The sequence below is a fragment of the Eutrema salsugineum genome, unplaced genomic scaffold, assembly GCF_000478725.1.
Source record: "Eutrema salsugineum unplaced genomic scaffold, Eutsalg1_0 scaffold_14, whole genome shotgun sequence".
Taxonomy (NCBI): domain Eukaryota; kingdom Viridiplantae; phylum Streptophyta; class Magnoliopsida; order Brassicales; family Brassicaceae; genus Eutrema; species Eutrema salsugineum.
Window position 1 is genome coordinate 1340679 of NW_006256877.1, and position 72089 is coordinate 1412767.

The 72089-nt window shown below is 39.0% G+C and overlaps 2 non-coding genes across 2 annotated transcripts; one reads left to right on the top strand and one right to left on the bottom strand.

The window, feature by feature from the left end:
* Nucleotides 1-12430: 12430 nt before the first annotated feature.
* LOC112088679 lies at nt 12431-12536 on the bottom strand. The gene has a single exon (XR_002900624.1). It is a non-coding gene; the product is annotated as a small nucleolar RNA R71 (small nucleolar RNA).
* Nucleotides 12537-36170: 23634 nt separating this feature from the next.
* On the top strand, nt 36171-36278 carry LOC112088746. The gene has a single exon (XR_002900685.1). It is a non-coding gene; the product is annotated as a small nucleolar RNA R71 (small nucleolar RNA).
* Nucleotides 36279-72089: the final 35811 nt, after the last annotated feature.

A 72089-nucleotide genomic window follows, 5' to 3' on the forward strand; every position in this document is an offset into this window, starting at 1 on the left:
AGTCTAATGATTAAAGAGATTTTAAATCTCTATATGTGATTTAAGAGCTTTATTATTTTTTTTTTATTGAATTTTTCGTAACAATTAAGTCATGTGTGTTTTTCTAGTTGTGTGGTGTAGTTTTTTTTGTCAACGTGTGATGTGTTCATTTATGTATTGTATTGTAATTTAAGTTTTTTTTGTAATTTTATTTATTTTAATAAAAGTATTTTAGATTTGTTGTATTTGTTATTTGATTTTACAAAAATAATTTTGAATACATTAAAAATAAATTATTCAAAAATTTTATTAATTTTTTAATTAATTTAGTTTCAAATTATTAATTATTATAAATATCCTATATATTAAATGAGAATGTAGTTTAATAAAAAAAATCTGATTTGTATTAATTTATTTGGGTAAAAAAACAAGGAGAGAGAATGCCCCTTGTCACGTCAATGATTACGTTTAATCCACATAAAATGTGACATGGCAAGGCGCTTGCTCGGCTGAATATCATTGGTTCACAATTTATGACGTGTATTGTTTCTGCAATTTTCGCTGTATAAAAATAATTAAAAACCAAAGAAACTAAAAACGAGACGCGGTTCTTATAACCAACCCGAGTCAATTTATTGTATTTCAAAAACATCCTATGGCCCAAGACTGAATACATGCCCAACTATCCATTTTTTTTTAAAATATAATTTTTTTAAATCTTTTCCGCGTAAAAAAGGAATTAATTTTAAAAAATATCCATTTTTTTGAAAATTATGATTTTAACAACTTTTCTGCGTAAAAAAGAATTAATTTTAAAATGAAAAATTACATTAACTATTAGCAAGATTTATCAGAATTAATGTAACAGAATATACAGAAACGTTAATATTTCCATAAGAATCAATCATTTAGTTTCCATTTCAATACCTAGACGTTACATTTGGCAATTCAATCAATTTCAAAATATTGATTCTCAAAGATTTCCGCAACCATACCTTCTTCTACGCACATTCCGAATATTCATATTCTTCCTTTCATTCTATTTTTTGAAATAATTACAATCCCGCCAAACAGCTATTTTAAAATTTTCTTGTTAACTTCTTCTCCATATATATACAAGCGATCCAAAACCCTAACACTCTACCATTCTCATTCAAAAAATGGCTTTAGTACGCATACGTACAGCTGCTATAGTTACTTTTAAAAAATTGATCAGTCTAGTGAAATTCAAAAAGTTAGGGCTAATATATTTTCTCAATGGAAAGTGAAGAACAGAAAGTCCGGCTTTATAATAGAAATGGTCTGGTTGACGAAGAGGTGTGTACGCTCTTATGTATTCAATTTTTTGTTATTTTATCAATATATAGATTATATACTAATATTATTTAATTGTATTTCACAGGGCACTAAGATTCACGCCACAGTTGATGAAGAGTTGATTGGAAAACATAAGGACATTCTTATTGAAGGAAAATCACTTTCTATTAATTTCTTTATCATTAAAGAATACTATGGTGATTTTAGGACTACTCCATTACCATACAAGATCGCTTTGTGTAGAACCACACATGCGAATGAGATTACTGATTTCCCATCAAACTTGCCAGACATATATTTGACTGATTTCAATTCAATTTCGGACGACAAGTTAGACAAAAATGTCCTCATCGGTATGTTTAACTCGAGATTTTGATAAATCTATTATATTGTACCAATTTGTGAATGACTATACAAATATGTTGTCTTAAAGATATCCTTGGACAAATTCTCACGGTGGGGAGTATGGAAGTTATCAAAAGTAAAAAAAAAAGTGAGATCAGCGAGAAATTAATGATAACACTCCGAGATACCAAGTAAGTAGTTATGATACCATACAAAATATTAAGAAAATGTTTTAAGGATGCAACTCTAAGATGTTTTCTGCTCAAGAGATGTTCAACTGAAATGTACATTATGGGGACAATATGCAAAAGCAACTATTGAGTACACTGACAAACATATGGATGTTATTGTTGTTTGTGTAATGCGATTTGTTTCTATAAAAGAGTACAAAGTGAGATCAAAATATCATATATTCATATGTACACAGTTTTTGAAATTGGTATTGCATTTATTTGTTAATTATTCTTATTTTTGTTTTTCGATTGGAGGTGAACTATCAATATCAAACACTTTCAACTCCACGAAAATTTCGTTTGATCCTGACATCAAGATCGTGAAAACTTCAAAAAAAAGTATGTTATGACACAATTTTAATTACATTTTAACAGTATTATATTTATATAATTAATTTGTTTGTTTTTTAGGTTGCCAAAAAACAATCAAATGATTGTGCATGCTGAACAGAGTTATTCAACCTATTGAGGTGGTGCGATTGACTACCGTGAAGAATTTTTAGATGTGAAGAATAGGAGGCAGACGATAGCTGGAATTCGTGATACAAAAGTGGTATGATCTATATTTTACTAATGTTAAAAGTATATTTACATTTCAATCTATACATATTAATGGTTTTATTATAGGCCGGCAAGATTGTAACTTGGGTAACTATCAAAGACGTTGACACTTCAAAGCTGTGGTATTATTGGGCTTGCAAACATTGCAACATCAAATTTTTAGAGCATGACATTATGTCTGATGAAGAAGATTACGTTAAGAGGATTCCTCTTTTTTAATTGCAAAAATTGTGGAGATATTTATTCGTATGATACTGTCGTTGCAAGGTAATACATTGATTTGTCACATAACATTAAATGTTAATTCTTTAAATATCAAATAACTCACTTTTTTGTTTCCTTACAAAACTATGTAGTTATTATATTGTATTATTTGTAACTAATGAATCAGATGTTGATGTCCGATTTCTAATGTTTGATGTCACTGCCAAAGACTGTTAGGTCATTCGGCTGAGTCTATAATGAAAAAAACTGACGAGGCTATTTCTTAAATCTTTATATACAATATGAATTATTTACATGTCCTGAAATTATATTAATCCATATAATATAATGATGCGCAGGATTTACTAAGAGGGTTCCCTGATGGCTTGACTAAGCTCCTAACAATGAGGATGCTTTTCAAAATAACAGTTTCAGAAGAACATACAGAAAGTCAGTCTCCGTATGTAGTTGAGCTATGGTCTCAAGATGTCGACATTATGACTGAGTGTGATTCTCGAGCAGAGGTAATATTTATAAAATTTCACCGACTTCTCAAAATCGCTAATTGGATAGTTAATTTAAACTAAGTCGTCAACAATGTTTTATATTTCAGCAACCGTTGATGCTTACAAGTTCTAATCCTCTGGTTCTTCACTCACTCCTTCATCTAAAAAGCAAATGAAGAGTTCCAAATGTTTTGATGAAGGTGAAAAATCTGTTAACAAAAAGCGATCTAAGCAAGAAATCCCGATGAAGTTATAAAGACTTACATTTTGGTTGATTGATTATTGCTTTTGATCTTTATAAATAATTCAAAACAGTGGATCTCGTTTGAACTCTATTCGTTACTATTTTTGTTTGTCTTCTTTTTTGCATATTTACAATTCATTATGGAACTTCAATGTTGCCCTAGATTTCATTGTTTAATTTAATTTTTGTTAGACTTTTTTGTCATTTTCAAATTTCTTTACAACCAACTGTCATAAATATGGAACCTAAATTTCCATTAAGACGACTATACAAACATAACCGTTTTACTCCATCATGATGGTGGGCCTAGGGTTGCTTGTCTTTTTGCAATCTTATTGGTCCGAAGTTTAAAATTTATAAAACCCTAGTGTCTGCAAGTGCACAGATGTACGTTGTAGGATTTAGGGTGTCGATCCACATGAAAGATGTATAATCTGCAAGAAAACCAAACTGGGAGAGTAAGCAAAGTCATAAACTCATTGGGGGCGGGGGTTTGGGGTTTTTGGTTAAAACTAAACCTAATCTAATATTTACGGGAAGTAAAATGCAATGCAAATGAGTTGCTAAAATAATATCTCAAGGGTGTTCGACTCAAACTATAGACTCTAGACACATAGTGGGCGACTTAGACTTCTCCGGTTTACTCTAATCGATGTCAAAGCATTTTCAATTAGCTTCCGGGCGATTTAGACTTCTCCGGTTTACTCTAATCAATGTCAAAGAATTTTCAATTAGCTTCCGGGCGATTTATCCTTATCTATTTTTTGGGATCTGCATGAACTGGAATAGACATGTGTATGATTAAGCAACTCTCGCCATCTTAATCAACTAATTACTCAAATCTGACAATAAAATTTCACTCTCATCCTAGGAATAAGATCATGCATTAACTATTGAATTAGGTTTCTCACATCTTCTCTATATGTAGCTCTCGACTCCTGTAGCGATTATGTTCTTCTGAAGCGAGGTATGGATGATCTAATACAGAACTCTCGTGGCTCTGATCGATCCTAGTCTCAGAGAATAGGTCATAAATCTACTCTCATGCAATATGAACAACTTAGAAGAGATGAGATCTAGAATATGGTTTAGAAACTTATAAATCATAATCGAACATGTATGCCTATCGATGACTCTTTAGAAACTTGACTCTCTGGGAGAAATCTACATGATGCAAGGAATGATAAAAGACATGAAAGAATGCATACGATGAAACAGAAAAGTTAGTTAGATAAAAAGGAGAAAGAACAATGGATCCAGGGAAGAATTCCCTTCTCCATCGCCTGACCCTAGAAAAACAAAGTTCGGTGGCTCAAAATCTCATTACAGGAGAACACACCCGTTTAGGACTACTAAAAAATGTATTTATAGGTTCTAAGGTCTTCCAGGTCTCATTTAGGGATTCTCTGAAGAGGAATGGCAAAATGGGCTTTGATGTTGGGCCTTGTCGCTCGGAAATGGTCCACCGGGGGTGAAAGTCTTCCAGGGCAGGTAAAACACTTGTTTTCCGCGGGTGAGAGTCTTCCGGAACTGGTGAATTTTGTCCACTTTTTCTCCATGTATCTTTTGATTGCACTGTTGGATCTTCCTGATGTAAAGTGTTATGGAAAACTGGTTGTCTCCTCTTGAATGTCTCCAAAGTTTGGCTGGATCAGACGGTGAGAAAGTTTTCATTTTAGGCTGAACTTCTGATGGTCTGACTCTGAGCTAAAAATGTGGATTTCTTCCATTTTGCCATCTTTTTCCCTAAGTTTCCTGAAATGAGCCTTGAAACTACAAATATAGAGAAAACATAATAAAAGCTCCTAAAACTGATTAAAACCTTTGAAAAGCATTTGAAATCAATGGTGAAAATGGGTACAAATATGGTGTTATCAACTTCCCTAGACTTAGACTTTGTTTGTCCTCAAACAAAACAAGATCCAATCTGGAAAAATATCATCAACTTAAATCGCAGGGAACTCAAAAATATCAGAAACCATACTTCTAAACCTTAATTATGAACAATGCATCAATCAGATCAAGTCTAGAAAATTCTCACAAAAATACAAACATAACTTATCTGTTAATCTGTCATGCGAAAATCCACACACTTAGAACAAACTTCCAGTCAACTAGCTCTTAACATTCATTAAAGGTTTCAGTGATTCTCATCAAAAGGAAATTAAACAAGGCATTTAAGGCTAGGTATAAAAAGGCTTTTTAGAAGTGAGGCTTGATGTGTTTAGGGTTACCTTTTTTCTGTAGAGACAGGATATTATGCAAAACAGCAAGAGAGGATGGATCTGTTGATACCCACAGCTTCCAGTCACATTCTCCTTGCTTCAAGATTTCGGATCTCCTTTATTCAGGTTCTCTTTATAACTCCCCAGACTTGGATTTTTGTCCTGGTTGTGAATCCATAACTCCTTAAGTGAATACCTATTGCCTTTGCTCAAATGATTTCGGCTTCTAAGACTCTTTAGACTCTTGATTTTTATCTTTTTGTTTTTTTTTTCTGGGAAAGGGGAAACCACCTTTTGACTTAGAGTCTTAGGGAGCACGAAAATTACCTTTAAGAATGAGCTTTCTAAAGCATCATGAGGCTTCCTGAGGTTGCATGGTACACTTCCTTCCTGGTTTCATTCAGTCATTCTCTTGAGTGACTGAAAACTATGTTGTTCCTCCCTCTCCGGCGTTTTTACACATATTTGTCGACATAAACTTGAGAGAGAGTGCATGAGGTTTGAACATGAAGGTTTGGGTTAAGGGTAAGGTACCAGCTAAAGATGAACTGGCCATCTAGGATAACAAAGACTGGTAACAATAAGGTAAAGATGTCCTAGATGTATATCATGATGCCATCTTAAAACCATTGATGAGAAAATTAGATGTCAAGATTAAGTTCACTTAAAATGAGCTAGTATATCCTGTCAGAAAAGATCTCCATGGATAGAAGTCCTCTGATGGGATTTCGTAGTGCAAGTACTCTAGCTACCGCCTAGTCTAGTACTAAACCTTGAAAGAGCTTTTTATGAACTGATGGTGTAGAAGTAGACAGGTTGGTTATCTTCATCGATTTTGTCATTATTCCCTCAAAATGTATTTGACCTTTGAAAATACCTTTTGAAACTCAAAAGACTTTTGAAAAGTTTTAAGAAATCCGAAAAAAATGAAAAATTTTAAAGAAAAATGCAGATGCAAGGCCTCATGCAAGAAAAGGTGGTCACTAAGGGATGAAATCCTCCCCCAGACTTAAATCACACCTCCCCTAGTCTGAAATAAATCAGGCAAGGATGAGAAATAGAATATGTAAAAATTTAAAAGATGAAGGGAAAAAAACTTACCTGGTGTTGGTGATGGGTTGTGAGGTGGTTGCGGAGGTGGTAGGATATTGAATGATGGATGGTGGTTGATATGGAGTGGTGCTTGATCAAATGGAGATTGATTTGAATCAAGGTAGAGGTGGAAGTCGCCAAGGGTGGCCGGGTTGATGCTGGCCGCGGGCCAAGTCTTCATGGCCGCGGCAAAACTTCTTCTGGCCGCGGCTGAAGGCTCCTCGGCCACGGTCAGCTCCTTTTTTCTTTTTTTTTATACATACTAAGGCCTGTAATAGAATAAAAACAAAACTTCAATAGAAAAATAAAATTAAACAAAAATAAATAAGTATCTAAATGGGTTGCCTCTCATCAAGCGCTTTGGTCCTTAGCTAGACTTTGCAAAGAAAAAGACTAAGTTCAAATAAGATCTTGTCCAAAGACAAGTCTTTTTTGAAAGCCTTCTATTTTCTCTAGCAGGTTCTTTTGGTTCGAATGCTTGTGCTTTATGCCTTCCTCCTTTGATCTTAAGTGGTGTAGCTTCATAGAAGATGTCCTTGTCGATATTTGCAAAAGAAACTCTCTGGTTAGGCCAATCCATGATGACTCCAGCAGTTGCTAAGAAAGGCCATCCAAGGATAACTGGATATGAGTCATCTTTGGTTTTCACTATGTAGAGATCGACATGTGCTAGGCAATCTCCGATCCTTAGAGGAATATGTCGGGCTATCCCTCTTGGGATTGCACTTGAATCATCTGCTAAGCTAATCGTTGTCCTGGTACTTGAAATGTGCTTAATGCCAAGTCTCAAAGCAGTAGCTTTGGACATTATGTTAATGCAAGCTCTAGAATCACAAAGAATATTGAGGAATTTTTCACCTCTAATGTCACAAGAGATAACAAATTGACTTCTGTCTTGAACTTTGTGCAGAGTTCGAATTGGTCTACCTTCTTGGGCGTGTTTGAATAAGTCCTTCATCTCTTGGATAGAATCTTTGCTATCACAGAAGAAGTGGCCGATCATGTAGTCTCTACATGCTTTGGCAAACGAAATTCCTTTGGACAGAGTCTGAACTACTTGATTGAAGTCTTCAAGTGCTTATTTGCTGATGTTGTTTGTGTAGTCACTGGCTTCTTGGGGATCTTTGAGATGGATCCTATAAACAGCTGCATCAAGTGATGATCTAGGAAAATATAGATACCTGGCTCTTCTGAAATAGATAGAGTTGTTCTCCTTAGTCTCCTTGCTGTATCTGAAGAAAACTTGAAGGCAGCCTTGCTTCCAGATGTCATCGAATCCGAGATAGGTATGGATGATCTGATACAACACTCTCGTGGCTCTGACCGATCCTAGGCTCAGAGAATAGGTCATGAATCTACTCTCATGCAATATGAACAACTTAGAAGAGATGAGATCCAGAATATGGTTTAGAACTATAGAGATCCTAATCGATATGTGTACCTATCAAAATCTTCAAACAACTTGACTTTCTAGGACTAATCTACATGATGCAATGAATGATGAAAGACATAGAAGAATGCAAAAGAATGAAACAGAAAAGTCAATAAGATAAAAAGGAGAAAGAACAATGGATCTGGGGAAGAATCCCCATCTCCATCGCCTAATCCAAGAAAAACAAACTTTGGTGGCTCAAAATCTCATTACATGAGCACACACCCGTTTAGGGCTACTAAGAAATGTATTTATAGGTCCTAAGGTCTTCCAGGTCTCATTTAGGGATTCTCTGAAGAGGAATGGCGAAATGGGCTTTGATGTTGGGCCTTGTGGCTCGTCCTAAGGTCCACCGGGGGTGAGAGTCTTCCATGGCAGGTAAAACATGTGTTTCCCGCGAGTGAGAGTCTTCCGAGAGTGGTGAACTGGGTTAAATTGTTCTCCATGTATCCTTTGATTGCACCGTTCCATCTCTGTGATGTAAAGTGCTATGGAAATCTGGTTGTCTCCTCTTGACTGTCTCCAAATTTGAGGTAGATCAGACAGTGAGAAAGTCTTCATCTGTGGCTGAACTTCTGACGGTCTAACTCTGAGCTGAAAAAGTGAATTTCTTCTATTTTACCATCATTTTCCCTAAGTTTCTTGAAAAGAGCCTTGAAACTACAAATACATGGAAATCATAATAAAAGTTCCTAAAACTGATTAAAACCTTTAAGCATATGAAATCAATGGTGAAAATGGGTCAAAATCAGGTGTTATCAACTCCCTCAGACTTAAGACTTTGTTTGTCCTCAAACAAAACAATATCCAATCTGGAAAAATATCATTCAACATAAATGAGAGGGAACTCAAAAATATCAGCAACCATAATTATAGACCTTAATTATGGACAATGCATCAATCAGATCAAGAATAAAGTCTTATGTGATGTCTTACCTATAGAGACTGGTCATATCTTGCTTGGAAGACCATGACAATTCGATAGACATGTAACACAGGATGGTTTCACCAACCGTCACTCTTTTGTGTGAAAAGCCAGAAGATTGTGCTGGTTCCAATGACGCCCCATGAGGTATTTCAAGACCAAATGAGACTGAAAAACAAAGAAAAGCAATCTGTGAGTCACTCCCTAAACATTAATCACCCAAAATAAAAAGACAGCCTGAGAAAAACCAAGAAAAAGACCTTTAAGAGCCAACCCGTGAGACATTCCAACTTCTTTGTGAGAGCTGGACAGATTGAAAGGGCCTTGTTTTCCAAACAACCACTTCTTTTATTTGTTTTTAAATAGACTCTCAAGAGTCTAACTGATCTTTCACTTGTGCTGCCGAGTGAGTTGACTTCTCTTTTGCAGGATTTAGAAGATGTAATTCTTAAAGAGAATTCAAAAGAACTACCACCCATAAGAGGCATTGAGCATCAAATCAACTTTTTTCCAGGTGCTTCACTACCAAACCGACCTACATACAGAACTAATCCTATGGAGACAAAGGAGTTGCAGCGGCAAGTGAGTGAGTTGATGGAAAAAAGCTATATTCGCGAGAGTACGAGTCCTTGTTCTATGCATGTTCTACTCGTGCCAAAGAAGAATGGAAGCTGGAACATGTGTGTTGACTGCAGATCCATCAACAACATCACTGTAAAGTATCACCACCATATTCCTAGACTTTATGATATGTTTCATGAGTTTCATGGATCTAGTGTCTTTTCTAAGATAGATCTTAAAAGTGGGTATCTGATAACACCGGATTTTGACCATTTTTATGGATCGCTTTAATATCTTTTACAGGTGTTTTTACTCTATTTTCAAAGGTTTTCAAAGGATTTCTATGTTTCCGTATTTTAAAAGACTTTTCAGGTAATTTGGGATAAAGAGGCACAAAATGGAACAAAAAGACTCTTTTGGATAAATGCAGACCGTCAGAACTCTCATGGAGAGACGAAGACCTTCTCACCGTCTGATCACCCTCAAAATTGGACAACTTATAGAATAATCAACCAGCTTTCAAATGCACTTGGTTTGGAGACATTCCAACGGTTGGATCTCAAGATATTCCATTAGCCCCGGAGCCACTCGAAGTCAGCCAACAAGTCACGCGACTGCGGTGATCAACCTATTTCCCGCGGTCAGAAGCTTCCCGACCGCGGCCAACCAGCCAATCCCCGCGGTCACAACACTCCCGACCGCGGCAATCAATCTCCGAATTAAAGCCCATGTATCTGAAGCCCAAAGTCATTCTCAGCCTCAATTCTGGAACCCTAGAGACCATGGAGTATTGGAGACTATAAATACATGTCATTTAGGTCGTTTTTAGGGAGAGCAATACACACTTTACAGAAACCCTTTTCCTTTAGCCGTTTTTATGAGATTTTTGTAGAAGATTGTTCAAGTCCGAGTTCTTCAATAGAGAAGCTTTCTTTATCTCTTTTCTTTACTGTTTTTCATTACTTTTATTAAAACCGATGATGATGTCGACCTCAGCCATGTCTGAGTAGATCCCGAGTTGGGCTTAGGGTTCCCGAAAGGGGCTCTCATAATCGATTATGACATCTAGGTTTATAGATCTGGGATTTCGACTTGTTCTCTGTTTATTCTTGTTCTTATTGCAGGTATGCTTGATTGATCACCTAGTATCTGATCTAGATAGTTAGTGTTGCCAAAGTTTTCATTAAGTATCAGCCCTAGAATGAAACAGACGATTTTTCCGTAGGAGTGGAAACCTACCTGCGGCGAGATCGTGAGTATTGACGAGTCTTGTGTAGCTCTTGCGTTCTCTCCCTTCCAGGGCCAGAGTGGAAACCTACTGGTCAGGGTTGCGAGAAACAGTTGGTTATGATCACGACAGTGACGTAGTCATACCACCGTACTCTAGCTCTAGAACCCATATATCGATATCTGTCAATCCCAATCTATTTACCCTAGTGTTAAAACCGATTATGATCCCTTAAAGTTCCCAAAAGCTCAGCGTTTTTAGCCATAGTTTACAACTCCATCGATTTTTATTGCTTTCTTAGACCTGCATTTCAGTTCCCTTAGTTTGATATTTTACTTGCTTAATTTACCTTTCATGCGATATTTCACTTGCCTTATTAGTCTTTCATTCGATATTTTGCTTATTCTAATTGCATTTCATTCGATTTTCTTATTTGCTTTTTAGGATAGATTTATTTGTTTTCTTTGTTTTTAGTTTAATTCGCAAAACAAACAACCAACCTTTAAAACCAATTTAGTCTAGACATAAAGTTAAAAACCGTAGAAGAATACCAGGTACACAAATCTCTGTGGATTCGATCCCTGAATACTACAACTGATTAGCTGTGCACTTGTGGCTTTCATTTGTTTTGTTAAGGGTAAAACTTGTTCCCTCACGCAGTTGATACGACAATCAAGTTTTTGGCGCCGTTGCCAGGGATTTGTTTCACTGCCTTTTGCTATTTTTCTTGGTTTAACTTCTGTTCTAGACACCTGATCTCTAGTTCTTTCTTACAGTTTTGCTGAATTATCTTTCCCTTCTTTTGTTTTTCTCTGAATTGCATGAATACCAGGCACAGACCTGTAGAAAACATTCTAATTCTAGACGAGATAGACGGACACGAAAGAGAACTTCGAAGACTTAGACGAACGCAAGGAATGGCCAACGACGACCAGCCTGGAGATCCTATTAATCGAAATTTAAATATGGACCAAGACGGGTCCAAACATGGAGAAAATGAAGAGAATGATCACAGAGGAGGTGATCATGCTCGACAAGATGGAGAGGAGGATGAGGTTCCTCCAAGAAACCACCAGAACCGAGAGAGAGAAGGACGTGAAGACCTTGATCCACCCATCAATGCAGCCGATGGTGACCACCCAGCAATGCAGCCAAATGAACGCATTCACCGCCCCATTCCGCCAGAAAATCAACACCGAAGACAAGCCAGGAACCATCGCATAGCTGATTTTGATGCACCTACTCAAAACTTTCAGAACCGATCTGCAATTCAAGTTCCATTTCCGAACCGGAATGAGTTTGAAGTCAAGCCTCAGATCATCTCATTGGTGAAACAAACCAGTTCCATGGAGTTCCTTCTGAGCATCCAATGGACCATATCGAGCTCTGAAGAAATTTGCAGCATGATGAGAACAAACCAAGTTCCACCAGACTATTTAAAGTGTAAGTTGTTCCCTTTTTCATTAGCAGATAAAGCTCACCGTTGGTTGAAATCTTTGCCTCCAGGATCGATTACCAATTGGGAAGAATGCAGAAATGCTTTCCTGAACCACTTCTACACTAAGTCAAGGTCGAATCAGTTGAGAACAAAGATCTCAAACTTTCAACAAGGGCCAACTGAATCTTTCTATGAAGCCTGGGAGCGTTTTAAGGAGTATGAACGTGACTGCCCTCACCATGGATTTCATGGATCAAGCCTGCTGAGCACATTTTACCGAGGTTTGCAACCAAAATACAAACTTTCACTTGATACAGCTAGAAATGGAGATTTTGGACAAAAGACGATAATCCAAGGAAGAGCCCTCATCGAAAATTTAGCTCAAGCCAATAGCAATGATTGTCCTGAATACGATCGATCAATGAAGCAAGCCGGAACAGACAACAAGGAGATAACCGAGTTGAAGAACATGGTGAGCCAGCTTCTGAAGAGCAACAATCGCCCAATCCATGCTTGTGAGACCAACAATGGCGCAGAAGATGAAGGACCCAGTGATATCGATCACATTAATCAAGCCTTCCAAGAAGAAGATGTGAACTACGTAGGAGCACTGGTGCCATACCAAAATCGCTCCAACAATAGCTTCAACAACAACTTCCGGAATGCAAATTACAAACAATCTCTCTTACCGTAATCCAAATGTGGAGAATCCTCAAGACCAGTACTACCCACCTCAGCAAAAATCCTTCCAAAACAAGTTTCAAGGTGGAAACGTTGGATGAATAGTACCATATCAACCGCGACAGCCATATAACTACCAAGGTACGGGTTTTAACAATCAATTTGTACAACAGCAGGGAGTCACGACGAACCAGCTAGCTTCACAAATCGGTAGACTTGAACAGTCTATCCAATAGCTCATTATGACGAACGAAAAGGCATCTAAAGACGTGAACGTGAAAGTGGACTGAATGTACAATGATCTGAAGGGTAAGTTTGAATCTTTATCTTCGCACGTAAAAAAGTTAGATGTGCAAGTCGCCCAAACAGCTGACTCTATGAAGAGGCAAAGTGGAGTTCTTCCAAGAAGAGTTGAAGATAACCCTAAGAAGTTTTGCAACGCCATAACCACATTGCCCGAAGAAGAGGCCAGAACCGACGAGAAGAAAGAAGAAACCCCAATCTTTGTCCCACTGTACAAGGATATCGATCCCAAGCAACCACCGTTTAAGATACCTGAACGATCACCGTTTCAAAGGCTTACGAAAGCCGATGATCCAGGACGTTTTGTTTTCCAATGTTTCATTTCAGGAATCAAGTTTACAGACTGCTTGTGCGATTCCGGAGCCAATGTCAATATCATGTCTAAGACATTTGCCGAAAAATTGGGCATAAAAACCTTAAGGACATCGACGGTTAAGGTTATCTTTGGAGATTCATCTCAAAAAGATACTGAAGGGGCAATTCATGATCTACAAGTTCTAGTGGGAGATAATATTGTTCCAGCAGATTTCCAAGTCCTGCAGATGGATAAAGACAAGGAGAGGCCACTCATTTTCGGGAGACCATTCCTAGCTACAGTAGGAGCAGTAATCGATCACGCAAACCGGCATGCTGTTTTCCTCAATGTGGATCGAAAAAGGTATTATCCGACTATCTTAGATGAATTTCCAAGCAAAGGAAACAGGCCAAAAGAGAAAGAAAAGGAGAAGCCGGAAGCTTTTGCAAAGATCAAGATCATCATTCCACCAGATGCAACGGAAACTAGTGAGGACCAAATCCAGGAGCTGATTGAAAACACAAAAAGGGTTTTAAACAATATTAAAGTCCGAAAGAAGAGTAAAGGAAAGAAGACGGCTCCTCAAGGAGAAGGAGTAAAACCTCCAGCGACCGGATGCGATAAAGGCACATCGGGTGGAGTGACATTCAAATCAGCCTGATTCCTCATGCTTACGTCGAGCTAAACGACTTAAAACAAAAGCGCTTAATGGGAGGCAACCCATTTAGGTACTTTTTCTTTTAGTTTTCTTTTCCTTTTTACAATTTATACTTTCTTTTTCCTTTTAAGTTTTAGGTATTTTATAAAACAAAAACACACAAAAAAAAAAAAAAGAAAACTAAGAAAACCAAGAAGAAAAAGGTAGGTTTTTAGCTGCTCGGCCCGGCAAAGACGAGAAGGTTGGACAAAGGCCGCAGGAGGAAGAGCCGCGGTCGCGACTGACCGACCCGCAGCCAAGGGAGCATCGACCGCGGCACCGTGAATGTGACCGCGGCCGAGCACTCGACAACCGCGGTCGCGCGTCTCCTGACCGCGGCCTTTGGTCGTTGAGGTGATTCCGCGGATTTCTGCCGCTTTTCGGTGTTGCCTGGTGTTTGCCTGGTGATTCCCGGTGTTGCCTGGTGTTTTCCCGGTGTTCCCTGGTGATTCCCGGTGTTTGCCTGGTGATTCCCGGTGTTGCCTGGTGTTTACCTGGTGTTACCTGGTGATTCCCGGTGATTCCCGGTGCTTCCCGAAATGTTCCCGGTAAAACCCGAAAAGATCCTCCGTAAGTTTTAAACTTTTCTAATGTGCAAACAAGAAAGGTAAGTTCCCGTAAACTTAAAAATTTCTAGAAATTTTCCGTTTTTGCTACAAAAATGCCTTTTAAAGAAAAGAAACAAACTTTTTGGATCAAAACTCCTTCTTCTCTTCTCTTCCAAAAGATTTGGAGATTTAGGAGATAGAACACATTTTTCAATTCTTAAGCTTTTTAAAAGATTTTTGGCTCAAACCTCACTCTTTTTCAAAGCTGTTTCCAATTCTGCAATCAAATCTCTCTTTCCAGCAAGGTATGAACCTCAAACTCGCCATTTTTAATTAATTTCAGAACTTAGGGTTTTCTTAAAAAGCCCAAATCTCTGTTTATTGATGGTGGAAATAGCTTAAGAATGATAGATTATCCATTTAGATTATCTAAAAATCGATTTTAGCACCTAGCTTAAGAGGAATTGAGATTTTTGAAATTTGGATTCTACATGCTTCATAAAAATCGAATTTGGAACAGCAAAATTGATGAGTTTGATTAAGCCTTGTGTGATTAGTGATTAGTATTGGGTAATCTTTAGAATTTACATATAAATTGCTCATAAAAACCGATTTTTAGAAGATTTCTATGTTGAGAACATCAAAAATCCGAATCTGGTCATGAACTACTTGATTTCTCTGATTTAAAATCGATTTTGTTTGCTCATGGTTTTAATTAATCTCTTTATGCTAGTATTAGTATAACAGGTCTTAATGTGTTAAAATCAGCATCCAAATTCACTCTTTTTCCAAGAACTATTTCGTTTTGCAGAAAAATGGACCAAAACAGATCCCGAAGGAGCCGTCGCACTGGTGGCAGCTCCGAGGACATTCTCGATGATGCTACTCTAGGAGAGTACATGCTGAACCAAGCCAGACCGAAAAGGATAAACTATGTGATGAGATTGCTCCAACACTCAAGAGAAACACGAGCAGCTCCCGAGCCACCACAGATTCGATAAATTGGGAGGGAGACAAACCCGAGAGTGGACTATGCAAGACGTTTCAAGAAGCTGAAAATCAAACCCACGCCTTGCCTAGATTATCATACACTCGAGATGCTTGGAATCAGAGAGGATGTGATCTGGTACATCAATGCACTTAAGCTGAGACCCTACATGGAGCTGAACCTTCCGACTTATCCTGAGCTAGTCCATGAATTCTTAGCGACTATTACACTACACCACACGAAGAGGAGGAACCCCAGAGCATCAGATGGCATCTTGTCATTCTCTATCCGCGGACAGCCTTACTCTCTCACCATTTCTGAGGTTTGTGAAGCTCTTAAGCTTCCATACACTGATGGCATTTACCTTGAAGATGAAACCTGATCTTAACCTGTGGAGAGAGATGGGTCATGGAGTCTATGATAGTGGGAGATCGAAGTCAGCCCTTCTTACTCAACCAGCAGTGAGAGTTGTGCACAAACTATTAGCACACACGATCTTCTCTAGAGAAAACATGGGAGGTGTTTTGAAGACTGAGCTCATTACACATCAGATTCCGTTTATGGACGACCCACGACTTGCTTGCTTTGCCTGGATCATAGCGCAGAATAATTGTAAAGGTGAAGCATGATCTACATGGTTGCGAGGACGCTACTCCAGCTTTCGGGAGTGCTATTACAGCGATACTACAGGCTGTAGGATTCGATTTCTCATCTGATGAGCCACTTCCCGATGTCTGGTATGATCTACTTTATCTCTCTCGCGATCACACTATCTCTCGTGCCGCTTTCGATCCACACAGGTTTGGTTACAAGTATTGCACTGGCACTGAGGAGCACCAAGTCAGCCTGCCTTCAGCATCTATCCCGATATTGTGCAACGGAGGACGCCCTCGATGGACTCCGGAACCTGATGATTTTCTGCCATCTGTACCTCGTCTACCATTCACCGTTGGCCAATATATAGTGGCCAAGGCGAAGCGTGATGCAGCTGCGGCCCGTGCTCATTTTCAGCCATCTATTTCGACCGGCCACACCTCATCATCTACATCATCACACACTCATTCCGATCTGGAGCGCAGAGTTGAGAGACAGGGACGACGCTTTGAGTGCGTTGTCAGCTTCCTACAGGAGCAGCACCAGTTCGCAGACGACACATCGGAGGATGAGTGATTGATCAGCACTTCACTACCATCACGGTTCTATCATCATTTTCTTTTCTTTTATCTTATTTTATTTCGCTTTTATTCACCATTTTCTCACCAACTCTTTCACACTGGGGACAGTGTGATTTAAGTCTGGGGGAGGATGTCTATCCGTACTAATCATTTTCTTGCTTTGGTTTTTAAATTCCAAGTACTTTTTAAATTTTAATATGTTACCTATTGGACATTAAGTATTTTTCAGGAATGTTTGACGCAAAACTATGATGATTTAGACCTGCACGCTTCTACACTATGCATGATAGCTCATTTGTGGTTAGCACTAGACTAGGCGGTAGCTAGAGTACTTGCACTACGAACTCCCACCAGAGGACTTCTATTCATGGAGATTCTTTCTGACAAGATATACTAGCTCATTTTATTTTGACTTAATATTGATATCTAATTTTCTCATCATTGATTTTAGGCAGGCATCGACATACACATCTAGGACGTCTTTTACCCTCACTTTACCACTCTTTGTCGTCCTAGATGACCAGTTTATCTTTATCTGGTACCATACCCTAAACCCGAAATCCTTGTTTTCAATCCTCATGCATTCTCTCTTTAGTTTATATCAGCAGACATGTGCAAAAACGTTGGAGAGAAGAGGAGCGACACAGTTTTCAGTCACTCAAAAAGGAAACCGAATGGAATTGGGAAGGAAGAGTATCAGAAACATCATGAAGCTTTACAAGACAGATATTGACTGGTAATTTCGTGCTCTCTAAGACTCTATATCTAAAGGTGTTCCCTTTTTTAAAATAAAAAATAAAAAAAAATAACGTGAAAAGAGAAAGGGAAACAAAAAGCCCAATGAGTCTTAGATTGTCAAAATTTGTGGAGCAATAAGCAAGCACTATTCGTTTAAGGAGCTATGATTTTGAAAGATTTACAAAAATCTAAGTCTGGGGGAGTTAGGAAAAAACCTGAGGAAGAAGACCAGGAATCTAAGGCAAGAAGAAAGTGACTGAAAACTGTGGATACCAACAGCTTCACTCTCTCTTGCGGTTTTGCATAATATCCTGCATCTTCCAGATCTTCAGGTAACCCGTAAACACTTTAAGCCTTACCCCTAGAATAACCTTTTTTTTTTACACCTAGCCTAGATTGCCTTGCCTAGACTTTCTTTGATGAGAACCACTGAGATTTTTAATGAATGTTAAGAGCTAGTTGACTGGAAGTTAGATCCTAGTGCATATATTTTTGCATGACGGATTAACGGACTAGTTATGCCTGTATTGCTAGTGAGAATTTTCTAGGCTATTCCCGATTGATGCATACGAATTGATATCGGTCTAGAAGTTTGGTCTCTGAGATTTTGTTTAGTTCCTGCGTTTTCAAACCTCTCACCGAGGTTTAGCCTTTGTTTTGTTTGAGGACAAACAAAAGACTAAGTCTGGGGGAGTTGATAACACCGGATTTTGACCATTTTTATGGATCGCTTTAATATCTTTTACAGGTGTTTTTACTCCATTTTCAAAGGTTTTCAAAGGATTTCTATGTTTCCGGATTTTAAAAGACTTTTCAGGTAATTTGGGATAAAGAGGCACAAAATGGAACAAAAAGACTCTTTTGGATAAATGCAGACCGTCAGAACTCTCATGGAGAGACGAAGACCTTCTCACCGTCTGATCACCCTCAAAATTGGACAACTTATAGAATAATCAACCAGCTTTCAAATGCACTTGGTTTGGAGACATTCCAACGGTTGGATCTCAAGATATTCCATTAGCCCCGGAGCCACTCGAAGTCAGCCAGCAAGTCACGTGACTGCGGTGATCAACCTATTTCCCGCGGTCAGAAGCTTCCTGACCGCGGCCAACCAGCCAATCCCCGCGGTCACAACACTCCCGACCGCGACAATCAATCTCCGAATTAAAGCCCATGTATCTGAAGCCCAAAGTCATTCTCAGCCTCAATTCTGGAACCCTAGAGACCATGGAGTATTGGAGACTATAAATACATGTCATTTAGGTCGTTTTTAGGGAGAACAATACACACTTTACAGAAACCCTTTTCCTTTAGCCGTTTTTATGAGATTTTTGTAGAAGATTGTTCAAGTCCGAGTTCTTCAATAGAGAAGCTTTCTTTATCTCTTTTCTTTACTGTTTTTCATTACTTTTATTAAAACCGATGATGATGTCGACCTCAGCCATGTCTGAGTAGATCCCGAGTTGGGCTTAGGGTTCCCGAAAGGGGCTCTCATAATCGATTAAGACATCTAGGTTTATAGATCTGGGATTTCGACCTGTTCTCTGTTTATTCTTGTTCTTATTGCATGTATGCTTGATTGATCACCTAGTATCTGATCTAGATAGTTAGTGTTATGAAAGTTTTCATTAAGTATCAGCCCTAGAATGAAACAGGCGATTTTTCTGTAGGAGTGGAAACCTACCTGCGGCGAGATCGTGAGTATTAACGATCTAAGTACAAGGACATTATCAGAAGATGTAGTTGCACAACTGTCTACAAATATTCCAATATTGTTGTGCAATTTAGAGAAAATATTCCCACCTGCTTTCTTCGATGTTATGGAACATTTACCTATACACCTCCCTCATGAAGCAGAGTTAGGAGGACCTGTTCAGTTTAGGTGGATGTATCCGTTTGAACGATTTATGAAGCATTTGAAGGGTAAGACCAAAAACTTAGCAAAATTTGAAGGGTCTATCGTGGCGGGAAGTCTGACAGAAGAGACTTCTCATTTCACGTCTTATTACTTTGCTCCAAAGGTTCGTACACGCAAACGACCTCCAAGACGTTACGACGATGGGGGTGTAGGACAAAGTTACGCAGTAGAAGGTGTGCCTGATATATTCTCACCAATTGGACGTCTAAGTGGGAAACTAAAAGAAACTTGTTGGTCAAACGAACAAGACTACCACAGCGCACATACATATATACTTCTGAATTGCGAGGAATTGGCACCTTACGAGAGGTACATAATTATAACCATGTATTATTAAAATTTGATTGAACAGACGAAATGTCCTTAACAATGTTTTAAAATTTCAGCACTTTCGTCAGTCAAGTCCGAGAATGCATTGACGGTGTTTCAGAAGATGAAATTAACAAGCGAAAAGACCAACATTATGCATTGTGGTTAAAAGGTCAAGTCGAGCATGATGACATGACATATGCAGTATGGTTTCATGAGTTGCTCCTAGGTCCTATTTCGAAGATAACTACTGCAGCTATGTATTTCACACGTGGCTATGTTTTTCATACTTATAGTCATGGCACTCAACGGGCAACTACAAACTATGGAGTTTGTGTACGAGGTGAAGTAGACTTTTATGGGATCATCAAAGAGATAATTGAAGTGGAATACCCCGGATTAGTCAGAATGAAAACTGTTCTATTCAAATGTGATTGGTTTGATCCTACGGTAGGTCGTGGAGTGCGAATTAACAAATTCGGAGTGGTAGATGTAAACGCATCTCGGCGATACAATAAGTTCGAGCCTTTTATACTTGCATCTCAAGCAGAACAAGTCACCTTTGTTCCATATCCTCGAGTTCGGAATACGGGAATTTCATGGCTGGCGGTTGTCAAAGTTGCTCATAGGGGTATAATTGATGGTGTAGATCTCCCGCCAATGCAACAAGATGATTGTGTCGACATTACAGCACCGGATGTTGAAGAAAATGTTCTTTTAATTGATCCACGTAATCGACAAGTTGAAGATCTACATGGGGACGAAACTGAAGAAGGTGCTGACGAATTTCAAACAAGCAGTGATGATGATGACAATGATGATGAGGACACCGAGCAAAATGTTGATGAAGACTAATTAAATATGTTGACATTTAATTGCATGCTTTGAACGTTTCAATGTAACATTTGTCAAATTTTAATTTTTGAAAAATTAAAGCCAATTAATGAAAACTAATTAAATGTTGATGAAAATTTGTTAAAGTGTTGACTTGGACATATGTTGACTTTTACGACGAATTTACGACGATTTTTTGGAATTCGTCGTAAATTCGTCGTAAAATGCAAACCCTAAACCCTATAGGGTTTAGCTTTCCCAACTTACAGAATGGTTTTTGGGTTTATTTTCCTAAGTAAACTGATGTATTATATAAGGGTCTGTAGTATAAGTTTCAGGAACTTGTAGAAATGTGGTTTTATTACGACGAATTTACGACGAATGGGTGTTATCGTCGTAATATACCATCGAGATTACGACGAAATGTAACCCCTAAATCTTATAATCTATCTTTTCTGGGGTTTAGGGGGGATTTTGATGAAGAGAATGAAATGTCTTACCATCTCATAAGGTAAAACAACTTTCTAAACAAAAAAAAAAAAAATTCAAAATTTGACATATATGTGTTTATCAAGTAATCTTAAGGTGTTATATACATTTACACAAGATGTATGGATTTATCTTACATCTTACTAAATTCTTCATTAAGTTATGTAAACATGCTAGAAAGTTATACACACCACATTTATCATGAATAGACATGCTTGTATGTCCTTATGGATGTTTCAATTTTTGAATTTCATCAGTTTTGGTATAATTCGTCGTAAATTCGTCGTAATATTACGACGAATTTACGACGATTTGTGGATACACAGCCGTCTTAATTTTTATGATTTATACGATTCGTCGTAAAATCGTCGTAACATTACGACGATTTTACGACGAATAACACGGATCATCGTAAAATCATCGCAAAGCCCAGATACAGCCACGTGTGTTTGTCTTATTCGCTTTGTTATACGGTGGGACCTTTGCGACGAATTTACGACGGATTCGTAAATTTCTTGAATTTACGACGGATTCGTCGTAAATTCGACGTAATCGTTACGTCGAATTTACGACGAATATAAATTCTATATATAGGACCTCACCCCTTCCTCATTTCGTCGCTTATCTCTCCTTCCTCTCTCTCTGCTTCCTCCTCTCTTGCATTCCTCCTCTTTTTGACGCAAAAAAAGGTAATTATTTTTTTTTAATTACTTTAAATTATTTTATTATTAAATAGTTTAGAAATTCAAACGGTTTAGGTCGGGAATTAGTTTAGGCCCGGAATTTGTTAGATTCAGGATCGGAATTTCTTAGATTTAGGATCGTAATTAAAAATTAATTGTAATTAACTTGAAAAATAAAATTTTATCGGTTTTGCAGACGATGACTCGACGGAGGACGCATTACATCAATTTCATGGCGGACGGACACTCTTCCCGGGCGTCTGCCTCGGGAAACACCGGGACCGATGTCCCTTCATCTTCCGGAGCCTCCCAGGTTCCGAATACCGCAGAGCCGTCTCCACCACCGCCTCCACCATCGCCTCCACCACCACCTCCACCGCCGGCTGCCGAACCGGTACCCGCCCCTCCTCATCCGTATGCCCAGTTTACGGTTGAGGATTTACTAGCCCTACTGGGACGGGGGGATTTACGTTGTCTGGTTCCCGGAAAAGCGGAACCAGGCTCTTATTGGTAAGTAAACTTTTTCGTTTTTTATATTTTTTTAAATTAATGCTTTAATTTACTTAAATATTAATGTAATAAGTTTTTTTTTTGTTTCATAGGTTTAGTTTGGATAATTGTGTCGGTCGGAGCGTTTCCGACACAATTAAGAGTCATTTCGTGGAGCCGCACTACAATTGGAGCAAGGTGTCGCAAGAGACATTCGACACCTGGTACAAGTGCTTTGCGGTAATATTTTTTAAATATTATTTATATCATTTTAAATTGTAGTAAAATTCAATTAATCTTACTTTTATATTATTTATCTAATTTTTTGTTTTCTTTTGCAGCAACGGTGGAACTGGGACATCGGGATCAATGAGACGGTCCGCGAAGCTTTCTGGCTGAAGGCGCAGAAACGCCTAGTCAACACCGTTTCCGATTGGAAGCGGAAATGGGAGACCGACGGCGACGACGCAAAGCCGAGCTCCATGTCCACTACCTGTTGGAACGGGTTGAAGGCGTACTGGCTGGACCCGCATGCCCAAACCACCGCTGCTAAGTGTTCGGCCGTCCGAAACCGGGTTGATCCGGTGACTGGTGAGAAGTTAGTGACCCCGCACACTTCTGGCCAAATATCTTTTGCGGGAAGACGTCTCATGATGGTAAGTAATTATTATTTTAATTTAATTTTATTTATTGCTATAATTTATTAAATATTTTTGACTAATGTTTACTAATTGGTAGGCCGAGGAGAACGGAGGAGAACTACCTCCAATGACGAAGCTCTTCGAGACCACTCACCGGAAGAGGGACGGGAGCTTTGTCGACGCTCGGTCCGAGGAGATCTACAATGCCGCTATGCAGCGGATCGCCGAGCGGGAGACCTAGGCCACACCTGACGGTACTATCCAAGTACCGTTGACCGTCGCTGAACAAGACCAGATTTTCGAAGAGGTATGATCTATTTCAATTTTTTTTAAAATTTATTATATTTATTACTTAATAAATAATTAACGTTTTTATTTTCTATTTGTAGGTTGCTCCGAAGAAGAAGGGCCGAACCTTAGGGATGGGCTCTATTAGAGACTGTCCTGCCGCCTCGGCTTCCGGATTCCGCACGCAGGAGGATCCGAGTCAGCTTCGCCAGGAGCTTGCTACGGCCAATGCTGAGATCACCACTCTCAGGCATGAGCAAGTGGCCCAGAAGCAGGAGCTCACCTAGATACATGATCTCTTCGACATCGTTGCGGAAGCGGTTCCGCAGTTGGCCACCGCAATCCGAGCGAGGCAACAGCGAGCACGAAGGGTTTTTGAGACCGGTGGTACTTCTGGTACTGGACCATCGGACCAGCAGACGCAGGGCGGTCAGTCTTCGGCTCCGGTAGTGCAGACGGGAAACGATGGCCCAGCAGCGACGGGCGGCCAAGACGGAGAGCCTCCTCGTGACGTCGATCTGAACCTCGACGATTACGAAATCACATTGTAGATTAGGTTTTTTTGAAAAAAACAATTTGTATTAAATTTTTTTTTTATTTATAAATTATTTTTGAATTTAAATTTCAATTTAAATTGTTTTTTTCTATTTTTAATTTTTTATTATTTTCAAAATTCATTAATTAAATTAAAATCGAATTAAATATTTAATTTATAAATCGACGTAAATTCGTCGTAAATTTACGTCGATCTAACGTCGAATATTTAACGACGAATTTACGTCGAATAAGTTTACGTCGGATTTACGTCGAAAATTTACGACGATTTAACATCGACAATTAAAAAATTAGTTTTCCTTAATTGAAATTGTTCGTCTCCTAATCGTTGTTAAATCGATGTAATTTTACATCGATTTTACGTCGTTCTTATGATGGAGTTCTTTCGTTGTACTTCCGTTGGAAATTTTACGTCGCATTTAGGACGAATAGTTTCCGACGATTTTACGACGATTTTCTGGAGTTGGTAATTTTACGATGATTTTACGACGATTTTGGTTTTACGACGATCGTTTTACGAAGATTTTTTTTCGTCGTTAATTCGACGTAAATGCTCTTTTACGTCGATTTTACGTCGATATATGCCGACGTAAAACCCGATCTTTCTTGTAGTGTATAGCTTATTTCAGTGATAAGCTAGCAGGAGCCACACTGAACTATCCGACTTATGACAAGGAGATGTATGCCTTGGTGAGAGCTTTGTAAACATGGTAATATTACCTGTGGCTTAAGGAGTTTGTGATCCACACCGACCGTGAATCACTCAAACATTTGAATGGGCAACAAAAGCTCAACAAGAGGCATGCTCGGTGGGTTGAATTTGTTGAAACATTTCCTTATGTTATCAAATACAAACAAGGTAAAGAAAATGTTGTTGCTCATGCATTATCGCGAAGGTATGTCTTAATCTCTACTTTTGATGCTAAGTTGTTAGGTTTTGAATAACTTCAAGAAATGTATAAGACAGATCCTGAGTTTGGAGAGATTTAAAAGGCATGTAAGAAGAATGCCTCAGGATATTACTTTCAACAAGAGGGATTTCTTTTGTATGAAAACCGTTTGTGTGTGCCTAATTGCTCTATTCGTGACTTGTTTTTCAGGGAAGCTCATGGAAGACGCTTGATGGCACATTTTGGAGTAGCTACGACACTCAAGGTAATGCAAGACCACTTTTATTGGCCACACATGAAGAGAGATGTAGAAAGAATTTGTGGCTGGTGTGGCACTTGCAAGCAATCTAAGTCAGCGGTCCAAGCCAACAGTTTGTATAATCCTTTACCGATTCCTTCTCATCCATGGACTGATATCTCAATGGATTTTGTGCTTGGTTTGCCTAGGAATAAAACTGGAAAATATTTTATCTTTTTTGTGGTAGACAGGTTTTCTAAGATGGCACATTTCAAAGCTTTTCAAAAGACTGAAGATGCATCACATGTAACAGATTTGTTCTTTAAGGAGATAGTTCGCTTGCATGGAACGCCAAGAACGATAATGCCTGATATAGATACCAAGTTTCTAAGCTATTTCTGGAAAACATTATCGTCTAATTAAGGTACTAATTTTTTGTTTCAACTATGTACTTGCCATTCCCAAAGTGATGGACAAACAAAAGTGGTTAATATAACCTGGTCTACTCTCTTGTGTGCAATGATTAAAAAGAACTTGAATAGTTGGGAGAAATGTTAACCACATGTAGAGTTTGCATATAACCATTACATGCATTCTGCTTTTAAGTTTTCCCCATTTCAAATAGTTTATGGTTTTAATCTGAATTATCCTTTGGATGTAATCCATTTTCCTTTGAGTGAGAGAACAAGCATAGATGTGAAAAAAAAGCTGATCTTGTCAAGCAGATCCATGAGAAGGCCAGAAAGAACCTTGAGGAATAGACTAAGCTTTACGAAAAGCAAGCCAATAAAGGAAGGAACAAGATGACTTATGAAGTTCTCGATCAAGTGTGGGTTCATTTGAGAAAAGAAAGATTTCCGGCTAAAAGAAAGTCCAAGCTCATGCCAAGAATTGATGGACCATTCAAGAAAATCAAGAAGATTGGCAACAATGCTTACCAACTTGATTTTCAAAGTTAGTATAATGTGAATTTATTGCATATGTTCCAGTTTTGAGGACAAATCCTTTTCAAGAGGAAGAAGATGATATGATCACGGATGGGAATAAAGACTTGGAGCTTGAAGCTGAGCTGGAGTCAGAGCTTGAACCAGTGGATAAAGGATTTGAAGATGTTGGGCCACTTCATGTGTCACATGGACCAATGATCCAAGCCAGAACTAAGAGATTCAAGGAGTCAATTGGAGTTTTACTTAGTCATATTGGAGATCGACTAAAGTACAGTGACCCATTTGTGCTCTATTTTCCCTTACCTTTTGGTTTTGTCCCAATGGATTTTCTAAACGAATGTTTTTAATGAGCCAATGGAGTTCACTTTCACACCAACCCCTTTTGTTGATCAAAAGACTCAAGCCCAACAATTATTTTGACCAAGAAGCTTAAGGGTTTAGGCGGAGAAGGAGACTAATTATTTAGTTTTCTCTTTATAAACCTATGTAATCTCTTTGGGAAAACCATCTTTTATGATCATTTTTCAATCAAACTCTTTCATCTTCTTCAGAGAAACTTTGAGAGAACTTCTCTTTAGTTCCTTGTGAACAATCCGATTGTTTGGTGTGTAACATCCAATCGATCAAATCTTGTCTTGTCTTGGTGTGTCATATCCAAGGAGACAGGACGGTAAATCAGAAGCCATTATGAAACTTCTCTGTGACCTTTTAATCCACCCCTTCTTTACTTAAATCTCATGAATCATTTGAAGATCATCTATCCATTTTGCCACCTTCTTAGTGCCGATTCAGGAAGGATCATATAAGATAAGGTTCAAATTTATTAATCTTTAGATCGATTTATAATTCACATGTCCTAACAGTTCATCCCAAATATCAAAAGACCCAACCAAATAAGAAGATGTATTCTTATTAATTGAATTGGAAAAAGGTAAATCATTTTTGAGGACTGTCATTACACACATTTTGATCAGATCCTCCTTAACAAAACCCTTCCCAATAAAAACCCCATGTTTCCTAAGGATCAGTTGGTCAGACTAATAACACCTGATTTTGACCATATTTATAGATCACTTTCAGTATCTTATGCAGGTGTTTTCAATTAGTTTTGAAGGTTTTATAAGTGTTTTCCATGTTTTGGAGTTTTATTAGTCTTTTCAGGATACTTAGGCACAATGCAAATTGGAGAAAAATCCACTTTTGGCCAATTTCGGACCGTCAGAAGTTTCACATCCGATGAAGACCTTTTTACCGTCTGATGAAGCTCAAATTTGGATACAAGATAGAGAAGACAACCAGATTTTTACAATTGGATTGGGGGGAAATCTAACGGTTAGATCATAAGTTATACCCAATTTTCTGAAGACATGTTCTGTAGTCTTCCGAAAGAAGCAAGAGAAGGAATGAAGTTTGAACATCATAAGCCAACCACCACAGTCCAGGAGCTCTTGACTGCGGTTTACACTCTCCGGGCCACGCCTCAGAACCTCCACTTACGGTGAACTCACATTTACCAGCCTTGGAGAGCCCAATTCTGCGACAAGCCCATTTTCGGCCGAATGGCCCGTTTTCAAGCCCAACTCATTCTCTCTTCAAAGAAAGCCCTAAGGACGAACAGAAAAACTTGGAGACCTATATATATGTATTTTAGAAGACCTAATTTCGTGTGTGCTCCTTTCCCCTTGTTAGGGAGGCACCCAACTTTTGTTTCTTAGGTTTAGATTAGAAAGATAGAGATTCTTCTCTTGAACCTTTGCTGTTTCTTTTCATCATTCTATTCAGTTTATGCAATATCTTTTAATTTACTCCTTTTCTATTTCAAAACCAATGATGATGTTTTCAAGCTCAGCCATGGACATCACCGTCGTAGGAGACGAAAGCTATCTATGGAGGATACATAATCCAAGATGGATTCCGATCTGAAATGCATGATCTTAATCCGGCATGAGAGCGATAGTTAATTGATGAGCGGTTTAAACGTTGTTGTTTTCGTTTTACTAAGCTTCAGGTTTTAAATTTATAACCCCTAAATGTCTGCAAGTGCACAGATGTGCGCTGTAGTACTTAGGGTATCGATCCACAGAGACTTAGTTGTTTCAGTACGAATTCACGGCAACGCTTAAATCAGATTAGACCTAAACGGTTTGGGTTTTGGTTTTGGGTTTTGGTTGTCACTAAATCTAAACTAGAAAGCAAAGAAAACAAAAGCAATTGAAGGCAATTAAAACAAGTAAAAAGCGATTAAACTAAGGCTAATGAAAGCAGGTAATAAGCGAATAAATCAAAGACAAATTGAAAGCAGGAAAAATCGAATAAGAAGCAAAGGTTGTAAGCAATTAAAGACAAACGTTGGGCATCAAGGAGAATTCGCAGGGGTTCATAGTCTATTCTAGGTCGATTTTAAACAAGTGATAAAGGTAATCAACTACGTATGTTCTAGAACTCGAGGCACGGAAGTATGAATAGCCTACTTTCGCAGCACTAAACAACTATCTCTCGCAACCCTGATCAGTAGGTTTCCACTCTGATCCTGGAAGGGAGAAGATCCAATAGCAGAACAAGACTCATCAATATTCACAACTCAACTACAGGTAGGTTTCCACTCCTATAGAAGATTTGCTCGTTGCGACCTAGTTCAGACAATCAATGAAAGCTTTCGCAACATATCATATCAGATCGGCTTCTAAGTGGGCAGCAAAGAATCACACAGTAAGATTAAAGGCAAACGAAGAACATCTAGAAGATTATAAATCCTAAATCTATCGATTCATAAGCAAAGACACATGAAATTCCCTTTGAAAAATCTTTTTAAACCCAACTGGGTAACTGCTCAAACATATTGTAACAAAGCATCATAGAATATTGAAAGTGCACGAAATTAAAGAGAATAAGGAAGAAAAACGAAGAACGGAGAAGCAGATGGAGGCGTGATGGCTTCCTCCAGCGGCGGCTCCTTCTTCCGAGACGGCGGCGGCTCTCTAGGGTTCCACACGAAATCCCTCTCTCTCTCTCTCTCTTATGTCGTCTCCTCCCCTTTAGAATGACCTAAACAGGGTATTTATAGCTTCTGGGGTGGTCCTGGACACTTAGGGCTTCAAAAATAACGAAAAGATTTGATCTGGGCTTTAATTAAGTTGTCGGGAAAGTGAACGACCAAGTTCCGCGGTCGCGGTGGCTCTACACGCGGGAAAATGGGTGTTGGCCGCGGTCCCGGCTCGTGGTCCTCTTCCGGAACTGCATTTTTTGTCATTCTTGCAGCGGGAGTATCTGAAGATCTAACCGTTGGATTGTCTCCAATCCAAGTGCATTAGAAAGCTGGTTGGATCTTCTATGTTGTCTCAAATTTTGGGGGTAAGCAGACGGTGAGAAGGTTTTCATCGCTTGTCATACTTCTGACAGTCTGCATTTATCCAAAATTGCTCATTTGTTCCAAATTGCATATCTTTTGCCCAAATTTCCTGTAAAGTCTTTTGAAACTCTAAAACATTGAAAACACTTTAAAAACATTGAAAATAGAGTTAAAACACCTGCATAAGACATAATTATGATCCATAAAAATGGTCAAAATACGGTGTTATCAACTCCCCCAGACTTACCTTTTTGTTTGTCCTCAAACAAACTTAAGTCAGGAAAGAAATTTTTGAAAAATCGCAGGAACTAAACAATATCTCAGTGACCGTCCTTCTAAACCATAACTTATCGTGAAACATCTATTTGGATCTAGTCTAGAAAATTCTCACCAAAATACAAGCAAACTAGTCCGTTAATCCGTCATGCGAAAATCTACACACTTAGATCTAACTTCCAGTCAACTAGCTCTCTACATTCATTAAGTATAGTAGTGAATTCTCATCAAAGACATTATTCAGGGTAGACGGCGTTTGACATTAAGGATATTTAAGTGGTGGAGCTTAGGTGTTTAGGGTTACCTGAAGAATATGGAGGATGCAAGATATTATGCAAAACCGCAAGAGAGAGAAGGACCTGTTGATGACCGCAGATTTTCAGTCACTTCTCCTTTGCCAAATGTTGCTGCATAATCTTCCTCCTTTGTTGTAAATAGCTGTTCCCCCAGACTTAGATCTTTTCCGGGAATCATAAAGATAATCTCCAAAACTCCATATAATCAGATCAAGCTTGCCTAAAGTAAAAATTCGATCCTCCTAGACTCTCTAAGGTTTTAATTTCCTCTCCCTTCATATTTTTCTTTTCTTTTTCAGATTTTTTTGTTTTTAGAGAGGAAATAACCTTTTTATAAAGAGAGAGTGTAAGGGACGAAATTGTACCAAGATTTTGAAGTTTTTCCAAGGCAAACTGAAATATCTCCTTTTGTTGAATCATTCCAATGAAATCGCAGGTCTTCGTCTTCAGTGACTGAAAACCGCGTTGATCCTCTTTCTCTCCGACGTTTTTGCACATATATGCATATAGGACAATGAAAAACAAGAATGCATGTGGTTTGAAAGAGGTTAGGTTCGGTGGGGAACTAGCTAAAGATAAACTAGCCATTCAGGATCAACAAAGAGTGGTAAAAGGAAAAAGGAGTCCTGAATGTATGATTCGTTTCCCTGATCTAACGCTTCAATGAGAAAATTAGGTCAAAATTAAGTCCATATAAAATGAGCTAGTATATCCTGTCAGAAAGAATCTCCATGAATAGAAGTCCTCTGGTGGGATTTCGTAATGCAAGTACTTAACTACCGCCTAGTCTAGGCTTAAATCACAAAAGAGCAAAAAACGAGGAAATAGCGTAGAAGCACATTAGTCTAATTCATCATAGAAATGTTTACTGTGTTCCTGGTTTGAAAACTTTTTGAAAAAAAATTTTGAAAACAACTTTTGAAAAACATTTTGAAAAAAAATATAATTTTTGAAAAATTTTATGTGTCCAAAACAAACTCATAACAAATCAAATTTCATTAGTAACGGATGAACATCCTCCCCCAGACTTATTTCACACTGTCCTCAGTGTGATAAATCTTGGAAAGAATGGTAAAGAAAATAGAAAAGTTGAAATGTTTAAGTGAACTTATCGTGCTGGAGAGTGCTGCTCGTCTTTTGTGTTTATTCTTCCTTATTGAAAACCTGAAATTAAATGAAACAGAAACAAAGCAATGGAAATAGAAAATAAAGGTCAAAGGGAAATAGATAAAATACCAAGTGGGTTGCCTCCCACTAAGCGCTTGTTTCAAGTCGTTAGCTTGACATTGTTGCTCGATTAGACTTAACCGGGGTCGTGACACTCCTTGATCTCATCATTGGCCGATGATGGATCAATTAAAAACATCACTTCTCTTTCGTCTTCGGTTTCTTCAGCCAGATATGGCTTTACACGCTGTCCATTCACTGTAAATGAGTTTCCGGTTCTGTCCCATAGGACAATGGCTCTGTATGGTTTGACTTCCTTTATCGTGAAGGGTCCTGACCATCTTGAACGTAATTTTCCTGGAAAAAGCTTAAGACGAGAATTGAAAAGAAGAACTTTATTGTTCGGAGCAAAAGTTCTATGAATAATCTTCTTATCATGATATGCTTTAGTCTTCTCCTTGTAGATCTTCGAGTTTTTGTAAGCATTGTGTCGGATTTCTTCTAACTCATGAAGTTCAAGTAGTCTTCTTTCTCCAGCTGTTTTCAGATTCATGTTCATCTCTTTGATAGCCCATTGCGCCTTATACTCGAGTTCTACTGGAAGGTGGCATGCCTTTCCATAAACTAGATTGAATGGTGTTGTTCCTAATGGTGTCTTGAATGCTGTTCGATATGTCCATAATGCATCGTCAAGCTTTGTAGACCAATCCTTGCGATGAACTACAGTTGCTTTCTGCAAATCGACTTGATTTCTCTGTTTGAGATTTCCACTTGACCGCTGGTTTGGGGATGGTATGGAGAAGCAACTTTATGTGTAACTCCATTCTTTCTAAGAAGATTCTCGAAAATTCTGTTGATGAATTGCGATCCTCCGTCGCTTATCACAATTCTAGGAACTCCAAAACGCGGGAATATCACAGATTTAAACAGCTTCATGACAACTTTCACATCATTGGTGGGACTAGCGACTGCTTCTACCCACTTAGAGACGTAGTCTACTGCTACTAAGATGTATTGGTTTCCGAAAGAAGTAGGAAAGGGTCCCATAAAATCTATTCCCCAGACATCGAAGATTTTAACTTCGAGAATAAAATTTTGAGGTATCTCATTCCTTTTGCTTATGTTACCCATCCTTTGGCATTTATCGCATCGCGATATATAAGCTTGAGTATCTTTGAACAAAGTAGGCCACCAAAAACCTGCTTGCAAGATTTTTGAAGCAGTTTTAAAAGTTGCAAAGTGTCCTGCATAAGACGAGCTATGGCATCCGAATAAAATTCCTTCCATCTCTTCTTCAGCCACGCATCTTCGGAATAACCCATCAGCACATCTCTTATTGAGATAGGGTTCATCCCAAAAATAATATCTTATGTCTTTCAGAAATTTTTTCTTCCTATAACCAAAGAATTGTGGTGGTTCTACATCGGCTGCTAAGTAATTTGCTATGTGCCTAAACCATGGGGTGTTGAAAGCATCTGCTCGTCGCATTAGAGGACGTGGTGGTGCGGTATTAGCATTGGTGGGGGTTGTATCTATAGCATAGATGTTTTCTTCAGGCAAACTGTCATTTAAAGGCAATCTTTCTTCAACTCGAATTCGTGAAAGATGGTCTGCAACTCCATTATATGCGCCTTTTCGATCTCGAATTTCGATATCGAATTCTTGCAGTAGGAGGATCCATCTTATCAACCGAGGTTTAGCGTCTTTCTTAGACATTAAATACTTGATTGCAGCATGATCAGTATGAACTATGACCTTAGATCCTACGAGATAAGAACGGAATTTCTCAAATGCAAATACGACAGCCAGAAGTTCTTTCTCTGTTGTAGCATAATTGCATTGAGCTTCGTCAAGAGTTCTGCTTGCGTAGTAGATTACGTGCAGTTTCTTATCTTTTCGTTGGCCAAGCACTGCTCCGACAGCATAGTCACTTCCATCGCACATGATTTCAAACGGGAGTTCCCAATCAGGTGCTTGCAGCGCGGAGACAAGGGATTCTTTGATCTTATGAAACGCGGCTAAGCACTCATCATCAAACTCAAAGTTCGTTTCCTTGCAAAGCAAACGCGTAAGAGGTCTAGCTATTTGAGAAAAATCTTTAATGAAGCGCCTATAGAATCCTGCGTGTCCTAAGAAACTACGAATTCCTTTTACGTTTGTGGGGGGTTGTAGGCTTGTCATGACTTCGATTTTAGCTTTGTCAACTTCAATACCTTTTCCCAAAATTCTGTGCCCGAGCACGATTCCGTCTCGTACCATGAAGTGACATTTTTCCCAATTTAATACTAAATGCTTATCTTCACATCTTTGCAAAACTTTACCAAGGTTGCCTAGGCATTTTTCAAAAGAAGATCCATAGACAGAGAAATCGTCCATGAATACTTCCATGAAATCCTCAATAAAATCTGTGAAGATCGACATCATGCACCGCTGGAAGGTAGCAGGTGCATTACACAATCCAAAAGGCATACGTCTGTAAGCAAACGTGCCATATGGACAAGTGAACGTCGTTTTTTCTTGATCCTCCGGGCGAATAGGAATTTGGAAAAATCCGGAGTATCCATCAAGGAAGCAATAGTAAGGGTGATTAGCTAATCTTTCTAGCACTTGATCTATGAATGGAAGTGGAAAATGATCTTTCCTAGTTGCTGCATTCAGTTTCCGGTAATCGATGCACATACGATGTCGAGTTACTATTCTTGTAGCGATCATTTCATATTTATCATTTTTAATGACAGTGACTCCTCCTTTTTTCGGAACAACATGAACTGGGCTAACCCAAGTGCTATCTGAGATAGGAAAGATTATTCCAGCTTCTAAAAGCTTCATAATCTCCTTCTTGACAACATCCATGAGATTAGGGTTCAGTCTCCTTTGACTTTCGATTGAGTTTTTAGCATTATCCTCTAGATTTATCTTGTGCATACAAAGATCTGGGGAGATTCCAGGTATGTCATCAAGTGAATATCCTAAGGCTTTTCTATGCTTTCTCAGCTCAGTCAACAGCATTGTGGTTTCTTCTTCCGTCAAACCAGAGTTTATTTTGACAGGATAAGTAGAATTTGGTCCAAGGAAAGCGTACTTAAGTCCGACGGGAGGAGGTTTAAGCTCGACTTTAGGGGCTTTAAGATCGCTCCAAGGATCGTTAATTGCTGCAGCAGTGTCTCTAGGAGGTGTAGGAATGTTTGTTTGGTCCCTTAGATCTAGATAGTGTAGAGGTTTCTTATAAGTTTCAGACTTATCAAGCATACGCGCGCACTCACTTGAAATTTCTTCAAGGAAATTGCGTTCATCTTTTGCGGGTGAAAGCGTGACACTTAAAGGGTCGTCTAAAAGCAGATCTTCATAGACTTCCTCAATAATTCCGTCTAACTCATCAACCCAACAAATTTTGCCATCCAGAGTCGGTTTATCGAAACTTTTGTTCATGTCAAACTGCATAACTAGGCCGGCTAGATGAAGGTCGATTTTTCCTTCAGGGACATTTATTATGGCTCCGGCTGTAGATAGGAATGTTCTTCCAAGAATAATTGGATCCTTAGGTTCTTTTTCCAGTTCTAGAACTACGAAATCGGTTGGTATGGAACATTTTTCGATTTCGACGGGAACTTCTACTAGGATACCTATAGGTTGTCTAACGGAACGATCAGCAAGTACTAAAGAAATCTTAGTGGGCTTGAAAGTGTGATGTCCTAAACGTTTTGCTACTGAAAGAGGCATCATGTTTATGCTAGATTCTAAATCACAGAGAGCACGCTCAAAAGCTACATCTTTGATGGTACATGAAAGTACGAAGCTTCCAGGATCGTTTTTCTTTTCAGGGATTCGGCTTTGCAGGATAGAACTACATTCATGGGTTATCATCATAACGCCTTCTTCAAGAGTTAAAGAATTCGTTAGAATACCCTTCATGTATTTTCTTAAAGCAGGAATCATAGCACAAGCTTCTACGAAAGGTAATCTCACATATAATTGATCGATTAGCTCTTTCAGTTTAGCTTTTTCTTTCTCTTTCTTAGGGGCTTTTAAGGCTCTAGGATATGGAGGTTTAGGTTTATAGACATGAGTTGGTGGAGGTGGAATCAGGTCTTCTCCGAGGATTTCCCGGGATGAATCTTTTCTTACTTCTTCTCCATTCTTTTCTCCTACCATTCCTTTTTCAACATCTTCAGTCGTGACTCTTTCTTTTTCTTTTTCCTTTTCCTTACCCTTTTCCTCAACTTCGGGATATTTATGAAATTCAGGCTCTTTGTAAGCTAATCCACTCCTAAGTGTGATAGCTTTCACGTGATCGGAGGGATCTGCTTCACTTGAGCTTTCGAAAAAATTTTCACTTGGTTCCTCCTCAGGTTTATCTAAGTTTTTAGAATTGGTTTTGACCATCAGGCTAAGGAGGGTATCGAAATCCTTCTGCATCTCTTTTAGTTCAGATCTAAGATCACTAATCTCTTGAGACATAGATTTTTCAAGCTCTAAATTCTTTTTGTTTAGGTTTTCAGCTTCAGAAGAGGGAAAACTTGGATAGGAAACAGGATTAGATTGAATACCCAATATTGGTTCGGGAGGTGGTGTCCAGGCAAGCTCAGAAGACGGTTTCCCGCGATCAGGAGGCTCGCGACCGTGGTGAAACATGTCTTGGCCGCGGTCAGAACAGCCACGACCGCGGTGGAAGCTTGGTTTGCCGCGGTCCAGATGAATGGACCCGTGGTGATCAGAAACGAATGGAAAATCTTGAATTTGATAGACTTCTGCAGTGTTAGGCATCCCTTGACCATAAAAATCCATTGGGTTGTCCCAGCCATCAAAGTTACACGTATTGTGTACCCTATTTGGTTGTTGCAATCCAAGATGACTCATTATGTGACGGAGACACTTTATAACTTCCGAAATTTCTATTTTCTTCTCAGGAAGTGCAGAATTACCAAAGGTTACTTGATTTCGGATGCTGTTTCCTAAATTTTTAATGAAAACGTGAGCATCTTCTACAGATCTAGTTGTGAAATCTCCATTACTTGCTATGTCGAAAGAGTGTCGTAACTCTGGAGTTATACCGCGATAGAAGATACCTAGTAGGTATTCCTCGGCATATCCATGGTGTGGACAATCTCTTTGGTATTCCCTAAATCTTTCCCAAGTATCTAAAAGATCTTCATTTTCTTTTTGTTTATAAGTTCTTATCTTCTTTCTTAAGAGATTTGAACGATTTCTAGTGTAAAAACTAGGAAAGCAGTTCTACACGCTGCCCACGTTTTTAGTGAAGCAGGTGGCAAAGATTTTAGCCATTTGCCGGTCTTATCTCTAAGAGAGAATGGGAAAAGACTACACTTGTGGTAATCCCCATTTGCTGTAATGGTTGCACATAATTCTTCGAAAGTCTCGATATGGTCTATCGGGTTTTCGAATGAATAACCAGAGAATTGATTTTGTTGAACTAAATGGATATGGGGTACCTAATTTCGGTTTTGACATCCTCTGGTAAGGCTGGTTGAATAGCTCTTCGATCTCCCATGAACTTTTCGAGTGAATCGAAACTTCCAATCAGTTCATCATCATCTTTGTGTTTGACCGATCCGATTAGCTCATTGTCATCATAAATCGGTTCTTCAAACTCATCATCAGTCAGGTCATCATCGCTTGGATCACCATCCACACGATTTGGTGGATCACCAAGAGTCCCGGGAACATGTTCCCGGTCTCTCATCTCATAGAAACCTGAAAAATTCAAAAGAAAAAGTAAAAATAAACAAGTGTTCTAATGGATTTAAGTTGGGATTCGCAACGAAACAAATCAATGTCCCCGGCAACGGCGCCAAAAACTTGATGTGCGGTTTAAACACGGGGTTTGTTGTTTTCGTGTTACTAAGCTTCAGGTTTTAAATTTATAACCCCTAAATGTCTGCAAGTGCACAGATGTGCGCTGTAGTACTTAGGGTATCGATCCACAGAGACTTAGTTATTTCAGTACGAACACGACAACGCTTAAATTAGATTAGAACTAAACGGTTTGGGTTTTGGTTTTGGGTTTTGGTTGTCATTAAATCTAAACTAGAAAGCAAAGAAAACAAAAGCAATTGAAGGCAATTAAAACAAGTAAAAAGCGATTAAACTAAGGCTAATGAAAGCAGGTAGTAAGCGAATAAATCAAAGACAAATTGAAAGCAGGAAAAATCGAATAAGAAGCAAAGGTTGTAAGCAATTAAAGACAAATGTTGGGCATCAAGGAGAATTCGCAGGGGTTCATAGTCTATGCTAGGTCGATTTTAAACAAGTGATAAAGGTAATCAACTACGTATGTTCTAGAACTCGAGGCACGGAAGTATGAATAGCCTACTTTCGCAGCACTAAACAACTATCTCTCGCAACCCTGATCAGTAGGTTTCCACTCTGATCCTGGAAGGGAGAAGATGCAATAGCAGAACAAGACTCATCAATATTCACAACTCAACTACAGGTAGGTTTCCACTCCTATAGAAGATTTGCTCGTTTCACCCTAGTTCAGACAATCAATGAAAGCTTTCACTACATATCATATCAGATCGGCTTCTAAGTGGCCAGCAAAGAATCACGCAGTAAGATTAAAGGCAAACGAAGAACATCTAGAAGATTATAAATTCTAAATCTATCGATTCATAAGAAAAGACACATGAAATTCCCTTTGAAAAATCTCTTTAAACCCAACTGGGTAACTACTCAAACATATTGTAACTAAGCATCATAGAGTATTGAAAGCGCACGAAATTAAAGAGCATAAGGAAGAAAAACGAAGAACGAAGAAGCAGATGGAGGCGCAATGGCTTTCTCCAGCGGCGGCTCCTTCTTCCGAGACGGCGGCGGCTCTCTAGGGTTCCACACGAAATCCCTCTCTCTCTCTCTCTTATGTCGTCTCCTCCCCTTTATAATGACCTAAAGAGGGTATTTATAGCTTCTGGGGTGGTCCTGGACACTTAGGGCTTCAAAAATAACGAAAGGAATCGATCTGGGCTTTAATTAAGTCGTCGGGAAAGTGAACGACCAAGTTCCGTGGTCGCGGTGGCTCTACCCGCGGGAAAATGGGTGTTGGCCGCGGTCCCGGCTCGTGGTCCTCTTCCGGAACTGCATTTTTTTGTCATTCTTGCATCGAGAGTATCTGAAGATCTAACCGTTCGATTGTCTCCAAACAAAATGCATTAGAAATCTGGTTGGATCCTCTATGTTGTCTCATATTTTGGGGGTGATCAGATGGTGAGAAGGTTTTCATCGCTTGTCATACTTCTGACGGTCTGCATTTATCCAAAATTGCTCATTTGTTCCAAATTGCATATCTTTTGCCCAAATTTCCTGTAAAGTCTTTTGAAACTCTAAAACATTGAAAACACTTTAAAAACATTGAAAACAGAGTTAAAACACCTGCATAAGACATAATTATGATCCATAAAAGTGGTCAAAATACGGTGTTATCATTAATTGCCGAGATTAAGTGATTAGATGATTAGGGTGACAAGAGTTGGCTAATGTTATAAGTGTCTATCCTAGTTTCAGAATCATAGAAAATCCTTACCTAAATTCCTTGTGTCATAGATCATGAACCCTAGAGATGAACCCTAATACCCAGCACGTTTTTCATCTTTGTTTTGATCTATTTTTATTTCTTGTATAGCTTAGTAGAAATTGTGACACCAAAACCCCACAAAAAACCTCATTGGTTTTGACTTCGATTACTAATCCAGTTTGAAGTTTTTGCAGAAAAGACAACTCTCCCTGTGGGTTGACACCCTAAGTACTACAACGCACAGCTATGCACTTGCAGATACTAGGGTTTACAAATTTAAAACTTTTTTTGCGACATCAATCCTAGCTCGCATCAAGTTTTTGGCGCCGTTGCTGGGGAGAGATTCGTTCTTGCTTCTGCCAAACTTCATAGGTTAGTAAACCCGACTCGTAGATACCCTTTTTCTTTCAAATTTTCGTTTTGTTTTCCTTTGTTTCAGATTTCTGGAACATGTATTCACCTTGGGAGAAAAATGAGATAATTTGGCGAGGGTGTTATTACCCGTGTGTTGCTCAATACTCTCATTCATACGCCTATAGTGAATCGGACGACATGGATCGGAACTCTCATCTGAACCATTACTACCAAGATGAAGTGCATTTGCCCTTGGTGAATCGTCAACCATCTCACCCCCATCAATGAAGTCCAAAACAAAATCGGTTAAGTCTCAAGCTTAATCGACTTGTTGCTGAGATGAATCAGCAAGAGCTGAATGAATTCGAGCCTAGAGATGATGGGTGTTGGGTAGCTTATGAATTAGATGGAGAAACCTCATTCAAATTTGTTAAGAAGACCATGTCCAATGAAAATCTCTTAGATCCTAATTCTCCCATCATCAAATCCCCTCACCAATAACCTGTTTTTGTTCCCAGCAATGATCTCATCACTACCAAACCATTCGAGTGCCTCGAAGTAGACAAAGAGGATCACAATCCTTTTCTTGATGAGCCAAAGCCTTCCTCTGCCTCAACTCCTCACAACTTTGAATGTGATAATAATCTCATGAAGGATGATACACTAAAGGTGAAGTCGCTGATTGAAGCTCCTAAAGAAGAAAAAGGAATAGAAGTTCATGATTCTCTTTGTGATATCAAATCTGATGTGATTCAGATACCAAAACTCGCTGAGGGAACAAGTATTTTGAAATTTCTTTCATATATGGTTTATATTCATGTTGGAGATCTTTCTACTGCAGCTCTATTAGGTTTCACACCCAGTTTGCCTCTTCAAGTGGAAGTTTGTCTTGTTCGTAATGATTTCCATGTTATGGAGATGAGAAAGGATTCAAAGAACTCTCATTGCCTGACCATAAGCAGTGGAGAAAGACCAGTTTTTGATCCTGGAGGAGCTACAAAGGATGTTCAAAACGTCCTAGAAGAAGGTCCACCCTTCACACTACATAAAAACATCAACCAAAGAAGTTTCAAGAGAGGAGTTGCTTTGAGAACATCAATGAATAAGGCCTTACACAAAAGGAGCTACACTACATAGGGAATCAGAACAAGTTTCAAGGTTACAATAACTTCAACAAGAACCATAATTTGTCTTATAGGAGCACCAATGTAGCCAATCCCCAAGATCAAGTATACCCTCCTCAACAAGGTCAACAAAGCTTTGTTCAAAAGAATCAGTTCTAGGGTAACTGTCAACATCCGTTTCAGCAACCAACAGTTCAGCACCAAGGGAATAGCTTCAATAACCAAGTCAGCTTCCAGCAACAAAGGCCTCTACCTCCAGGCTTTGGACAGCCACCTTAAAATATTTGAGCTTTCTTATCCCTTTTTACCACTCTTTGCTAGCTCAATTAGCTGTTCTCTCATTTTGAGACAGTTCCCTGCCTTAAAACAAACCTTCCTTGAGTCCCGAAATACTTTAGTGAGAGATGATGTGAGGCCTTTTTCTGAATAAACTTTACAGAAAGTGTTGGGTTTAGGGCGACAAGAGTAGGTTTCCATGTAGATCTAGCTCTGCATCATGAGTCTAGAGTAGGCTATGATGGGATCTTGGGAAACACTGAGTGGAAATGAGAGAGTTTGAGATGAGAACCAGGGGATGGAAAACAAAAGAAATTGTTTTGGGGTCTGTTTTTTAAAGAAAGAGCTCTTGTGTTTTGAAAAGAAAAGTCTAGCCTCTAAGTGAACAGAAAAGAAAAGAAGTCAAAAAGGCTCAAGTGTTTAAAGAGAAAAGAAAAGAGGCTAGACAATGTTTTGTGAGAAAAAGCTAAGTGAAATGTTTAGACCCCAAAGCCTGAGTTTGAGAATGAAAAGATAAATCCCCAGGAGAGGAAAAGATTGAGAGTGAAGTGAGAAGTGGGTTGAGAAGGCAATGACTGCCTTGAGAGAAGGGTAGCTTAGGTGTGTTCTTCATGGTTTAAGAGTTAAGGTGAAAGACCAACTTGGGGCATTGGGTAGATGAGATTCAAATCTTGTATACATCAGTTGCCTTTTACCCTTAGCCTTCTGTTAAAGTTTATTCCTTCTTGAGTGATCCCTTGAGCTGCATTGAACCCATAAGCATTGAATGAGATCATCTTTGTCTCATAACCTCATCTCTTAGCCAAATGAGTTCACATGATTTGTATGAGCATGATCCACATTAAGTTTAATGAATGTCAAAAAGGTTGGAACTAGGGCTGCTTGTGAAAACTGATGCTGAGGCTTGATTCACTTTGTGATGACTATGGCAAAAGTTTTATGAGTAATCTTGTTTGCACTGTATTTTAGAATTAGAAACTAGGACAATGAGATTTAAATTCTTTTAGTGATCAACTCTCTCATTATGGAATATGAACTCCCAAGCATTCAACATATCTCTCTCATTTGTTCTTTTTGCTTGAGGACAAGCAAAGGATAAATGTGGGGGAGTTGATATATTCATAAAATACATCATTTAGTGTACATATTTAAGTCCAAATCATGTCTCATTTGCATACATTTTGGGTCTTTAAGCATTGACTTAGAACTTAGGAGCTTGCATTAGGTCCAAGAGAGTTTTGCATGGTTTGGAGTGTTAAAAAAGTTCGTTTGGAGGTTATTTGGAGTGGAGAGATCAGACCAGGTGTTAAAATGGTGGAGAAAGGATCAGAAATGGTGAAAATAACATCTTGGAATTTCTCGGCAAAAGACTGAACCACTGGTCGATATTTCTCAGCTAAAATCTATACTGCAGGCAAGATCTCTTGGCCAAAACACGTACCGGCTGCTTAAGCTTGTCAGCCAAAAATCTCCGGTGCAGATACATTTCAAAGATCGCATGTCCGGAGAACCTTTCAGTCCGATTCAACTTCCGTGGTCTTCAGAACAGTTAGAGACCATTGAATCACGGTTCCAGAACAGTTGGAATTAGTGGATTTGGAGCAGTGAACTGCGAGTTATGACCAACAAAAGACATACCTGTCTTGCTTGCATTCCAGACCGATCTGATATGCTTCAGAGATTACGCAAGACGATGCTCTTCCTCTCCTATTCAGTTTCCAGGGCCTTCATCAAGATCCAATAGCTTTGAGTCTTCTTTTCATAACGCTTGATATCACCCGATTTGGAGTTCTGATCTGGGAGATAACATTTCCGGAGTGAACACTGGTTCAGAAGCCTTTTCCGGATCATTCCGGTGTGCGACAAAGATCAGCCATCCGGGAGACCTTTCTTTTCCCGGATGCAATCAAACTCTTCACCACTGTTGGATCTAAGTAAGCTTTCTTTCTACTGGAGTTGGAAAATTGGGATTCTGAGTGCTGAGAAGAAAGTTATAATGGTTTAAGTGCATAGAGGTTCCTGGCACCAAGATGAACACCGGGAAGACTAACCTCGGTGTTGGACAAACTTTGGTAATTTTGCTACATTGAACCTGAAAACGTGGTCTACACCGAGAAAATGCACCCCGGTGGTAGTTGAGCTTTGCACCAATCCCTTTTTATATCCACACCGGCCACAACATCGGAGAAGCACAACTCGGTGTATTTTCTTGCGCTTCAACCAGTTCTGCCACACCGACCTCCACACCGGCTCTCTGGACCTTGGTGCTAGACCACACGTTACAACACCTTCTCAACACCAGGCACAGTATTGGCCAAAGCCTGCCCGGTGTAATCTCCATCGTGTCAGCATTTTCTCTGCATTGGCATCCACATCGGCTAGATGCAGCCTGGTGTAATCTTCACCGCCTTGATTTTCTTTACAGCACCAAGATCAACACCGGCCATATGCATCTCGGTGTCAGCGCATCAGGCACATGACCCACCTGAACCGGATCAGTAACCAGTTTGTCATGGGCTGACCCGGTTGAAACCCCTTTGCTATAAATAGTTTTTCGGGAGAAACCCTAAATATATTCCATTCTCTCTTTAGTTTTCTTGCCTCTTTTGTGAAAAACTTGGTTTTTTCTTAAGGGATACCTTGTTTCTTATCTTTTCTTTTGCTTCTAATCATGATTAACATCACCTCTTGCAAAGGAAATGGTGTGTTCATCATGATTAGTGAGTAGTCTTTTCATAAGGTCTTAGATAGGTAGATTAGGGTGCAAAGATGTTAGATAAGGGAGTTTAGGAGTTAGCCCATGCATCTTCCATTCTCTAGTTAGCTGTTCTTAAGGCTAGATCCCTGATAATCACTTGGGTCTAGATCATAGGCATTTCATGCACCAAAAGTGTTTGATGAAAATGATTGTTTTGTGTATAAATGACATATTAGAACTGACGTTTAATGCTCATTGATTCATATTTCACAAATGAGAATTTGGTTTGAAAGTGGATTAGTGCAGAGATTATGAGATTGGGAAAGAATTAATCTAGCTATGAGTTCTAAGTTAAATTGTTTTGTGTGATTGATGTTCATTAGCTTCCTAGTTTAGCATTGATGCACCCTAATCCAATATCCTGTCTAAGGCCTTAGTTTCATCATATCATATTCCTCTATCATCATGCCTTTGTCTGCTTTGTTTATCTGTTTAAACTTGTATTAATCTAGTTTAGTTTGCTTGTTTACTTGTTTGAAACCAAAAACTGTTCATCTTGCTTGACTTAAGTATAATGTCACATTGACTAGTCTCTAATCTCACCCAATATGGATTGATACCTTTTATGCTGCAACTATAGAGGGATTGATAACCCATTAAGAGTCCCAAACTCTTGTTTATCACTGTATGGACATTGTTCTGAAAAAAAAATTGATTCAAAATACAGCCTCATTCATTCTTGGTCTCGAGAATTCTGTTTTGCAGGTCATGGAACTTTCCTGAACACTTCGCATGAGCATTATGCTAAAGAAATTCATGCGAAGAACCACATGTATGATGATGATTCCTCTGCCACAGAGATAGACAGCAGCCATAAGACATAGGCTCTTATCCATCACATCGCCATACCCATGGTTCTACATCATTTTCTTTTCTTTTATTTTAGAATCTTTTGCTTTTATTTGCCATCTTCTCACCAACTTTTTCACACTGGGGACAGTGTGATTTAAGTCTGGGGAAGATTTTCATCCTTTACTAACGAAAGTTGGTTTGTTTTGGGTTTGTGTTTCATAAAAGGTTTTCAAAAACAGGAACACCGATTTCAAAAATAGGAACACCAAAAACAAAACTATGATGAATAAGACCTATGTGCTTCTAGACTTTACATGATGGTTTCTTTTTGTGGTTAGAGTACCAGACTAGGCGGTAGCTAGAGTACTTGTACTACGAACTCCAACCAGAGGATTTCTATTCATGGAGATCTTTCCTGCCAGGATATACTAGCTCATTTTACTTGAACTTAATCTTGACATCTAATTTTTTCATCATTGGTTTTAGCAGGCATCATGATATACATCTAGGACATCTTCACCCTATTGTTACCACTCTTTGTTGTCCTAGATGGCCAGTTCATCTTTAGCTGGTACCACACCCTTTACCGAAACCTTTATGTTCAAACCTCATACATTCTCTCTTTAGTTTGTATCGACAAATATGTGCTGAAACGCTAGAGATGGAGGAACAACATAGTTTTCAGTCACTCAAGAGAAAGACTGAAGGAATTTGGGAAAGTGGAGCATCAAGAATATATCAAAGCTGAATGGTGCCTCAAAAAGCTCAATCATAAAGGTAAATTTCGTGCTCCCTAAGACTCTATGTCAAAAGGCGGTTTCTCCTTTCAAAAAATAACTAAATAAATAAATAAATAAATAAAAAGAGAAAAAGAATGAAAGGAAAGGAAACCAACATCCTAAAGAGTCTAGGATAACCAAAATTATTTGGATAAGGCTACAAGTATACATTGGTGGATCATTGGTTTTAAAACCTGGACAAAAATCTAAGTTTGGGGGAGTCATGAGGAGAGACCTTGAAGGAAGGATATCAGAAACTTAAGGAAAGAGGAATGTGACTGGAAACTGTGGACGTCAACAGCTCCATCCTCTCTTGCTGTTTTGCATAATATCTTGTCTCCAGAAAAAGGTAACCCTAAACACATCAAACCTCACCAATAAACAGCCTTTTGAATACCTAGCCTTGAATGCCTTGTTTATTATTCTTTTGATGAGAACAACTGGAACTTATAAATGAATATTAAAAGCTAGTTGACTTGAAGATAGGTCTAAGTGTGTAGATTTTCGCATGACAGATCAACAGAATAGTTATGCCTGTATTTTGGTGAGAATTTTCTAGACTATATCTGATCTGAGCATAATGATTGACTTCAGTTTAGAAGCATGGTCTCTGAGATTTTTTTTGTTCCTATGATTTTTAAACCTCTTTTCTAGAGTTAGATCTTTAGTTTTGTTTCAGGACAAACAAAAGTTTTAAGTCTGGGCGAGTTGATAACACCTGATTTTGACCATATTTATGGATCACTTTCAGTATTTTATGCAGGTGTTTTCAATCAGTTTTAAAGGTTTTATAAGTGTTTTCCATGTTTTGGAGTTATAAAAGTCTTTTCAGGTTACTTAGGCAAAAACAATGCAAATTGGAAAAAATCCACTTTTGACCAATTTCGGACCGTCAGAGGTTTCACATCCGATAAAGACTTTCTCACCATCCGATCAAGCTAAAATTTGGACTAAAGATAGAGAATACAACCATATTTATAATACAATTTGATTGGGGGAAATGTACTGGTTGGATCATAAGTTATACCTATTTTTCTGAAGACATGTTTTATAGTCTCGCAAAAGAAGCAAGAGAATGAATGAAGTGTGGACCTCATAAGCCAACCACCGCGATCCAGGAGCTCGTGACCGCGGTGTACACTCTGCTGGCCACGCCTCAGAACCTCCACCTACGGTGAACTCACATTTACCAGCCTTGGAGAGCCCAATTCAGCGACAAGCCCATTTTCGGCCCAATGGCCCATTTTCAAGCCCAACTCATTCTCTCTTCAAAGAAAGCCCTATGGACGACCAGAAAGACTTGGAGACCTATAAATATGTATTTTAGAAGACCTAATTTTGTGTGTGCTCCTTTCCCCTTGTTAGGGAGGCACCCAACTTTTGTTTCTTAGGTTTAGATTAGGGAGATAAAGATTCTTCTCTTGAACCTTTGCTGTTTATTTTCATCAATCTATTCAGTTTATGCAATATATTTTACTTTACTGCTTTTCTATTTTAAAACCAATGATGATGTTGTCAAGCTCAGCCATGTCTGAGTAGTTACCTTGTTGGGTAAGAGGGCCATCGAAAGGGACCCCATGATCGATGACATCTAGTTTTTTTTAGGTTAAAGGATTTGGATTTTAAATGATTCTCCCATTCATCCCGTTCTTAATGATGTATGATGTATGCTGGAGTAGCTAACCAGTATCCGTTCTAAGGTTGAATCCGAGCCACAAGAGTGTTGTAATTGGGTTATATGAATTGGATCTTATGGACATCACCGTCATAGGAGACGAAAGCTGCCTATGGAGGATACATAAGCCGAGATGGATTCCGATCTGAAATGCATGATCTTAATCCCGCATGAGAGCGAGAGTTAATTGCCGAGATTAAGTTATTAGATGATTAATAGGATGATGAGAGTTGGCTAATCTTATAAGTGTCTATCCTAGTTTCAGAATCATAGAAAATCCTTACCTAGATTCCTTGTGTCATAGATCATGAACATTAGAGATGAATCGTAATACCCATGACGTTTTTCATCTTTTTTTAATCTATTTTTATTTCTTGTATAGCTTAGTAGAAATCGTCACACCAAAACCCCACAAAAAACCCCATTGGTCTTTAACTTTGATTTACTAATCCATTTTGAAATTTTTGTAGAAAAGACAACTCTCTTTGTGGATCAACACCCTAAGTACTAGAACGCACAGCTGTGCACTTGCAGACACTATGGTTTACAAATTTAAAACTTCTTTTGCGACATCAACACTAGCTCGCATCACAGACTCGATGTTATCTAGGAATCCATGATTGTTGATCATGGGTCCAGAGATCAGGTTTTTCCTCATGTTTGGCATGTGTCCAGATATCATGGGTCCAGAGATCAGGTTTTTTACATTATTCAGAGTAATGTCCTTGCCTGAAGTCATCTTCAAGACCACATATGCCTTCAAACTTGGACTAAAACTCACTTCCCATAACAGGTGAGCATTACTCTTGCTCTTCTTGTAAGTGGAGAACTGGTCTATGTCAATGCAAATATGAGTGGTTGCACCAGTATCATACCACCATGACTTGGGATTTGCCTCAACCATGTTGATTTCTGTGACCATTGCACATAGATCAGCTTCAGTCAAGTTTGCTTGAACTTTGGTATCCCTCATCCTGCTGCGATATTATGTGGAGGTATTCCTTTTTTGTGGCAATAGCTACATACCCTAGTAAATTTATTTTTGGGAGCTTCCTTTTCGAAAGAAGTGGATGATGATGGAGCAAAATTTTTTTGCCTACCCTTGTTAGAAGCAAATTTCCCGTTGCCCTTTCCCTTCCCTTTGCTCTTGAACTTTGCCACATATGCATTATGGGAATGAAATGGTTCAGGCTTAGCAGGCGCAGCACAGACTATCCTTCGCATTTCAAAGACTGGAAATCAGATTTGATTATGTCAGAGACTTCTGCTTGTGATCAAAATAGTTTCTGAAATCTACCCAGCCAGGAGGTAGATTACCGACAAAGCGATTCACTATAAAAGTTTCACAGATCTTCATTCCTTAATCTGCGATTTTTTAAAAAATCATTTGAAGTTGATGTCCTTGTTCCATGATTGGCCTTGAGTCCACCATCATGTACCACTAGAATTTTGAATTAACATATCTTCCAGAAGATAAATTGAACGTTTGTACTTCTTTTCCAATGCTTCCCAGGGAGCCTTGAAAAGTTTGACCTCACTGTAGACATTAAACAGCTGGTCCACCAGGCAGATTTGTATGTAGCCTTTGCAAAGGAAGTCCCCGCGGTTCCAGCTTCAACACTGGCAGTTGCATGCACATCAAGATTTCCAGCAGGAAAAATTGGTTTTTCCTTGGTGAGATACTTATTCGACTGCAAGGTGTACAAGAATCTTTTGTTGCCATTTTTTGAAGTTGGTAACATGAAACTTGTCTGGGGTGAAACCTACGGCTACAGCGCTAGGTAGAGACGAAATGTTTGTGGGCAGGGATCCGAGTGGTACATCTCCAATAACTTTGGGTGTTGATTCAGCAACATCATCAATTGCTCCAGTTATGAATTTTTCAACGTTGTTTGATATCTGCTTAATGTTCTTCCCGCTATAAAGCGTTCTTAGAATCACCTTGAGTGTTTGAACTCAAAAATTGTTCATAGATGTAATGGAAGGCATACCGAGACGAGTTGTAAACGTTTTAGGAAAATTGTTAAAAACTCTCTCGTCTATTGTTTAAGATCGTTTGGATATTTATGAAAGAGAACGTTTCACGTAAATTTCGAAAGGCCTTCGCAGAAATTGTTTCTTTGTGTATGAGAATCATTTTTCCTTAAATCTTGGAACAATCAGCAATAACCGGTTTGCAGAACGATCGCAGAAACTTTCTAAAGGCCTTCTGAAAATTGTTTTTTTTTTAAAATAAAAAATTGCAATTAATCGACAGAGGATCTAAAAATAGGATGGAGAGGCTCCATTATATAGCCATCGAGAGAAGAGCGTGAAGAAGAATCCACAATTAATTTGTGTGTTAATGACACATTAATCGGGCCAGATACTTTGTGAGATTTTCAGAAGTGTTGTTTGACTTATTTGAGTCGATAATGCAATTTGAATTTGAATAAAAAAACTGTTACGTTTTGGGCCAGAAATGTTAGCCAAAATATGGCCCAAAAAGAACATCTTTTGTGAGCGGCAGGCCCACAATCACCAACACCCAAGACCCAAGACCCAAAACCCGGGACCCGAGACTGATATGAGCATGGGAGCCACAAAGGAAGATCAAGAAGAGGAAATCCTTATACCGGCTGGACCAATGATAAAGGCTAGGACTAATAATTTTGTTGGAGCTATTCAAGCGATGCTTGTTGACATTTGGAGTAAAGAAGACGACCAAGTTCAACACAACACCCTAACTCTAATCCAAACACAATGAAGACCTGAGTGAGCCAATCGGTTTGTGTGGACGTTGTACTATTTTTCTTATCATTGAACTTGTCCCAATGGATTTTCTAGGAAATGTTTTAATGAGGCAATGGACTCACACTTTGCATAAAGCCCAACTCGGTTGATTGGAGATCAAGAGTTGAGTTGTGGGAATCCAAGAGTTATTCAAACTTCCTTTAATTCTTCTTTTATTATATTAGGCCAATATGACCTTTGAGTTCTTTTCTTTGTTTCCTTTATAAGATCATTTCTGATCGGAACACAAGAATAATCGATATTTTGTCTAAGTTTTTGAGAGTGGGAAAATACTTTGTTTCTTGTGAACTTGTTCTTTCTCCTTGGTGGGTTACATTAAGGAGTTTCTAGGTATATCAAGTGCTTCCGTCATACTTGACATTGCCATTCGCTTACTGAGGGTTGAAGAATCGGTTTAAGTCGAGTTTTGGGCACAACGATCTTGAGTTTACCTCACCCCTTTTCATCTGTCTCCGTGAAGCTTTAATCCAAACTTCCACCGCCTTACTTTTCTGGTTTGTTCTAAGTCGAGTTTGGGGCATAAGATTTCGTATATCTTATCATCCTGCTTTACAAGCCTTCAGAGATCGAGGATTATCAGTCTACCATCCTTAGAGTGTGATCAAGAGAGATCTAGTTTCATATTAAGTGGTATCAGAGCACACTTAATGACTCTTGGTATTCTCCTAATCAACTGACCATCTTCTAATCTACAATCTTCTTCTGTTCTTATCATTGTTTTTTTTTTCTATTTCTTCTGTAGATTGTAAATCAGTAATATATAAGAGAAAAGAAAAGAAAACAAATCAAAAAAGAAGAGAAAGATTTGGTTTATTAATCAAGTTTGATTACTCTATTCTTATCTATCTATCTCTGGGATCACAAGTAATTGTTACATCACTTTGAGTATCTCATTGGTGGGATTAGTTCTATAGGAACCTTGGAGAAAACCACTACTGTGAGAACATTTTGAGAGATTGATTGAACTTGTGGGACACAATTGAGAGAAACCCTGGTGAGGTCTTTTGCTATTAACTGTTTGTTTTTTTTCCAGGAAAATTATAGCAACTGATATAGATTGATCTGATAACAATGGTCGTGAAGAACAACAAGGAGAACAAAACCAAACTTGACTTACCTCACTACAAATGCAAGCTTGATGGGGCAGTTGACTCAGTTGCTTTGAACTGAGATAGAAACTGTTCACCAACACTTAGACCGAGTGGAGGGACCAAGACATCAACAACCTCAAAAGGAACCAGTAAGAAGAAGGAGAGGAGATCATCCTAGGCAAGAAAGAAATGAGGAGATCGATTATTATAGCCATAGAGGCCATTCATCCAGTGGAAGTCGGAGGCAATCTAGGTGAATCCGAGAAGCTAAAGGTCGAAATGAAGATGATCTGAGAGGTCTTAAGCTGAAAATACCACCATTCAGTGTAAAGAATGACCCCGACGTCTATCTGCAATGAAAAAAAAAAGATTGAGCTAGTCTGTAGAAGACATCAAGAATCATCTTGTCTGCTGTTGGATCTCACCTCATACATGTATGGCTAATTCTGCTGTATCTCCTGCTTTTCAGAATGACTTGAAACCACCTCCAGAAGAAAGCTAACTCACTTACTTATCACTTCCCTTAAAGATCTCCAAAGATAAATACCATTAGAAACACTTCCTCTAGACCAATATTTCAGACACTTAGGGCGGCGTTGGCCTTGATGCTAGTCTTTCTTCAATGGCATGGGTTGCTACGAGGTGATTTGGTCGTCATCAGAAGGTCGTAGGAGTCTCGACCAAGGTTAACCCGAGCTAGTTTGGTCCTAGCCCACAGGTCGTATGAGTCTCGGCCAGCCTCTCCTCGTCAATAACTCCTTTAGATCCGACAGGTTTTGATCGAAGTGGCCTGGTCGTATGATATGATCAAGACCAGCTTAGGAACTGAGGAGATCGATGGAGAATCAGGAGAGCCTGAACCAGAATCTAATGAAAACCAAGAGCAGCTGAAACCCGTGGAAGCAAGTATAGACGAAGATAAAGACTTGCATCTTCCGATTGGTCCAATGACAAGATCAAGGGCAATGAAGTTCAAGCAAGATTTTCACAAGCTATTATACACCATTCAGTGCAATCTTGAGTGTGCTAATCCAACTACTCTGGTTGTGATACAAGCCACTTAAGAGTTCATCAAGAGAGGTGTTGTGACTTGTGCTCTTTTTCCCTTCGTTTGGTTTTGTCCCAATTGGGTTTTCCAAACAAAGTTTTTAATGAGACTTGTTCACAACACTATTACAAAAGGCCTCTTGATGAAAACTTAGCTAATTTCATTCACCAGACGCGATCAAGGAAGAGAGGAGCCTGTTTTCAAATTCAAACTAGTCTAAGTGTTAGTCATTAAGTCTTTAAGTCGTCTTAGCTGTCGTTGCTATTTTCTAAGTGTTTCGAGACTCTATATGTATTGCTCTTGTCTTTCTTTTCAATCTATCAAACCTTTTATTCTAAAACTCTCTCTATAAAATCGTATGATCACAAGCTTGTCTAGTGAATTCGGATTTTATCCTTTCATTACAAGCACCCCTAAATCTGTTGATAGTCTAAGAGATCTTCCATCTCTCTTAGAAGTATCAATGCGTTTTCACCAAGTTCATCATACTTCACAACTTCATATGCATTCACTACATTCCGCAATATCTCAAGTCATCGAATATTGAGATCGCAACCGTTGGAGAGTAGTCCAGGGCTTGATCCTCGCCTAGGATCATATCAAGTGGTATCAGAGCAAATCTCCAAACCCAGGTTGTGTCTTTTCGTCTTTAACAATTTGTGACTTTTCATATTCTGATTTGATCGTGACGATTTTGTGTGAAACTAATCAGATCATGTTCTTTGGCACCCAATCTATCTAGTTTATGTTACAAGTCACCCGAAATTTCAAAGAATTTTTTGAAAACCTAGAGAGGAAGAATTAGGGTTTCTGAAAATCTGATCATTGTATCATGTTCTGTATCGAAGTTGATCAGTTTTAAAACTAGCTTGTGTATCCTTCGAGCTCTTTTACTGGTCTTTCCTTGTCATGTAATCAGGTACAATGGAGGTATCGGCTCATGAGAAAGAAGATCCTGCAAACCCAAGTGGATCAGCAAACAAACTTATGATGGACGCTATGATGACTCAAATGATGTCTCTTATGCGGCGGGAGTTGAAAGCATGAGATCTGACATGGAGAAGATGGTATCGAACAAACCAAGAAAGAGCAGTGGCCATTCGGCTTCGGAGCAATATTACACCAACTCCTCTAGGGCTCGTTCATCAAAGAGAAGAGGGAGCGATAGAGAGGAAAGGAAGCCATGGTCTAGTGATCCTATGGGCATTCTCAAGGTCACAATCCCTGAGTTCAGAGGCACGGCTGACCCTGAAGAGTACTTGGAGTGGGAAAAGAAGATTGAACTCGTGTTTAACTGCCGAGACTACACCACCGAGCACAAGCTAAAGCTGGCCCCAACAAAGTTTAAAGACTATGCTTTAGATGGTGTGATAATCTAGTTACAACAAGAAGAAGGATAGGAGAAAATCCCATCGAATCGTGGAACCAATTGAAGTCGATCATGAGAAGAAGATTTGTACCAAGTCATTACCACAAAGAGCTACATTTCAAACTCAGGAGTTTAACCCAAGGAAGCCGATCTGTCGAAGAATACTACAAGGAGATGGAAACTCTCATGATGAGAGCTGATATTCGTGAAGACAGGGAAGCAACAATGGCTAAGTTCATGGGGGGGGGGTTAAAAAGAGAAATCATAGATCGATTAGAGGTGCATCATTATGTGGAGCTGGAGGAACTGTTGCACAAGGCTATTATGTTCGAGAATATGCAGCTTAGTAATAGATGTATGGTGCAAGGAAAAATATGCAGCTTAGTAATAGATGGTGGAAGCTGTACTAATGTGGCTAGTGAGTCTATGGTGGAAAAACTAGGTTTAAAACTGATGAAAAGGCCAAAACCTTACAAGCTACAATGGCTGAATGAGGCAGGAGAAATGGAGGTCAAAAACCAAGTTATGGTGCCAATATCGATAGGCAAATACAAAGATGAGATTCTGTGTGATGTCTTGCCTATGGATGCGGGGCACATCTTACTTGGAAGGCCATGGCAATCAGATAGAAGGGTTATGCATGATGGCTTTATAAACCGATATTCATTTGACTATCACGGCAAGAAAACTACCTTGGTACCTTTAACCCCTCAAGAAGTTCAGCAAGACCAGATCGCTATGAAGAAGAGCAAAGTGCAAACTACCTCTACAATCTCTTCATCTACAAGCCTCATGATCACTAAACCAAAGGGAAGTCAACTTCCAAACTTTTTATTAGTTTTTAAAGAATGTTTTCACTTAAATGCGCCTACGCAGGATATTCCTAGCAAGATAAGATCACTTTTGCAGGAATTTAAAGATGTGTTTCCAGAGGAGAATCCATAAGGCTTGCTACCAATGCGCGGCATTGAGCATCAGATTGATTTTATACCCGGAGCTTCACTTCCGAACAAACCAGCCTATAGGACTAACCCTTTGGAGACCAAAGAGCTTCAAAAGGAAGTCATTGAGCTCATGGACAAGGGACACATTCGTGAGAGCATGAGTCCCTGCGCAGTACCGGTTTTACTTGTTCCAAAGAAAGATGGCAACTGGAGAATGTGTGTAGATTGCAGCCATCAATAATATCACGGTGAAGTATCGACACCCTATTCCTAGATTAGATGATAGGCTTGATGAATTACATGGTTCTAGCATCTTTTCTAAGGTAGATCTTAAAAGTGGATATCACTAGATTAGAATGAAAGAGGGTGATGAATGGAAAACTGCTTTTAAGACTAAGCAGGGTTTATACGAGTGGTTAGTCATGCCCTTTGGATTAACCAATGCCCCTAGCACGTTTATGAGACTAATGAATCATGTTCTTAGAGCTTGTATAGGTCATTTTGTTGTGGTATACTTTGATGACATTTTAATTTACTGCAAAAACTTAGATGAACATGTGGAGCATCTTAAAAAACTTTAGAAGTGCTTAGAAAGGAAACCTTGTATGCGAATTTAAAGAAATGCACTTTTGGAACAGATAACCTTGTCTTTTTAGGTTTTGTTGTAAGTGCAGATGGAATCAAGGTTGATGAGGAAAATATAAAAGCGATTAAAGACTGACCAAGTCCAAAGTCTACTAGTGAAGTAAGAAGCTTTCATGGACTCGCGGGGTTCTATCGAAGATTTGTCCAAGACTTTAGCACTCTAGCAGCTCCCCTCACCGAGGTTATCAAGAAAAACGTAGGATTCAAATGGGAAAAAGACCAAGAAGAAGTATTTCAAGCCTTGAAGGATAAGCTTACTCATTCCCCGGTGCTTTCTCTCCCTGACTTTAATAAAACTTTCGAGATAGAATGTGATGCCTCAGAAATTGGTATTGGTGTTGTTCTTATGCAGGAGAAGAGACCTATTGTATTCTTTAATGAGAAACTTGGAGGAGCTACACTGAACTACCCTACATATGACAAGGAGCTTAATGCGCTTGTGAGAGCTCTCTAAACGTGGCAACACTATATCTGGCCTAAAGAATTCGTCATTCACACTTACCATGAGTCTCTCAAGTACCTAAAAGGCCAACATAAGCTGAATAAAAGACATGCTAAGTGGGTTGAGTTCATCGAAACTTTCCCATATGTCATCAAGTATAAGAAAGGTAAAGATAATGTGGTGGCTGATGCATTGTCTCGCAGGTATGTTCTCTTGAACTCTTTAGAAACTAAACTACTCGGTTTTGAACACATTAAGAGTCTATATCCTACTGATGCTGATTTTAAAGATATATATGCTTCGTGTGAGAAGTTTGGTAGTGGGAAATACTATAGAGCTGACGGTTTCCTATTCTTTGAGAATCGTCTATGTGTACCTCACTCTTCTATTCGAGAACTTTTTGTCAAAAAGGCTCACGCAGGTGGACTAATGGGTCACTTTGGCGTTGCCAAAACTCTTAGCACAGTCCTAGAACATTTTTGTTGGCCACATATAAAGAAAGACATCGAGAGGGCATGTGAGCGATGTGTTACTTGCAAGCAAGCGAAGGCTAAGAAACAACCCTACGGTTTGTATACTCCTTTGCCTATTCCTTTGCATACATGGCATGATATTTCGATGGACTTTGTAGTTGGATTGCCTAGGACCAAGACAGGTAAGGATTCTATATTTGTGGTTGTGGATAGGTTCTCTAAAATGGCTCATTTTGTTCCATGTAATAAGACCGATGATGCCATGAATGTTGCTAATTTTTTCTTTAGAGATATTGTAAGATTGCATGGCATGCATAGAACTATAGTTTCTGATAGAGATACTAAGTTCCTTAGTTTCTTTTGGAAAACTCTCTGGTCTAAGTTAGGAACTAAACTGCTTTCTCTCTACCACATGTCATTCGCAATCAGATGGTCAAACTGAAGTGGTTAATAGAACTTTGTCTACCTTGTTGCGTGCATTGATTAAAAATAACCTTAAAACTTGGGAAGAATGTTTACCACATGTAGAATTCGCTTATAATCATGCTAAGCATTTTGCATCTCAGTTTTCTCCATTTGAAATCGTTTATGGGTTCAATCCCACTTCACCTTTGGATCTAATGCCTTTACCTTTGAGTGAAAGACTTAGCTTGGATGGAAAGAAAAAGGTGGAGCTAGTGAAAAAGATCCATGAGAAAGCTCGTATCAACATTAAGAACAAGACTAAGTACTATGCTAAACATGCTACCAAGAACAGAAAGGAAATGGTCTTTGAAGAAGGAGACATGGTGTGGATTTACTTAAGGAAAGACAGATTTCCAAATGAAACAAAGTCTAAGCTTATGCAGCGAATCGATGGACCCTTCAAGATCATAAAGAAGATCAATGACAATGCCTACCAGCTGGACCTTCAACGTAAGTATTCTGTGAGTTCGAGTTTCAATGTTTCTGACTTAGTTCCTTTTCTTGCAGAAGATACAGATTTGAGGACAAATCCTTTTCAAGTGGGAAAGGATGATATGATCAAGACCAGCTTAGGAACTGAGGAGATCGATGGAGAACAAGGAGAGCCTAAACCAGAATCTAATGAAAACCAAGAGCAGCTGAAGCCCGAGGAAGCAAGTATAGACGAAGATAAAGACTTGCATCTTCCGATTGGTCCAATGACAAGATCAAGGGCAATGAAGTTCAAGCAAGCTTTTCACAAGCTATTATACACCATTCAGGGCAATCTTAAGTGTGCTAATTCAAATACTTTGGTTGTGATACAAGCCACTAAAGAGTTCATCAAGAGAGGTGTTGTGACTTGTGCTCTTTTTCCCTTCATTTGATTTTGTCCTAATTGGGTTTTCCAAACAAGGTTTTTAATGAGGCTTGTTCACAACACTATTACAAAAGGCCTGTTGATGAAAACTTAGTCCATTTCATTCACCAGACGCGATCAAGGAAGAGAGGAGCCTGTTTTCAAATTCAAACTAGTCTAAGTCTTAGTCATTGGGTCTTTAAGTCGTCTTAGCTGTCTTTGCTGTTTTACAAGTGTTTCAAGACTCTATATGTATTGCTCTTGTCTTTCTTTTCAATCTATCAAATCTTTTATTCTAAAACTCTCTCTCTAAAATCGTTTGATCACAAACTTGTCTAGTGAATTCGGGTTTTATCCTTTCATTACAAGCACCCCTAAATCTGTTGATAGTCTAAGAGATCTTCCATCTCTCTTAGAAGTATCAAGGCGTTTTCACAAAGTTCATCATATTTCACAACTTCATACGCATTCACTTCATTCCGCAATATCTCAAGTCATCAAATATTGAGATCGAAACCATTGGAGAGTAGTCCAGGGCTTGATCCTCGCCTAGGATCATATCAAGTGATATCAGAGCAAATCTCCAAACCCAGGTTGTATCTTTTCGTGTTTAACAATTTGTGACTTTTCATATTCTGATTTGATCGTGATGATTTTGTGTGAAACTAATCAGATCGTGTTCTTTGGAACCCGATCTATCTAGTTTATGTTACAAGTCACCCGAAATTTCAAAAAAATTTTCGAAAACGTAGAGAGGAAGAATTAAGGTTTCTGGAAATCTGATCGTTGTATCATGTTCTGTATCGAAGTTGATCAGTTTTAAAACTAGCTTGTGTATCCTTCGAGCTCTTTTACTAGTATTTGCTTGTCCTCTGAACAGGTACAATGGAGGAATCGGCTCATGAGAAAGAAAATCCTGCAAACCTAAGTGGTTCAGCAAACAAACTTATGATGGACGCTATGATGACTCAAATGATGTCTCTTATGAAGCAGAAGTTTGAAAGCATGAGATCTGACATGGAGAAGATGGTATTGGACAAACCAAGAAAGAGCAGTGACCATTCGGCTTCGGAGCAATATTACAGCAACTCCTCTAGGGCTCGTTCATCAAAGAGAATAGGGAGCGATAGACAGAAAAGGAAGCCACGGTCTAGTGATCCTATGGGCAGTATCAAGCTCACAATCCCTGAGTTCAGAGGCACGGCTGACCCTCAAGAGTACTTGGAGTGGGAAAAGAAGATTGAACTCTGTTTAACTGCCAAGACTACACCAGTGAGCACAAGCTAAAGCTGGCCCCAACAAAGTTTAAAGATTATGCTTTAAGTTGGTGGGATAATCTAGGTACAACAAGAAGAAGGATAGGAGAAAATCCCATCGAATCGTGGAACCAATTGAAGTCGATCATGAGAAGAAGATTTGTACCAAGTCATTACCACAGAGAGCTACATTTCAAACTCAGGAGTTTAACCCAAGGAAGCCGATCTGTCGAAGAATACTACAAGGAGATGGAAACTCTCATGATGAGAGCTGATATTCGTGAAGACAGGGAAGCAACAATGGCTAGGTTCATGGAGGGGGGGGGGGTTAAACAGAGAAATCATAGATCGATTAGAGGTGCATCATTATGTGGAGCTGGAGGAACTGTTGCACAAGGCTATTATGTTCGAGAAACGGCTCAAGAGAAGAAACTATAAACCTAGCTACGGATCTAACAAGCCAAGTTATCAGAAGGATGAAAAAACGAGTTTTCAAAAGGAGTTTAAGCCAATCTCCAAGTCTAAAAGTGAAGAACAGAGCGTCATGGGAAAATAAGTGGTCACTACCTCCAAGAATAGAGATATTTAGTGTTACAAGTGCAAGGGGTATGATCACTATGCGAGTAGCTGTTCCAACAAGAAGATCATGATCATTAAAGAAAACGGAGCAGTAGAAACTGAAGAGGAACAATCTGATGATGAAGAACAAATAGAGATGCCTGCTTGAGGAGAACTCCTAGTAACTAGGAGAACTCTGAATGTTTAAACCAAGACCGAAGGAGATGAGCAAAGAGAAAATTTATTTCACAGCCGATGTATGGTGAAAGGAAAAATATGCAGCTTAGTAATAGTTGGTGGAAGCTGTACTAACGTGGGTAGTGAGTCTATGGTGGAAAAACTAGGCTTGAAACTGATGAAAAGGCCAAAACCTTACAAGCTACAATGGCTGAATGAGGCAGGAGAAATGGAGGTCAAAAACCAAGTTATTGTGCCAATATCGATAGGCAAATACAAAGATAAGATTCTGTGTGTTGTCTTGCCTATGGATGCGGGGCATATCTTACTTGGAAGGCCATGGCAATCAGATAGAAGGGTTATGCATGATGGCTTTACAAACCGATATTCATTTGACTATCACGGCAAGAAAACTACTTTGGTACCTTTAACCCCTTAAGAAGTTCAGCAAGACCAGATCGCTATGAAGAAGAGCAAAGTGCAAACTACCTCTACAATCTCTTCATCTACAAGCCTCATGATCACTAAACCAAAGGGAAGTCAACTTCCAAACTTTTTATTAGTTTTTAAAGAATGTTTTCACTTAAATGCGCCTACGCAGGATATTCCTAGCAAGATAAGATCACTTTTGCAGGAATTTAAAGATGTGTTTCCAGAGGAGAATCCATAAGGCTTGCTACCAATGCGCGGCATTGAGCATCAGATTGATTTTATACCCGGAGCTTCACTTCCGAACAAACCAGCCTATAGGACTAACCCTTTGGAGACCAAAGAGCTTCAAAAGGAAGTCACTGAGCTCATGGATAAGGGACACATTCGTGAGAGCATGAGTCCCTGCGCAGTACCGGTTTTACTTGTTCCAAAGAAAGATGGCAACTGGAGAATGTGTGTAGATTGCAGCCATCAATAATATCATGGTGAAGTATCGACACCGTATACCTAGATTAGATGATATGCTTGATGAATTTCATGGTTCTAGCATCTTTTCTATGGTAGATCTTAAAAGTGGATATCACCAGATTAGAATGAAAGAGGGTGATGAATGGAAAACTGCTTTTAAGACTAAGCAGGGTATATACAAGTGGTTAGTCATGCCCTTTGGTTTAACCAATGCCCCTAGCACGTTTATGAGACTAATGAATCATGTTCTTAGAGCTTATATAGGTCATTTTTTGTGGTATACTTTGATGACATTTTAATTTACAGCAAAAACATAGATGAACATGTGGAGCATCTTAAAAAAATTTTAGAAGTGCTTAGAAAGGAAACCTTGTACGCGAATTTAAAGAAATGTACTTTTGGAACAGATAACCTTGTCTTTTTAGGTTTTGTTGTAAGTGAAGATGGAATCAAGGTTGATGAGGAAAAGATAAAAGCGATTAAAGACTGGCCAAGTCCAAAGTCTACTAGTGAAGTAAGAAGCTTTCATGGACTCGCGGGGTTCTATCGAAGATTTGTCAAAGACTTTAGCACTCTAGCAGCTCCCCTCACCGAGGTTATCAAAGAAGCATTTCAAGCCTTGAAGGATAAGCTTACTCATTCCCCGGTGCTTTCTCTCCCTGACTTTAAGAAAAATTTCGAAATAGAATGTGATGCCTCAGGAATTGGTATTGGTGCTGTTCTTATGCAGGAGAAGAGACATATTGCATTCTTTAGTGAGAAACTTGGAGGAGCTATACTGAACTACCCTACGTATGATAAGGAGCTTTATGCGCTTGTGAGAGCTCTCTAAACGTGGCAACACTATCTTTGGCCTAAAGAATTCGTCATTCACACTGACCATGAGTCTCTCAAGTACCTAAAAAGCCATCAGAAGCTGAATAAAAGACATGCTAAGTGGGTCTAGTTCATCGAAACTTTCACATATGTCATCAAGTGTAAGAAAGGTAAAGATCATGTGGTCTAATACAGGAAAACCAGTAGAATTTCCCGTTGTTGGTAAAGCAACAAAATCATTGACTTTCTGGCTGAAGCATTGTCTCGCAGGTATGTTCTCTTGAACTCTTTAGAAACTAAACTACTCGGTTTTGAACACATTAAGAGTCTATATCCTACTGATGCTGATTTTAAAGATATATATGCTTCGTGTGAGAAGTTTGGTAGTGGGAAATATTATGGAGCTGACGGTTTCCTATTCTTTGAGAATCGTCTATGTGTACCTCACTCTTCTATTCGAGAACTTTTTGTCAAAAAGGCTCACGCAGGTGGACTAATGGGTCACTTTGGCGTTGCCAAAACTCTTAGCACAGTCCAAGAACACTTTTATTGGCCACATATGAAGAAAGACATCGAGAGGGCATGTGAGCGAAAGCAAGCTAACGCTAAGAAACAACCCTACGGTTTGTATACTCCTTTGCTTATTCCTTTGCATCCATGGCATGATATTTCGATGGACTTTGTAGTTGGATTGCCTAGTACCAAGACAGGTAAGTATTCTATCTTTGTGGTTGTAGATAGGTTTTCTCAAATGGCTCATTTTATTCCATGTAATAAGACCGATGATGCCATGAATGTTGCTAATTTATTCTTTAGAGATATTGTAAGATTGCCTGGCATGCCTAGAACTATAGTTTCTGATAGAGATACTAAGTTCCTTAGTTTCTTTTGGAAAACTCTCTGGTCTAAGTTAGGAACTAAACTGCTTTTCTCTACCACATGTCATCCGCAATCAGATGGTCAAACTGAAGTAGTTAATAGAACTTTGTCTACCTTGTTGCGTGCATTGATTAAAAAGAACCTTAAAACTTGGGAAGAATGTTTACCACATGTAGAATTCGCTTATAATCATGCTAAGCATTCTGCATCTCAGTTTTCTCCATTCGAAATTGTTTATGGGTTCAATCCCACTTCACCTTTGGATCTAATGCCTTTACCTTTGAGTGAAAGACTTAGCTTGGATGAAAAGAAAAAGGCGGAGCTAGTGAAAAAGATCCATGGGAAAGCGCGTATCAACATTAAGAACAAGACTAAGTACTATGCTAAACATGCTAACAAGAACAAAAAGGAAATGGTCTTTGAAGAAGGAGACATGGTGTGGATTTACTTAAGGAAAGACAGGTTTCCAAATGAAAGAAAGTCTAAGTTTATGCCGCGAATCGATGGACCATTCAAAATCATCAAGAAGATCAATGACAAAGCCTACCAGCTGGACCTTCAAGGTAAGTATTCTGTGAGTTCGAGTTTCAATGTTTCTGACTTAGTTCCTTTTCTTGCAGAAGATACAGATTTGAGGACAAATCCTTTTCAAGTGGGAAAGGATGATATGATCAAGACCAGCTTAGGAACTGAGGAGATCGATGGAGAACAAGGAGAGCCTAAACCAGAATCTAATGTAAACCAAGAGCAGCTGAAGCCCGAGGAAGCAAGTATAGACGAAGATAAAGACTTGCATCTTCCGATTGGTCCAATGACAAGATCAAGGGCAATGAAGTTCAAGCAAGCTTTTCACAAGCTATTATACACCATTCAGGGTAATCTTAAGTGTGCTAATCCAAATACTCTGGTTGTGATACAAGCCACTAAAGAGTTCATCAAGAGAGGTGTTGTGACTTGTGCTCTTTTTCCCTTCATTTGATTTTGTCCTAATTGGGTTTTCCAAACAAGGTTTTTAATGAGGCTTGTTCACAACACTATTACAAAAGGCCTGTTGATGAAACTTTTCGAGTGAATCGAAACTTCCAATCAGTTCATCATCATCTTTGTGTTTGACCGAGCCGATTAGCTCATTGTCATCATAAATCGGTTCTTCAAACTCATCATCAGTCAGGTCATCATCGCTTGGATCACCATCCAAACGATTTGGTGGATCACCAAGAGTCCCGGGAACATCTTCCCGGTCTCTCATCTCATAGAAACCTGAAAAATTCAAAAGAAAAAGTAAAAATAAATAAGTGTTCTAATGGATTTAAGCTGGGATTCGCAACGAAACAAATCAATGTCCCCGACAACGGCGCCAAAAACTTGATGAGCGGTTTAAACGCGGGGTTTGTTGTTTTCGAGTTACTAAGCTTCAGGTTTTAAATTTATAACCCCTAAATGTCTGCAAGTGCACAGATGTGCGCTGTAGTACTTAGGGTATCGATCCACAGAGACTTAGTTGTTTCAGTACGAACACGGAAACACTTAAATCAGATTAGAACTAAACGGTTTGGGTTTTGGTTTTGGGTTTTGGTTGTCATTAAATCTAAACTAGAAAGCAAAGAAAACAAAAGCAATTGAAGGCAATTAAAACAAGTAAAAAGCGATTAAACTAAGGCTAATGAAAGCAGGTAGTAAGCGAATAAATCAAAGACAAATTGAAAGCAGGAAAAATCGAATAAGAAGCAAAGGTTGTAAGCAATTAAAGACAAATGTTGGGCATCAAGGAGAATTCGCAGGGGTTCATAGTCTATGCTAGGTCGATTTTAAACAAGTGATAAAGGTAATCAACTACGTATGTTCTAGAACTCGAGGCACGGAAGTATGAATAGCCTACTTTCGCAGCACTAAACAACTATCTCTCGCAACCCTGATCAGTAGGTTTCCACTCTGATCCTGGAAGGGAGAAGATGCAATAGCAGAACAAGACTCATCAATATTCACAACTCAACTACAGGTAGGTTTCCACTCCTATAGAAGATTTGCTCATTTCACCCTAGTTCAGACAATCAATGAAAGCTTTCGCAACATATCATATCAGATCGGCTTCTAAGTGGCCAGCAAAGAATCACGCAGTAAGATTAAAGGCAAACGAAGAACATCTAGAAGATTATAAATCCTAAATCTATCGATTCATAAGCAAAGACACATGAAATTCCCTTTGAAAAATCTCTTTAAACCCAACTGGGTAACTACTCAAACATATTGTAACTAAGCATCATAGAGTATTGAAAGTGCACGAAATTAAAGAGCATAAGGAAGAAAAACGAAGAACGAAGAAGCAGATGGAGGCGCGATGGCTTTCTCCAGCGGCGGCTCCTTCTTCCGAGACGGCGGCGTCTCTCTAGGGTTCCACACGAAATCCCTCTCTCTCTCTCTCTTATGTCGTCTCCTCCCCTTTATAATGACCTAAAGAGGGTATTTATAGCTTCTGGGGTGGTCCTGGACACTTCGGGCTTCAAAAATAACTAAAGGAATTGATCTGGGCTTTAATTAAGTCGTCGGGAAAGTGAACGACCAAGTTCCGTGGTCACGGTGGCTCTACCCGCGGGAAAATGGGTGTTGGCCGCGGTCCCGGCTCGTGGTCCTCTTCCGGAACTGCATTTTTTTGTCATTCTTGCATCGAGAGTATCTGAAGATCTAACCGTTCGATTGTCTCCAAACAAAATGCATTAGAAATCTGGTTGGATCCTCTATGTTGTCTCCAATTTTGGGGGTGATCAGACGGCGAGAAGGTTTTCATCGCTTGTCATACTTCTGACGGTCTGCATTTATCCAAAATTGCTCATTCGTTCCAAATTGCATATCTTTTGCCCAAATTTCCTGTAAAGTCTTTTGAAACTCTAAAACATTGAAAACACTTTAAAAACATTGAAAACAGAGTTAAAACACCTGCATAAGACATAATTATGATCCATAAAAGTGGTCAAAATACGGTGTTATCATTAATTGCCGAGATTAAGTGATTAGATGATTAGGGTGACAAGAGTTGGCTAATGTTATAAGTGTCTATCCTAGTTTCAGAATCATAGAAAATCCTTACCTAAATTCCTTGTGTCATAGATCATGAACCCTAGAGATGAACCCTAATACCCAGCACGTTTTTCATCTTTGTTTTGATCTATTTTTATTTCTTGTATAGCTTAGTAGAAATTGTGACACCAAAACCCCACAAAAAACCTCATTGGTTTTAACTTCGATTACTAATCCAGTTTGAATTTTTTGCAGAAAAGACAACTCTCCCTGTGGGTCGACATCCTAAGTACTACAACGCACAGCTATGCACTTGCAGATACTAGGGTTTACAAATTTAAAACTTTTTTTGCGACATCAATCCTAGCTCGCATCAAGTTTTTGGCGTCGTTGCTGGGGAGAGATTCGTTCTTGCTTCTGCCAAACTTCATAGGTTAGTAAACCCGACTCGTAGATACCCTTTTTCTTTCAAATTTTCGTTTTGTTTTCCTTTGTTTCAGATTTCTGGAACATGTATTCACCTTGGGAGAAAAATGAGATAATTTGGCGAGGGTGTTATTACCCGTGTGTTGCTCAATACTCTCATTCATACGCCTATAGTGAATCGGACGACATGGATCGGAACTCTCATCTGAACCATTACTACCAAGATGAAGTGCATTTGCCCTTGGTGAATCGTCAACCATCTCACCCCCATCAATTAAGTCCAAAACAAAATCGGTTAAGTCTCAAGCTTAATCGACTTGTTGCTGAGATGAATCAGCAAGAGCTGAATGAATTCGAGCCTAGAGATGATGGGTGTTGGGTAGCTTATGAATTAGATGGAGAAACCTCATTCAAATTTGTTAAGAAGACCATGTCCAATGAAAATCTCTTAGATCCTAATTCTCCCATCCTCAAATCCCCTCACCAATAACCTGTTTTTGTTCCCAGCAATGATCTCATCACTACCAAACCATTCGAGTGCCTCGAAGTAGACAAAGAGGATCACAATCCTTTTCTTGATGAGCCAAAGCCTTCCTCTGCCTCAACTCCTCACAACTTTGAATGTGATAATAATCTCATGAAGGATGATACACTAATGGTGAAGTCGCTGATTGAAGCTCGTGAAGAAGAAAAAGGAATAGAAGTTCATGATTCTCTTTGTGATATCAAATCTGATGTGATTCAGATACCAAAACTCGCTGAGGGAACAAGTATTTTGAAATTTCTTTCATATATGGTTTATATTCATGTTGGAGATCTTTCTACTGCAGCTCTATTAGGTTTCACACCCAGTTTGCCTCTTCAAGTGGAAGATTGTCTTGTTCGTAATGATTTCCATGTTATGGAGATGAGAAAGGATTCAAAGAACTCTCATTGCCTGACCATAAGCAGTGGAGAAAGACCAGTTTTTGATCCTGGAGGAGCTACAAAGGATGTTCAAAACGTCCTAGAAGAAGGTCCACCCTTCACACTACATAAAAACATCAACCAAAGAAGTTTCAAGAGAGGAGTTGCTTTGAGAACATCAATGAATAAGGCCTTACACAAAAGGAGCTACACTACATAGGGAATCAGAACAAGTTTCAAGGTTACAATAACTTCAACAAGAACCATAATTTGTCTTAAAGGAGCACCAATGTAGCCAATCCCCAAGATCAAGTATACCCTCCTCAACAAGGTCAACAAAGCTTTGTTCAAAAGAATCAGTTCTAGGGTAACTTCCAAGGTCAACATCCCTTTCAGCAACCAACAGTTCAGCACCAAGGGAATAGCTTCAATAACCCAGTCAGCTTCCAGCAACAAAGGCCTCTACTTCCAGGCTTTGGACAGCCACCTTAAAATATTTGAGCTTTTTTATCCCTTTTTACCACTCTTTGCTAGCTCAATTAGCTGTTCTCTCATTTTGAGACAGTTCCCTGCCTTGAAACAAACCTTCCTTGAGTCCCGAAATACTTTAGTGAGAGATGATGTGAGGCCTTTTTCTGAATAAACTTTACAGAAAGTGTTGGGTTTAGGGCGACAAGAGTAGGTTTCCATGTAGATCTAGCTCTGCATCATGAGTCTAGAGTAGGCTATGATGGGATCTTGGGAAACACTGAGTGGAAATGAGAGAGTTTGAGATGAGAACCAGGGGATGGAAAACAAAAGAAATTGTTTTGGGGTCTGTTTTTTAAAGAAAGAGCTCTTGTGTTTTGAAAAGAAAAGTCTAGCCTCTAAGTGAACAGAAAAGAAAAGAAGTCAAAAAGGCCCAAGTGTTTAAAGAGAAAAGAAAAGAGGCTAGACAATGTTTTGTGAGAAAAAGCTAAGTGAAATGTTTAGACCCCAAAGCCTGAGTTTGAGAATGAAAAGATAAATCCCCAGGAGAGGAAAAGACTGAGAGTGAAGTGAGAAGTGGGTTGAGAAGGCAATGACTGCCTTGAGAGAAGGGTAGCTTAGGTGTGTTCTTCATGGTTTAAGAGTTAAGGTGAAAGACCAACTTGGGGCATTGGGTAGATGAGATTCAAATCTTGTATACATCAGTTGCCTTTTACCCTTAGCCTTCTGTTAAAGTTTATTCCTTCTTGAGTGATCCCTTGAGCTGCATTGAACCCATAAGCATTGAATGACATCATCTTTGTCTCATAACCTCATCTCTTAGCCAAATGAGTTCACATGATTTGTATGAGCATGATCCACATTAAGTTTAATGAATGTCAAAAAGGTTGGAACTAGGGCTGCTTGTGAAAGCTGATGCTGAGGCTTGATTCACTTTGTGATGAGTATGGCAAAAGTTTTATGAGTAATCTTGTTTGCACTGTATTTTAGAATTAGAAACTAGGACAATGAGATTTAAATTCTTTTAGTGATCATCTCTCTCATTATGGAATATGAACTCCCAAGCATTCAACATATCTCTCTCATTTGTTCTTTTTGCTTGAGGACAAGCAAAGGATAAGTGTGGGGGAGTTGATATATTCATAAAATGCATCATTTAGTGTACATATTTAAGTCCAAATCATGTCTCATTTGCATACATTTTGGGTCTTTAAGCATTGATTTAGAACTTAGGAGCTTGCATTAGGTCCAAGAGAGTTTTGCATGGTTTGGAGTGTTAAAAAAGTTCGTTTGGAGGTTATTTGGAGTGGAGAGATCAGACCAGGTGTTAAAATGGTGGAGAAAGGATCAGAAATGGTGAAAATAACATCTTGGAATTTCTCGGCAAAAGACTGAACCACTGGTCGATATTTCTCAGCTAAAATCTATACTGTAGGCAAGATCTCTTGGCCAAAACACGTACCGGCTGCTTAAGCTTGTCAGCCAAAAATCTCCGGTGCAGATACATTTCAAAGATCGCATGTCCGGAGAACCTTTCAGTCCGATTCAACTTCCGTGGTCTTCAGAACAGTTAGAGACCATTGAATCATGGTTCCAGAACAGTTGGAATTAGTGGATTTGGAGCAGTGAACTGCGAGTTATGACCAACAAAAGACATACCTGTCTTGCTTGCATTCCAGACCGATCTGATATGCTTCAGAGATTACGCAAGACGATGCTCTTCCTCTCCTATTCAGTTTCCAGGGCCTTCATCAAGATCCAATAGCTTTGAGTCTTCTTTTCATAACGCTTGATATCACCCGATTTGGAGTTCTGATCTGGGAGATAACATTTCCGGAGTGAACACTGGTTCAGAAGCCTTTTCCGGATCATTCCGGTGTGCGACAAAGATCAGCCATCCGGGAGACCTTTCTTTTCCCGGATGCAATCAAACTCTTCACCACTGTTGGATCTAAGTAAGCTTTCTTTCTACTGGAGTTGGAAAATTGGGATTCTGAGTGCTGAGAAGAAAGTTATAATGGTTTAAGTGCAAAGAGGTTCCTGGCACCAAGATGAACACCGGGAAGACTAACCTCGGTGTTGAACATACTTTGGTAATTTTGCTACATTGAACCTGAAAACGTGGTCTACACCGAGATAATGCACCCCGGTGGTAGTTGAGCTTTGCACCAATCCCTTTTTATATCCACACCGGCCACAACATCGGAGAAGCACAACTCGGTGTATTTTCTTGCGCTTCAACATGTTCTGCCACACCGACCTCTACACCGGCTCTCTGGACCTTGGTGCTAGACCACACGTTACAACACCTTCTCAATACCAGGCACAGTATTGGCCAAAGCCTGCCCGGTGTAATCTCCATCGTGTCAGCATTTTCTCAGCATTGGCATCCACATCGGCTAGATGCAGCCTGGTGTAATCTTCACCGCCTTGATTTTCTTTACAGCACCAAGATCAACACCGGCCATATGCATCTCGGTGTCAGCGCATCAGGCAGATGACCCAACTGAACCGGATCAGTAACCAGTTTGTCATGGGCTGACCCGGTTGAAACCCCTTTGCTATAAATAGTTTTTCGGGAGAAACCCTAAATATATTCCATTCTCTCTTTAGTTTTCTTGCCTCTTTTGTGAAAAAACTTGGTTTTTTCTTAAGGGATACCTTGTTTCTTATCTTTTCTTTTGCTTCTAATCATGATGAACATCACCTCTTGCAAAGGAAATGGTGTGTTCATCATGATTAGTGAGTAGTCTTTTCATAAGGTCTTAGATAGGTAGATTAGGGTGCAAAGATGTTAGATAAGGGAGTTTAGGAGTTAGACCATGCATCTTCCATTCTCTAGTTAGCTGTTCTTAAGGTAGATCCCTGATAATCACTTGGGTCTAGATCATAGGCATTTCATGCACCAAAAGTGTTTGATGAAAATGATTGTTTTGGGTATAAATGACATATTAGAACTGACGTTTAATGCTCATTGATTCATATTTCACAAATGAGAATTTGGTGTGAAAGTGGATTAGTGCAGAGATTATGAGATTGGGAAAGAATTAATCTAGCTATGAGTTCTAAGTTAAATTGTTTTGTGTGATTGATGTTCATTAGCTTCCTAGTTTAGCATTGATGCACCCTAATACAATATCCTGTCTAAGGCCTTAGTTTCATCATATCATATTCCTCTATCATGATGCCTTTGTCTGCTTTGTTTATCTGTTTAAACTTGTATTAATCTAGTTTAGTTTGCTTGTTTACTTGTTTGAAACCAAAAACTGTTCATCTTGCTTGACTTAAGTATAATGTCACATTGACTAGTCTCTAATCTCACCCAATATGGATTGATACCTTTTATGCTGCAACTATAGAGGGATTGATAACCCATTAAGAGTCCCAAACTCTTGTTTATCACTGTATGGACATTGTTCTGAAAAAAAAATTGATTCAAAATACAGCCTCATTCATTCTTGGTCTCGAGAATTCTGTTTTGCAGGTCATGGAACTTTCCTGAACACTTCGCATGAGCATTATGGTAAAGAAATTCATGCGAAGAACCACAGGTATGATGATGATTCCTCTGCCACAGAGATAGACAGCAGCCATAAGACATAGGCTCTTATCCATCACATCGCCATACCCATGGTTCTACATCATTTTCTTTTCTTTTATTTTAGAATCTTTTGCTTTTATTTGCCATCTTCTCACCAACTTTTTCACACTGGGGACAGTGTGATTTAAGTCTGGGGAAGATTTTCATCCTTTACTAACGAAAGTTGGCTTGTTTTGGGTTTGTGTTTCATAAAAGGTTTTCAAAAACAGGAACACCGATTTCAAAAATAGGAACACCAAAAACAAAACTATGATGAATAAGACCTATGTGCTTCTAGACTTTACATGATGGTTTCTTTTTGTGGTTAGAGTACTAGACTAGGCGGTAGCTAGAGTACTTGTACTACGAACTCCAACCAGAGGATTTCTATTCATGGAGATCTTTCCTGCCAGGATATACTAGCTCATTTTACTTGAACTTAATCTTGACATCTAATTTTTTCATCATTGGTTTTAGCAGGCATCATGATATACATCTAGGACATCTTCACCCTATTGTTACCACTCTTTGTTGTCCTAGATGGCCAGTTCATCTTTAGCTGGTACCACACCCTTTACCGAAACCTTTATGTTCAAACCTCATACATTCTCTCTTTAGTTTGTATCGACAAATATGTGCTGAAACGCTAGAGATGGAGGAACAACATAGTTTTCAGTCACTCAAGAGAAAGACTGAAGGAATTTGGGAAAGTGGAGCATCAAGAATATATCAAAGCTGAATGGTGCCTCAAAAAGCTCAATCATAAAGGTAAATTTCGTGCTCCCTAAGACTCTATGTCAAAAGGCGGTTTCTCCTTTCAAAAAATAACTAAATAAATAAATAAATCAAAAAAAAGAGAAAAAGAATGAAAGGAAAGGAAACCAACATCCTAAAGAGTCTAGGATAACCAAAATTATTTGGATAAGGCTACAAGTATACATTGGTGGATCATTGGTTTTAAAACCCGGACAAAAATCTAAGTTTGGGGGAGTCATGAGGAGAGACCTTGAAGGAAGGATATCAGAAACTTAATGAAAGAGGAATGTGACTGGAAACTGTGGACGTCAACAGCTCCATCCTCTCTTGCTGTTTTGCATAATATCTTGTCTCCAGAAAAAGGTAACCCTAAACACATCAAACCTCACCAATAAACAGCCTTTTGAATACCTAGCCTTGAATGCCTTGTTTATTATTCTTTTGATGAGAACAACTGGAACTTATAAATGAATATTAAAAGCTAGTTGACTTGAAGATAGGTCTAAGTGTGTAGATTTTCGCATGACAGATCAACAGAATAGTTATGCCTGTATTTTGGTGAGAATTTTCTAGACTATATCTGATCTGAGCATAATGATTGACTTCAGTTTAGAAGCATGGTCTCTGAGATTTTTTTTTTTCCTATGATTTTTAAACCTCTTTTCTAGAGTTAGATCTTTAGTTTTGTTTCAGGACAAACAAAAGTTTTAAGTCAGGGCGAGTTGATAACACCTGATTTTGACCATATTTATGGATCACTTTCAGTATTTTATGCAGGTGTTTTCAATCAGTTTTAAAGGTTTTATAAGTATTTTCCATGTTTTGGAGTTATAAAAGTCTTTTCAGGTTACTTAGGCAAAAACAATGCAAATTGGAAAAAAATCCACTTTTGACCAATTTCGGACCGTCAGAGGTTTCACATCCGATAAAGACTTTCTCACCATCCGATCAAGCTAAAATTTGGACTAAAGATAGAGAATACAATCATATTTATAATACAATTTGATTGGGGGAAATCTAATGGTTGGATCATAAGTTATACCTATTTTTCTGAAGACATGTTTTATAGTCTCGCGAAAGAAGCAAGAGAATGAATGAAGTGTGGACCTCATAAGCCAACCACCGCGATCCAGGAGCTTGTGACCGCGGTGTACACTCTGCTGGCCACGCCTCAGAACCTCCACCTACGGTGAACTCACATTTACCAGCCTTGGAGAGCCCAATTCAGCGACAAGCCCATTTTCGGCCCAATGGCCTATTTTCAAGCCCAACTCATTCTCTCTTCAAAGAAAGCCCTATGGACGACCACAAAGACTTGGAGACCTATAAATATGTATTTTAGAAGACCTAATTTTGTGTGTGCTCCTTTCCCCTTGTTAGGGAGGCACCCAACTTTTGTTTCTTAGGTTTAGATTAGGGAGATATAGATTCTTCTCTTGAACCTTTGCTGTTTATTTTCATCAATCTATTCAGTTTATGCAATATATTTTACTTTACTGCTTTTCTATTTAAAAACCAATGATGATGTTGTCAAGCTCAGCCATGTCTGAGTAGTTACCTTGTTGGGTAAGAGGGCCATCGAAAGGGACCCCATGATCGATGACATCTAGTTTTTTTTAGGTTAAAGGATTTTGATTTTAAATGATTCTCCCATTCATCCCGTTCTTAATGATGTATGATGTATGCTGGAGTAGCTAACCAGTATCCGTTCTAAGGTTGAATCCGAGCCACAAGAGTGTTGTATTTGGGTTATATGAATTGGATCTTATGGACATCACCGTCATAGGAGACGAAAGCTACCTATGGAGAATACGTAAGCCGAGATGGATTCCGATCTGAAATGCATGATCTTAATCCCGCATGAGAGCGAGAGT